Raw genomic sequence first — 71928 nt, 5'->3', positions numbered from 1 at the left:
TGTTCTTTTCATCTTTTTTTTTAAGTTTTTACTTCTTACTGTCTACTTATTTATTTTTCCATTTGTTCCATCTGCTTTCAATTTCCCACTACATGGATACTCTCCTCTTTATGACTGTTCTTTTCTTTCTCAAGTATGAGGTATTCTAGGGACAAAAAAAATGTGTTAAACACTCCCCAGATAATCTTGACAATTTCTCCAGAAATTGAATTAATCCTTCATTTTTGCAGCCTTGTTGAGATAAGCCTGTGTAGTAAAGTATGCATAGTACATATTTACACACCTTAACACAAATTGAAGTTGCCTATCAATGTACATTTTGGATATTGTTGTGTGTGTGATATATTAATGTCACCATCTCATGTCCTCTACCTGCTCAGCAATCACCAATATTTAGCAATTTTGTGGAAATTGGGGTTACCCAGCCCATTGTTGCATGAGCTGGGTCATAAGGAAGAAGCAAACGTAAAATGAGAAATCTTGATTTTCTCTTTCTTTTTAACCCATTAGCTCATGTTGCCTAATTACAGGTCAGACAGAAAACATAAAGGAAGTTTTCACAAGCAGATGAGTAGAACAGTGAGCGTTGATTTATTTAGCCCTGCTGTCATTCTACTGTTGTGAGAATACACACAGAAATCACCAAATATGTCCCTTCCAACCCAAACTATTCTATGATTCTAGAAGTATTTTACTAAATTAAGCAGCAGTTTACAGCTCTTTTCATATCCTCAAACTTCAATGAACTGAGGAGTGGGCTTATTTATTTGTTTGATTTTCATGGTCTGGATGCAGAAGATTTAACCTATCTTCCACAGACTAATATTTACACCTCCAAGTAATAGGTTTAATTTTTCAGCACATCTCTTTTATAATATACAGATACAATTCCTACAAAATCTGTGCCAATGATTAATCAAATTGCAGTCATCCATATGTACTCTTCATAATTACACATATAAGCAATGCCAATCATAATGATTGACCTGAGCCTTGTTTCTCAGGATGCCCAGGTTTTATCTAGGAGGATATTTTAAGTAGAGATGGCAGATAAATGAAATCAAACACATTGTCATCCACTGTCATTGAAGTGGTTCAAAACAGCACACAAGCAATTCAGAAAGCTTCTGAGTGGCGTTTGCTGAGGTAGAACCACTGATCATTACCTGTGTTTTGACAGCCAGCAAATGCTCAGAAAAGGATGGGAGCTGCCTACCAGCCTCTTGAACAAGTAAAATAAGTGTTATTCAGATACCAAGGACAGTATTAATGCAATCTATAATGGGTCCCTAATGCAGTTATCATAGCATTAAAATAGATTTTTCCCCCTTCTAGATAAAATTTCTATAGCAACCTCAGGGTTTGTCAAGTCAGAAAAAATAAAAGGTATAAGTTAATTTTTGAGGTTTCATTTTTGCTCTCTTTTTGTTTTCTCCCTTGTCATTAGAATTATTATAATGATATTATTATAACAATTTTTTAAAAAATTCAATTATTAAAATGTTCTTACCTCAACACACAGATTATACCTTTTTTCTCTTATTTCTCCTGGGAATGGGGTGAAACAATGAGTGGTGGCAACTTAATTGCTGACTGGGGTTAAACCACAACACAATGCCATGCAACTACATCCACATGGAACCAGGAGAGAAGGAGCATAAATACCCACACTTTCACAGGGTATCTGTATCTGATGTTTTTTTATGAAAGTTTCAGACATAACTTACTCTCTTGCCTCATAATATTACTACATAACGCAGTTTAAGAGCAATTATACCTGAATGTTTGAAACTGTAATTTCAAGGTGCAATACTCACCCTTAAAACTTCCCTGTCCACCTTTTCTCAGTAACTGGAACTCCAGTTTATCTTCTTGATGATCATCACCTACATGGTTTTTTCCAACTTTAATTTGATAAAGCAAGGACATATTGCCTTGTCTTGAAAGATGCTATTTTGTCCCATCTTCTTCCATATATAACAAAGGAAATAGTCTTTATTTATTGCTTTACCACAAGCCTGTTGGTTTGAGTCATCTCTCACTGTTCCTCCTCCATTATTGTGATTCAGTCCTGCCTTTGCCCATCCTTCTTGTCGAGAGTGAGGTTGTGTCCTACCTCATGAGCATGACCACTGCTACTGGTCATCAACACCCCTTTTTGCCATATTTCAACGTTTTTGGTGACAAGGGGCTGTCTAGACCTTGTTGTTCTCCTCCAGACCTTGCCCTGAAATTCTCACTGACTGTGAAGCTCAAAAGAAACTTCCCAACAGTAGGGCATCTGCTGTGATCACTGCCTGCCACACTGACCGGCTTCGCTGCTCATTATCTTCTTGTGCTCACCCATCTGTCAGTCTGTCTGCATTCATTGGGTGTGCCTCATCTCATTTTACAGTATAAATTCACTGCAACAGAGATCTTTAGAGGGATTCACAGCTAGGTTTCCTAAACACAAGAATAACAGCAATGGAGAGGAGGCCAGCCCAGCACGTGTCTGCTGAGAACAGAAGGGTCATTGTCTCTGTAGTCCAGTTTACCACTGAGACCCCACTCACTGCAACAGCTCATTGTCCCACAGCAGACCTGCATTTTTTGTATCACAGCATGAAACTTCACTGGAGATTTGTTTGATGAGTGGAATTCCTTCCCTCCAGCTCAAACACCTGCAGTAGTCATTTTAACACTGGTTTATCCAGAAGGATCCACTGAGTAATGAGCAGATGTGGAGTCTGTTCCCACTTTGTGTATGCAAGCCAATTCTCTCCTTTTGTCTCAGTTTTGTATTTATGAAGCACAGAAACAGTTCTTTTACCGATCTGAAACACAAGTATTGAGGATGATGAGAAGCATCAGCGCAACCTGTTTTATTTTCACATCCTCATCAACCTGTTCAACATTTCCTAAAATTTTTAATGATGAAGCTGATATATCCATACCTGTATTCACAGATGTAAGGCTGAAAGAGGGCAGGGTTAGATCAGAGATAAAGAAGGAATTCTTCCCTGTGAGGGTGGTGAGGCCCTGGCACAGGGTATCCAGAGGAGCTGTGGCTGCTCCATCCCTGGCAGTGCTCCGGGCCAGGCTGGATGATGCTTGGAGCAACCTGGCCTAGTGGAAGATGTCCCTGTCCTTGGCAGGGGGTGAAACAAGCTGATCTTTGAGGTCCCTTTTAACACAAACCATTCTTGGATTCCATGGTTCTATGGTAAGAAGCTCTACCAGCGTACACCTACAGCACAAGGATATTCAATTTCCAATTGTCTCCTTACATATTTTACTGCAAGGGTGCTGTCCCCATGCTCAACAACATCTAAACTGTTGCTGAGCTGCAAATGCTTCTTGATGCACTAAATCTCACTCCTTTGCTTCCCACATCTACATCTTCATTGTATAAATTTCCTTGCATAAATCCTTGTATAAATTTATATGAAATAATATATACGTAGTATATTTATACACAATATATAAAATAGATATTATATAATACATAATTAATACCTAATATATAATACCTAATATATAATACCTAATATATAATATCTAATATAATTATAATATATAATATATCGTATATCATCGTATATTATATATTATATATTATATATTATATATTATATATTATATATTATATATTATATATTATATATTATATATTATATATAATGTGTATGTATAATATATATACTATTATATGTAATATATATGTACAATGTATTATATATAATATATAATACATAATATATAAAATATAATACATAATATATAATATATAATACATAAGATATAATAATTTCCTTGTATAAACTTCTTGCCATAAATATTTTACTGTATAAATAAAACTCTTTAGCAGGATCTTACCTTCTAGGTCCTACCAGAACAAATGCTGTGATTTGACACTCTTTCACTGCTTTGCCAAACCTCAGTTTTCACATTGATAGCAGGTCACTGCTGAAACCAGGTGGCTTAAAATCCACGCGCACTCAGGCTCTGTCTCAGAACCTCATCTGTCAGAAATGTGTTAGCACAGATCTCTGTCTGCATCAATATCTCTGTTTGCAGACTCAGGGCCTTCAGGAGTTAGCAAACCACATTTTCCTACTTGAAGCCACAATGCTCATACACAGAGTTCAAAGCAATTTTGGATTGAGTCATTTCATGTGTAAATGTTCTATTTCAAAACTGACCCATGCTTTTATTCATTGGACATCACTTAAATAAAAACATGGCAGAATGAGTGAGTAAAGCAATAGAAGCATGTTCAGACTATATCTTCAGAGAAGTATCTGGTTTATATTCAGGTTCAGTGAAGATGTTATACCTCATTAGCTACAACAGAACTGAGCCATTTTCTCATTAGATCATCCAAGTGGAACAACACAAAAGATTTTTTGAGTTTGTCAGTTGCATTTTAGTTGTGCTTTTTAAAGTGCTTGCTCGAAAGAAAGAATTGAAACCTTATGGTGTTACTTAAGCTTAAAAAGTGCTTTTGATCTTAAGCTTCAAAAGAGATTTTCCCCAGCAGAGTAGGCTGGCACTTTATTTAGTACCAGGTTAGGTAGACATCAGAACACTCTGTACATAATAATATTTTCTTGTTTCATGCTATTGATTAAATCTCTTTTAATGCTGTCACTGCCAAATTTGAGATGATTTACAGTTCTTTACTCACAAGAAGTTGATCTTTACTGTTTATATTACTGCAAAACCAAAAAGACTTTTCTATCCTAAAGACTACGATACAGAATCTTTATTGTTTGGGGGGAGTTTTTTTCTTTTCTTATGAATCCTTTTCCAGTTGCAAACTCACCAGGGGACTCTGGATTTCTTGGAATGCCAGCAAATTTTACAAGACATAATCTTCTCAGAACAACAAATGGGAGCCTGAATGAAAACATTTACCATTTATTTGGCTCTGATCTCATACTTGGTCATGAACATCAAGACAGTCTCCTTAATAATTCAAATGAAAGCAAACATAAATAAATAGGATTACAGATTCCTGAATACTTAACACAGTTACACTCCATCAGGTTACACTTCTTCATTACACTTCCCATCCCTGGAAGTTTTCCAGGCCATGTTGGACAAGGCTTGGAGCAACCTGGGATAGTGGAAGGTGTCCCAACCACAGCAGAGGGTTGGAATGAGATAATCTTTAAGATAATTTCCAACCCAAACTATTCCGTGTTTCTGTGATATTCTGGATATTTAACACAGTTATATTCCTTCATGCTACACGTTACATGGCCATATAGAGCATTTTTAACAAGTACTATTTTATCTTTCCTGGGCATTTTGCAAAACTGTAACTTTTACACAACCTTCCCTGAGCTAGAAAACATGTTTTCTGGAAAACTATGTATTTTTCTCAGTTCTTCACCCTTGGATGGACATTCAGATAGAAGAATTAACCTTTCAATGCTTTCAAAATATTTTGTGTTTTTCTTGTTTTTTTTTTCCTTTTAATTTATTAACCAATTTCAGACTGTAAACTAAAGTTTTAACTATCCTAGGAACTGAAAAGAAATTAGGAAAGCATTGTTCTGGTGAGGAAAATTGAGAAGAAAAGAAGAATGAGTGCTGAACTTGGTGACTGGCAGCTGGGAGGCCATGCAGGGATAATATCCACGTGCATTTTGTGTTACAGATAAGCCTAAGAACCCAGGAATTACAACAAATAATCTTTGAAGCATCCATGTGGAAAGAGTTCTTGGGCAAGCCAAAGGAGCAGCACGTAATCTTCTAAACCATTTGGTGCATCACAGTGCTGCAGCTTGAACCAGCCAAGGCCACACAGAGAATTCAGGGCCACACAGACAATTCAGGCAGGTGAGGCTCTTGCCAGCCCAAATATTCTGCTTTCTTCCCATTTTGGGCTTTTTTGGGATGGGGGAGTGCAGACAAAGCACTTCTCTTCAAACATTACTTTCCTTCCTCTATTTTCTTTATCTCATTTTCCAGAGCACCAAAAACATGTTTACTCTCTTTCTCCTGATAAAACTTGCAATGCATCTAAGAAAGTATTTAGACAACAATTTTAAATTTTGCAGTTAGAACAATGACTGTACTATAAAATGGAGCCAGCTGTTTAACTGAAATAAGGCTGGTATCTCCCAAATCCATGCTTAATCCTTTTCTATCCCTAACTCAAGACTTTGTTTTTTTGTTTATTTGTTTTCTGTTGCATGAAATCTAGTTTTGCTTAGCAATTAAAAATATCAAGTATAGAAGCAGAAATGCATGGGTAGAGCTGTTACTGTGGTTAAATATTTATAGTTAAATATTTTATAGTTAAGATAGTTATAGTTAATATTGTAGATATTATGTTAAAGAATATTATGAACAATAATTATGATACAAACAGCAGTATTTTGCTATTACAGACTGCCAGAAGCTGGAACCAGCGCATGATTGAATTTTATACCAACATTTCTCATCATATCAAATGTTTCTCCACAACAGGGATGTGAACAAACCTCGAACTCCAACTTCTACATTTCCATCTTGTTTACTAATATTTATTACCTGGGCAGATTTCCTCAAAATCAGGTACGTAAGCCAGTGAGGTGATTCCTTCTGCAATCATTCTGCAAAGTTGCTTTTCATGTAAGATTAGTCTCAAACAAACATTATTCTTAAGTGTATTTCATGTATTATTATATTTATACGCCACATATAAGCTGTGATTTTTCTTTGCTCGAAATTTAAAATTGTATGTCATGTTTGCCAATGAAAAAGTGATAGTTAAGGTCTTCTCAAAGATGTTTCTCCACAACCAAATTCAGTTGCTGTTTACATAAGCTCAGAGGTGATGGTGTGGTATTTTCTGGGGTCCCCTGTGGCAGGAAGGAATGAATCTGACTCCATGTTCTTAGAAGGTTAATTTATTATTTTATGATAGTGTGTTATATTAAAGAATGCCATACCAAAACTATACTAAAGAATAGAGAATGGATATCTACAGAAGGCTAAGAGATAATAATTAAATACTCGTGACTCCTTCCAGAGTCCCAACACAGCCTGGTTGCGATTGGTCATGAAGTTAAAACAATTCACATGAAACCAATAAAACAACCACTTGTTGGTAAACAATCTCCAAACCACATTCCAAAGCAGCAAATCACAGGAGAAGCAAATGAGAAAATATTGTTTTCATTTTCTCTGAGGCTTCTCAGCTTCCCTGGAGAGGACATCCTGGCGAAGGGATTTTTCAGAAAACGTGACGGTGACAGTGATGGGAGTGGTTTCCACAGGAATATGACTGACACCACCAAACCTCTGGAGGGGAAACACTCTAAATAAACCTCATTTAAACAAAGGAGGGTTGTGCTGACTCAGATGTGGCAGATGAGAAGGCAGTGGCCAGAGGAAAGGACATTACTCAGCAGGACTGATTTATACAGAGCTCAATTGCCCCTGGCCCTGACCCCAGCTGGCCCCTCCACAGACAGGATCCTGTTACAGGTACTTCTCTCAGCTATTTAAAACATGGGCTTTTCTGGCCTAAAGCAGCATCTATGAATTTTTTCTATGTTTTAATTCATCCTCATACATTTAAAAAAAAAATCCAGCACATGGAGACCATGTATTTTGAAGTCATGCAGATGAGCTGCTGCATCAAGCATCCCCTGTCAGTAGTTTTGTTTGCATTTCCCCACATGCCACTTCTGCTCTTTGATCTTTTCCCATATCTCTTCTTTTCCCATATCTCTCAGCCTGTTGTAACTTTAGAACTTCATGCTTAATGTCTGGGGGTTTCCAATTTAACAGTGTTTTTATTAAATCCAACATGCTAAAATTAGAAGAACACCACAAAGGCACCTAGACAGTAAAAAAAAAACAAACAAAATGTTTGCCTTTGATTAAACAACACAGGTCACATCATCCCAGACCAGACAAAGTGATGGTTTAGGGCAATTGAGACCTTTTTTTAAATCTTAAAAAAAGATGGCATCTCTTTAGGCAAAAATAAAGCCATTCTGGTGTCTTGACAGCCAAAATCTTACTTACTGTGGTTAGATTGCTTGGAAGTATTATCTCCCCTAAATTTATTAAATGACATCATATTTGCAGCATTTTTTACAGTTATTACTGATATTTACTTATTAATTTCTATTTACAATTGACTTTATTTAAAGGGAGGAATCTTGCACACAACCCTTAAATAAAAATGAAACGAAAACGCTGTGAGTCATCACAGTTCATTGTTTCTGCTTACTGGATCTGTTTTTAATCAGCATTTATTTTTTAAACTTCAAGGAAGATTCACTGATGCATCAAAGCAGGAAGACTAAAGTAATCATTTGAGCTAAATTTTTTGTTTCATTCCAGCCCCAAAAACCATCTGAACCCATGCATTTCTCCCTTATTCTTTGGTGCAGTTAACTGAATTTTTGTCCTCAGCTTGTGTGTTGCCTAAATAATCATACCACTTGTGCATGATTTTTAATTACAAATTAAATTTACTGCAAGATAATTAATGCAAGCAAATTCTGTGTATAATACATATATAAAATTAATTTTATAATTATATCATTATTATATAATTATATATATATAATGCCTTATATACATAGAATATGCATATTCTATGTATATTCTATACACATAGAATATATTCTATGTATAATATATATATTTAAATATATATATTTAAAAATATATATAAACTTTCTCTTAAAAGTTTAAAGTGTTTTCCTTTGCTGTAATCAAAAGAAACAACCCACACAGGAAGGCAAAGCTTTAAAAAGACAGAATTTCACCTCACTGTTGTTCAAAAAGTAACAAATGCTTGAAATTTCCCATTAGAGGGATGGTAATGAGCTCTTGAATATACAAAGTATGCACTGTTTAATGTACAAAAGAAGGAGTCTGGATCCTTGCTTATTTAGTAAAACTTTCTTTTACAACTGGAGTCTCCACTACAGTCCCCAGCTTAAAAGGGAGCATCACATTTGTCTGCTTTTCTGAATATTAAGAATTTCCGGGCTTTGTTGTGTTCTGTTTTAAATATTTTAGTTGTAAATTCTATTTCAGTAGAGGGGAAATTCTAGCCAAAAAAAAAAAAAAAAAAAGTATTTTTAAAAGGATAATTTGGACTCAAATGGAAACACCTGTGTTTAAAGACTACTGGGATTTTATCCTTTGGTGGCATCAGGCAGGAGGTTTGGACTGAGTCACTCCATGCACCAGAGGCCTGCAGATGAGATGGATAATGAGATAATTTGTTATTATCTGTGGGGTTCCTTCAGGTCCCCTCCTGGGACATCTGTGCCCTAGTACAGTGCTGGTTTCATGTGTCACAACTGGAACAGGGCTGAAAACCTTCTGATTAACCACAGAAATCAACAAGCTGCAGCTAAAAGATGCAAGAGGATGCTCAGGAACCACTAATGGCACATTCCTCTGCTCTTTATTCCTGTTTTAGGGAAGCAAACTCAGTATTTCAACTTGTTTGCAAATAATCTTCCTAAAACAAATAAAGTTCTAAAGATGCTTTAGAGGGATGTACTGAGGTGGGTGGTGAAACCCTGACTTGTCTGTATTAGCAGGAGAACTCCAAGTAAATTAACAAATTCCTGCTTTCATCCATGAACAGAACATAATAAAGTTATTGTCATGGGGGTACATGATGGGACTGAATGTGATGTTATTAATATATTAAGTAAGTATTATTATAATTATTACGTCTCTAAATTAATAGATTTTTTAAAAACAAAGTCTCTGTGCTGTAATGTGGAGTTGTTTCTAAATCAAACCTAAGGGTCAAAAGAACTGCAAAAATGAGAGAAATTTGGGGGGGAAAAATTATTCTGAGCATTGCTCCACAGACTTAAAGTGATGTTACCAAAGGGAGAGTTTGGGCATTTGTACTTTCATTTTAATACAGTGATCGTGAATGCATAATGAAAATGAAATATCAATTATGTAAAGAAATTATTTAATTCAGTGGAGCAACCATTTACACATATGCAGAATACCTGTGGGACTCAGAGATGCCTTTGGCTTGTTCTCTTTTCAGTCACCCGGGTAGAAATCAGCAATAAAATCTCAGAATTTAGTTTACAGTAAGTCTGATTTAATATGATTTCTTCAGATTTGCACTGGGAAAAAAAATGGAGGGTAGAATCTAATCTCTCCCATTTTACTACATAGTGGATTGGCCTATTTTCCAAGAGCTTCATTATCTAACTTAATTACCCTTCTTTTTTACTGACCTGGTTATGATACAATGAATTTTCATGCAAAGGTGAGGAAGGAAATAAAACATCAGTCCACATCAGCTCGAGGTTTTATGCTGGTACATTCACTCTGCAACACTTTGTTTTGCTGTTCAGAAATAGCTTAATTTTTAAAAATTGCCACTTTGTTGAAATAAATGGGTTTATTGTATCTGCGAGCCTTTCTCACATATATATTTGTGTGAGGTGATGCCGAGGATAACAATGAAACTACATCTGAATGGAACTATGGACTTTATTATTCCATCTATTTTTAAAAGATACATTTCACTTTTCATATTATATTTTTTAAAATATAGCATTTGGGGTAGAGTGTGTAGTATTACATAGGGGTTTAAAATACTTACTGATATACAGAAATGTAAGCATCTACCTGCTGATTCTAATAAAATTGTAAGTAGTTTACAAGCAAATGTGGATAACTTAGCATGTTAGTATGAAATTAAAATTCTTAGAAGACTTTAGAGAACTATAAGACCTTACTTCTAGACTTGATAAATCTTTCTCAGCATTCACTTTGCATATCAGATCAAATTCAATTATTGAATTGAATTTTTAAGGGTTTTTAAAATCTAATAATTTGAGTTCCTAAGCTTAATTCAGAACTCAACATCACATTTCTAACGAGTGCATTATTTATTCTTCACAATTAACATCATGTACTCAATTCATTGGTGTAATTCCTTGTTTCTCCGAGGTGATTTGAAGGAGGGGTTGGTATTAATTACACTTTTCAGTAGCTGTCGGGGAGGAAGGGTGAGGATTGCCACCAGAGCAGCCACCCCCGAGTCCTTTGTCTGTGTGTGGTTTGCAGGGGCAGCCACGAGGTGTCTTTGTTGTTCCACTGAATTTCCACATCAGGGATCCCAGCACAGCCCGAGTGCGCTGGGGAACGAGGGCTGACCCGCTTCAGCCGGGATGTGGCAGATTTCTAACAGGATAAACCGGAGATTTAAATCCAATTCTTTAAATTTTGGGTTGGTTTGGGTGCAGAAAACTTGATTCACGGTGGTCACTGCCTGGCTGTCACCTGGCAGCAGCTTCCAGGTGTTCCTCTGAGCCAGAAGGATGGGAACACAGATTGTACCCCCAAAGGGAGCCTGAAGGAGTGAGGTACACAAATGTAGCTGAAGTAAGCAGAGGAACAGCACAAAACAACAGGAGACAGTCCCTTATGAGTGAACTGGTTGTGAAAGTACTGTGTGGAGGGAAAAGAGTAGAACTCCTCATTAATCATTAATTAATTAATCATTATGCATTCATGATCACTGTATTAAAATGAAAGTACAAATGCCCAAACTCTCCCTTTGGTAACACCACTTTAAGTCTGTGGAGCAATGCTCAGAATAAACTTTTTTTTTGCCAGAATTTGGTGCCTGTGGCTTTGTGTTACTGATCTGTGTACAAGGGCAGTTCCAGCCCCACAGGGGTAAAACTGGATTTTAAGGCAAGACTTAACAATTGGCTTTAAGTGGGGTAAGGAGAGAGGAAAGGGCTGAGTGAGCTCAGTTCTCTGAGCAGAGCTTTGCTCTTGTGCTCTCTGTGTAATTCTGAACTCTACAGAAAGATCCTTGTGTCATCCTGAGTAGAATTATCCTAAAGCAGCCAAAACTTCCCAAGGTCTTGGAGTTTCACTGGCCTGCTGCCTCCTCCTGAGAGGGAGAGCACTGCCTGGTGCAGGGGAAGAGCTTCCATCTCCTTGGGCTGCAAAAGCACAACGTGGTAAACACAAAATCAGAAATATTCCTGTTCCCCCTGCTTCTTTTTGATTCTCTGAATTTGTCTATGCTTTAATTCTCTTGGACTTATCTATTGTACATAACACTCTTTCAATTTCCTACCTCTGCCTATAGCCAGAGCTCCTCTAAGTGCAGAATTTTATAATGGAAGCCTATTTTGCTTTTGGAGGCTAACTGCACTCCATTAGAACACACTGTCTGTCTCTCTGGGTGTGGCAAAAAATTTCCTTTTTGAAAAACAGCGTCATTAAAGATAGTTAAATTCTGAAGCACCATAAATATACAGGGCACTTGCATTACAAAGCTTTTAAAAGAGATGTCTTTATGTCTAGAACACACAGTGTTCAACACTGGATCTTGTATGTGTGTTCCAGGAAATACAGAACATGTGAGAACTTTCTTAGCACTTGGCTGCTGTCTCCCAAATGAAGCTGAAAGATTGAAAGAAGGGACATGGTGGGCTTGACAGAGTTGGGTTAATGGCTGGACTCAATGGTCTTAAAGGTCTTTTCAGCCTAAATGTTTCTATGATTCAGTGTTGTAATAACTTGTGGTTGCTTTTGGTTCACACAAAGAAGAGCAGTGCAGTAAAAGGGACTGCAGCAGGACACAGACAGAAACCTCGAGGCTGTGGGGCTGTTTCTGTGTTTCTGCCTTATCAAACACTGGCTTGCTGATATAAAATCCAACATTTTTATAAGATTCTCTAATTGATGTTGGAGCACACAGATGATGGATGTGTTCTCACCACCACTGATCTGTTTGTGTCCAGCACAGGCAGCTCCACCACCACCTTTGCAGTGTGCAGACATCAGTGGGGTACCCCCACTTCCAAACCTGACTGTGCAGACCCAGACATAAGTGACCAAACAGCCCACAGACAGTTCAGCAGGAAAACCACCATGAGCTGACTGACAAGACAAAGGATAAACCTGCGAGTAAAATCCCAGACAAGGATTTAAAGGCTTGCAACAGAGGCACGATCAGTCCTTTGGCTGGATGCACCCAGGATTGTCTGCATTTACTCACCAATCTCTTCTGTGGGAAGAATCTCTGAAAGAAGCAGGACTGAGTTTGGCCCTGTGAAGTGTAACGGGGCTAACACAAAGTTTTGATCCAATATTTGCATTGAAACGAATGTTTTGCCTGATAAAAGAAGGCAGAAATGGCCCTGAGGTTTTTGTGACTCCTGACCTAAGGAGCAGTGAAGCCTCTCTTTAGTACAGACACATTGGCATCCAGGCTTTCTGCACAGATCTGTAAGACACAGAGAGCTCAGAGCCTGCAGAGCACAGGCAGATCTGCTACAGAGGCCTCACATCTCTGTCCCCTGGGCAGAATCAGGGAGGCTGCAGTCTGTGTCTATTCCCACTTTATTTAATTTTGTACAGAGCTGATTGTCAAAAAAAGCAAACAAAACTTTGCCTCTCCCTGTCTGTGCATGCATTTAAAGAGCCCTGCTACTGCACCATTTCAATAGCTTTTGCCCACAAAGTGTCAGCTTTTCAGCTACCATTTAATTCTCCTAAATGGATGTTACTCCTCTCCCCATTACGAATCTCTATCGCTTCCATGAAACATTATTTGCATAAAAGGAACTGAATAATTGATAGAGGATGTGAGCAAGAGGCAGCAGACAGCTTGGGAGGGGTTTGTGGTAATCCCAGTGAGTCCAACACATAGCTCCAGGCTCGTTTAATGGGATGGAAGCTGACAGGGTTTCCTTGTAGCTCTGCAGCAGAGCTCAGTGCTGCTGCATGACCTCCTTGTACTCAGCTACTTTGCTTGTTGATCTCACTGCTCTCTCCCTCCATTAAGGGGAGAAATCATAAAGCACAGGATACAGCCTGCAGTTTGTGCTCACATAGACCTTCAAACACAGCCAAGGCCTGGCAGGCTGATTCCATTGCCTTCAGAAAATAAAAAGGATCAAAAGTCTTAAATTCATCACATTATTAAAGGTAAAGTCTGGGAACAGCTGTCATTTACAATTTTGTTGATGAACTAAAGACTGAATTTGATTTTGAGGCTCAAAAGATGTGGGGTTTTTCCATATTAAGATTATTTTTTAAAGTCCATTAGAACTTTAAAACTCATTCTTTGCAGATTTCTTGCTCCTATTCTGCAATGTAAGTCTTATACTGGAAATCTTCTGCATTTTAGATGTCTCCACTTAGTGAGATGACTGTCAGAATGAATATCTACATTTCTGAAAAAGAGAAAAAGCCATAAAAGCCATACATCTTGTAAATAAAATATGTTTGGCAGCTGTCTGGGAAAAAAAAATCTAAAAATAACCCAAAATCTAATGATTTTTCTTCTAGAGCTTTGCACATTTCTATAAAGTACATATTTTTAATGATAAGCAGCAGTATTAGGAGAGCCTGGAAACAGCTGGAACGATTAGTATTTTGTTTGGTGAGGAGCTGCCTCAGCTGCTCTGACAAGCAAGCTGCCATTTTCAATGTAATCACTTCTGATTCTAAAGCACTTGCTTTGCTTTTAACTTTGTGCAAATCCCTCTTGATATTTCTCTTTTTAAAGCAGATGCATTTCCATATGTCCATAAAAGTTTCCTTGACAATTCAGCACGCTGCTCAGAATGACTTCCCTGATTCCTGGTGGGGGATTTGTGAAATGAGGCTGCTTTGTTCATTAAGGATATGTGTACATAATGTAAAACATACTTAATATCCCCAACTTCTGCACAGATGTTTTTGTTCTGAAAGGCACTCAAAGTTTCACTGCTCTAATTAAACTTTTTTCCTCATTTGTAAAGAAATTTATTAATAACTCTTCCAATTGCTGATAAATTTGCTATTTTGTGGTTCAAATGTTAAAGAGTTTTCAGCTCTCTGAAGAGAAATACTTGAGAGTAAAAACTATTTTTTATAAAGGAAAATCTGAAAATAACAGATCCAGATACTTCTGTTCATCCTGACATTTTCTGTTCTCAGAACTGTGCCTGATTTTTTGGGGGGGAAAAGGCTTTCTGCAACAACAAGCTACTGCCTGGCACATTTTTTTAAAGTCTTGGTATTTTATTCTGGAAAATGTTTTACACACACTTTTAAAATTCTTATAAAAATAACCAGCAACCAAATACATATCAGTAGCATTTTTAAATTTCATCTCTTATTCCTTCCCACCAATTTGGCTGAAAACAGGTATTTGCAAACATTGGTAGCCTAATTTCTTGTGGCCTTTCATTTTTTATGAAGTGTTTTCAAAAGACTTCAATCAACCTTAATGGTGCGTTTTTAGTTAAGGAAACAGAATGGAGAGAAGTCAATTTAAGCTCCCCAATGAACAAATGTGTACAGAAAAAAAAAGCCATAAATGGGTTTAGAAAACAGAGCCAGTACAAGCAAAATGCAGTGAGCAGAGCGCTCAGGGAAGCCAAGATATAATGGAAAGAGTAAAATACTGCAGAGCTTTTTAAACTATATACAATTGGAACAATGGGCTGGACCCAGACATCCATGTTAAACTGTTAGGAGATAGGTGAAAAGCGAGCAGCAATTCTGTAGCCAGGGCTAGAGAATATGAGAATGGAAGGGCTTAAAGCTGAAGCAAATGAATGTGTGGTAGTTTAGCAGCATAGAAATCGAGTCAAAATTGGCATATTTCACTGTTTAATGTACCATGTGAAGAATCATCTCCTGGCTTTCTTAATGAAATGACTATTAGTACCAAGCTCCTTAATGAAGCTGCTTTAATGCCACCTGTGAAATAATAATACCTTTATTTGCACACCTACTTTTTACCAAAATACTGTAAAAGCACAGGGTAATTAAGTAATGCAGCCTCTGTGAGAGTACAGTATAGACCTACAAAACATATAAAACAGGAATACACCTGGGAAACTATCACCCAGCGATCGTTTAATTGTCTCTCATTATTTAAACATGGCGTTAATAATGCATAGAACACATTTTTCCAAAGCATCACAACCTCCCTGGTAAAAGGGTAACTGCATCAATATTAACAACCCAAAGACTTAAAATAATTCAAAGCAGAGACAGGCACTCTCCTGGCTGCCCGGGCCCCGGCGCTGCTTTCAAACAAACTCTCGTCCAGGGTCGCGGCGATTATCACCGCTTGTATCAGTTTATACGTGGCTTTTATGCCTGCTCACAGCTGAGTGCAGTTGTTTTTTCAGTGTCTGCCTCACGGTATGATTCAATCCATTTGGGTGGCTTAATGCAAAGATTTCGTAATGTACACAGGGATGAGCAGCGCTAAGGCAACGAACATCGTGCTCATTATTCTTTTAACGGGAATGTCAACAAGAAGAGGAATTAGAGAGGAAATCGTTGTAACTCCAAAAGAACATCTGACTAACCACTACAGATGACATGTTTTTTCCCTTTTTATCCTCTTCATGATCCATAAAGCAGGATTTTTCCAAAACAATTAATTTGGTTGCCAAACCCTTCTTAATTCTAAGGAGATTTAAAACTCATCTACTTGGAGTCTGTCTCATGGAGTTAGACCCACAACCGGATTACAAGCTATTCCATCATATGGCTGGTGTTAGCCCAGTTGCTGCTACGTGGTACATAATTGGACTGCTGGACTGTTTAAAAAAAAAGGGAAAGAAATATAAACCTCCAAGTCTTCTTTACACTAAGCCCACTGGCACCTCTGTCTTTTATTATTTGTGTTACTTTCTCCTCAAAATAAAAGCTCAGCAGCCTGAGAGAAAGAGTTTCTAAAAACTTCTTCTAAGTAACCTTGATACCCTTGATATACAGACTCCACAAGAAATATTAATGCTCTTTAAACGAGCCAATCAACAGCACTGGCCATCCCTATTCTACAGCAAAACAGAGGTTTAAGTGGTAAAAGGTTCTTCTTTGTGTCTAGTGTTGGAGAGCATATGGCAAATTTCCACTTAACAACAGTCCCTTGGTTTGCAACACAAACTAATTCCCGTGTTAATTCTTTTAATTATTAAGTGTGTGTGTGTGTTTGTGTGCACACAAGTCTTCATGTTGTTTTGTTTCTCTAAAGAGAATCAGTGACCTTAAAAAAAATGAGGTGGACTTAAATCCTGATTTGCTCCTTTGTAACCTTATCTTAGAGCTGGGGTCATGGTGGCAGCTTTGTCCTCTCTGCTGGTGGTGCACAATGGTCTGTGCTTGCTCTTTGCAGCCAAGATAAGGCCAACAATTAGATAATGTCACTGCTGATAGCTGTGGTCTTGGGCCTCTGGTCATCCAAATGTCCTGAATACAACACAACCACCACCCAGCCTTTGTGCATGTTACCTCTATGGGGGAGCTGCAGTGGCCAGGGAATATCAGGGAATATGGAAGAATGAACTGAGATGGCACTAGAAGCGCTGTCCCAAAGAAAGGAACCCAGCAGTAATTTAGTGATCTTACTTCATAATAGGTTTCTAATTTATCAAACCTAAACCAATTCCAAAAAGCTTTTGCCTTTCATCAACCTCTTCACTCATTCTGTCCCCTTCTAACTCTATGACTGCACACGATATTGACTGCACTGCATACAACTTTTTCTTTTTTTTTTTTGGTTGGTCTTTTATGTCTGTTATTCTCAGGATTAAGCATAAACTGAGTTCACAAGAGTAACACAAACAAGAGCAACCTGGAATGACCTGATTGCCCAATATACATTATGCTAGCAAAGAGGCATGAGGCAACCCAGGAATTTGAAGTAAATAAGGACTCAATTACAGAAAATGGAGAACAGTTGTTCTGTTAGCAAACAGAAAAACTGCTTGACATACTGTTTGGATTGATTATTCAAAAACATATTATGGTGCAGTCCAGATAAAATATTTGCCTGGGAAAAACTATTCACCTTTTGCAAACAGAAGGGATGAAATATTCTAAGACAAAGAGATGATGATGCATGAAAGGACCATCCATTCACATTGCAACAGGGCAGCCTAATTTTTAGTTACACTTGAATTATTTAATTAGACTGTTTAAAGTTTGTTGTCCAAGGACATAAACTGCTTAAAACTAAATATACAGATGAACTCCTCTAAACTATTTTATTTTGAAAAAAGAAATGCACTGGTATCCAATGTTTACCTTTGGATTTCAGTTTGTAATAAAATTTCAAGGTATCTTTTGTCTACCCTTGTCCCAGGAAAGGAGTTGTCCCACTGGACTTCTACCCTAACTCTGGTCCTCTTGGGAGAGGAAGGCTGAAGTGTGAATTTATGATGAATTCCAGCCTCTGAATCCAGGGTGAGATTTCTCCTCCCCATTTCCAATGTGCAGCTTTGACACTCCCTCCGCTGCTCTGCCTGGAAGTGTGTGGGATCTGTTTTGCCCTCTCACAGAAAAACACAGGGAAATTCTATTCTCATTTCTCATCCTCACTCTCTCCAGGGCTCAGAGGGAATGCCCTTTTTCACTTCCTTCTCTTTGTGCAGCTCAGGCCATATTCACCAGCATTAAATAACAACACCCTCCCTATCTCCGGCTTGTTCAGCGTGTAACATCATCCAGAACCAAACAAACTGCAGCATTTCCTAAAACATGAATTGTTTTTAAAAAATTCAGGCTGGCCAGCTGTTTGGAGTCTCCCAGCTAGGAATGCTGCCTTCAGAACCCCCACTTGATGCTCCAGCACAGTCTCTGCTGCTCACCACTGTGTCCATCTGTCTGCATGGCGCGTCGCCAGCTCTTAAGTTGGCCCCATCCTTACCCAGGGTACCAAAGAAACACGGATTTGGACTGACAGCATCAGTAACTGCAAGTGTCACTTCTTCTGCTCCAAGTCCCTCTGCAGTGACAGCATTGCCTTCCTTGCTAGACTGCTATCTCAGGTTGGTATCTCGCTCCCGTTGGCCTTTCAGCTCTGTTTCAGAAAATGACAGAGGGATATTGATGCAGAGCCATAGGGATACTAGTGAACAGAAAACATTAAATACTCAATGTTTATTCACATCATTTTAAGGTACATAAATGTGTTTCTTCTACTTAGGAGTAACATATTTGAGGTACATGAATGTGTAACGAAAGGTAATTGTTGTACAGTTTGAAAACTCAATTACAAAAATCACTTTGGTCTTCTTGTGACAAGAACTCATCCTAAACGTAATTTTGCTAAAGCTAGTTTAAAACAAGCAGGTTAGGATCCAAGTTTGCAAATATCATTTGAAGAGTACTGTGCTCCAAGTCCCACCAAAATAAATTAATTTCCACATTATCCACGCAGTTCTGGGGACTGGGATAAAGTTCTGAGTGCAGAGAACGTGGGTTTGCAGTATTTTTCTTTCTTTTACATAGTTCCATATGTGAATGATCATGCTGGAGGTGCTTTCTGACCCCACCCTGTGAAAATCTTCCTCTCGGGGCCATCACAGTTAATAATTACTTCTAAAATCTGTGGTTTAAGAAGCAGGCTATTTCCTTCATAAATTCCTCTTAATTTCAGTGGGCATATTTGCTCTACAACCATCATTAAGCAACAAAGCATTGCTTTTTTCTTTTCTGAGATGTGAGTAGTTTATACTCTGGACTGAGGGCAGCAAGAGCCAGATTGTCACTGTAACCATAATGTATCTCTCAGACAATTTTTATAGAGTGAAACATAAAAGTTTGAATCTTTAATTTGGAAATAATTGATTTACATTCTTGTTTTCAATGATGGCATCATTTATGCAGAGTTGATTGTATCTGGGTGGAGGGATCTTAGGCTAACTTTCTATTAATTAGCATTATAAACGAACATTTCCATTTAAAGCTGTCCTAGTTTTTCTCACAGGTGATGAGAATGGGGCACAGCCTGGGGCTCCAGGTGAAACTGAATTGTTTCTGCAAGCAGCAAAAGCTAAAACTTCAGTCTGCTGGCTCAGCCCTGGGTGAAAGAGTGAAGAGTTCTGCTGAATACAACAATTAAGTCAAACCCTTCACTAACTTTGATGCAATGCTCGGTTTCATCTGGTTCACCCCATCACATGGGGCTGTATTTTCACACACAGATCTGATGGCTTTGACAGTTTAGCACCCCTGCAATAGGACTGATGGATTACTGTGATGTGTGTGATGCCATGTGTCTGCACCACACAGGGATGAATAAAGGTCCCTGTGTTGAAGGAACTCCCAGTCTGTGGAAATATCTGACATTTTGTCTTTGTCTCAGTGGCCACATGGAGTTGCATCGAGGTACTGGAGCACCCTCTGTGTGTAAATCATCCTTTTGTACACTGTTTTAAAAATATTGTTGCCATTACTGTTCATTTCTCATCCCACCGCTGTTTGCTGTCAGTAAATTATCTCAGCCCAGAGTCTCTGCCTTTGTCCCTTTGTCACCAGTGGGAAACAAGGGAAAGGGAGCAGCTTATTTGGAGCTTAAGTTAAAATCTTTGAAAGAAAAAAGTGCAAAGGAAACAGGAAGATGAGATTGACACAGATACCTCCATGAGAAAATTGCTCTAAGGCAAAGCTTGCATCACTTCTATGGATGCACCACAGCTCCTCCATTTCACAGCTTCCATGGCAGTGAGCAGAGGTGTCAGGGCTGGTTAAGGGAAGGTTTGTTGGGCACCACAAGGGCAGTCAGAGGGATGCAAGGTCCTCCTGCTTCCCTCTGCATTCCAATCTGTGCTGGAGCAGCAGCAGTGGCTGGCCAATCACTGAGGAGCCAGGGACAAGGGCAGGGCTCATTCCTGGGCACCATCACTTATTGTGGCAAACCCAAACAGCTGCAACAGCTCTGCAGGATCATTGTACTCCCATCTGTGGGGAGAAGGCTGCAAAAGTGGGACCACTTCAACACATGAGGAAATTTCTGAATCATGTACTGGAACACTTCCCATGCGTAACAGAAAGTTCTTTAAAAAGTACTCCTGGTGGGTTGTGCTTTATGTATAGGGACAGGATTATAATTAGACATGGATAACTATTTTCCAATTTCCCTATTTTAATCCATTCCATTTTTATGAGGGTTTTTTTGAGCTTGCTTGTATGTTCTGTTGTATTGTTAACACCGCATCTAACTGAGATTCTTCATCAGATTAAGCTTTAAGAGAAAACACATGCACAGCATAGAGCATTTTCTCTGCTCTTTCTGCAGAGAGCCAACACAAAATCTGCAGCAGCACAGAGCCATCCTCAGCTACCCTCATACTCACTCTGGCATTCAACCTCTGTCAGCCTTCTTCAGGGCAGTAATAACATTATAATGGGGCTGGGAGACAAAACTGTCAAATTCTTTCCAAGACAATCTTCCAGGCTCATCAGCATAGACAATCATTCCTTTTACTTCTGGAGTAATAGGAAGATTTTAAGCAATATCTTTTGATTTGAGTTGGACTTGAAAAATGACATAGCTGGGGGCCTTATTTGAAAATGCAATGAGACTGAAATGTAAAGTGCAATTTCCCATGCAGTCTGCAGGGAGAATGAGGCACTTGTCCCAGTTCTCTTAATTGTCTCTGATTGCTGTTTGTGTAGCACAGTCACTTCCTCGTCTTCAAAATCACCTTCAAGGGCTCCAACATTTTTCACTTCACTGTTTTAAATCAAGAAGGGCTAAACACCCACCCATTCAACCATTATGGCTGTTTTATGTTATTTATGTGGTTTATGCTATTAAGCTTTAAAATTTTGTTTATTTAATGGGCCTTAACAAGTACTTAAGTAACAGGTTTAAGGACACATCAGTGGGCCTTGGCACATGTTGATTAAGGTGTGCTTAACCTGACAGTTAATATTTTGTACCATTTTCCCAGCAGCCGTGACTGTTATGGAAGAAGTGCTAATTTTACAAAAATGGTTAGAGCTTGATTATTATGTTGGTTCTTTATTCACAAGGCTTCATTATTTTGTTGGCTCTGCTCTGTGAGAGATGAAGTAGTGCTATTATTTCTACTCCCAGCTCCTTTCAGTCTTTTGCAATCATTTAGGCACACGTGGGACATTACTCAGATAAGCAATTCTCTTTGCCTTCAGTGAGAGTGGGCAGCAAAAAAGCAGTCCATAAAATGAGCTGCTCAGCTTCAGGAGTGACCACAGGATTTTCTGGCATATACCTGGGGAGGCAAACAAGAAACTGTAAAAATCATGGTCACATATCCCACTAAATCTTTTTTTGTCTACATAAAGAGTATCCATTCACAAGGGATGCTCTGTCAGCTGGAAGCCTCCAAAGCCTCCCTCATTTTTTGGGAAGCCCAAAGAAGCCTGGTTATAGTTGGGAAGGAGGGAAAAGTTAGGTATTTGAACTAAGTGGAAACCAGAGAGGCCACTTTGTCCTCTAAAACTAGAAAATATGTTTCTGTCTGTGGCTAGAATATTAGAAGCTGGTACTCCCAACTTATCCAACACAGCAGAAGTCCAACTTAGCTTTTTACATCAAATTATTCATGAAAGTCAGCAGGAGGTGGAGATAAACTATTCATTCTGTGCATATCTATGTGAAAGGAGCTCTCAGGAGAGATCCTCAAGATCCTGCCAAGAAAACAAGTGAAAACATTTTAAGAATGGGAGGGAACATTCATAATTGAAATCACCAACAGCATAATTTGATTAGTTAATTCTACCAGAACAAAGATGCCACCTTTCCTTAGATGAGGGGGTGGCACAGAGCAGAGAGTATGAGGGCAGGAGGGAATGTGACTGCCACCCCAAAGTATCCTGCCAGCCTGATTTTAAACACCATGGGACCTGTGTGACCCTGATGCTCCAGACATCCTGTCCTGACCAGAGCACCCAGGCACACCTAACACCTCCCTCCTTCATTTCTTCCTTGTTCTCAAGTTAATTCAATAATGTCATGTGGAGATGCCCTTAAACCAACACCTCCCACAACCTCATGCTCACTCATAGGGTTTCCAAAACCATGGACTGAGTGGCCTCTGATTCCCTAAGAGCTGTGAAAGGCAGGACTGCAGACAGAAACCACCTCCCTTTGCCTTTCTTTGCTGAAGAAATAAAAAGTGGAAATAATTATTTAATGTTGTCTCACTTTTCCATGGCTTTTTGTTGTTGCTAGTCCAATTGCCAGAGCAATTTTGTCCAGTCCTGGGTCTGAATGTGCTGCTCATGGTCCCTGCTGACGACAACAGGGGGAGAAACCACAGATGGACAGAGCCCAACAGACCAAAGAAAAGGAAATAATAAAACAAACCAGGTTAGGATGTGTTTGGGGGGATTCAGAACACCTGAACTTTCACCTGAGAGAAAATAAAACTCCATTAATATTAAAGACAATGCCAGTTTTAGGCCACTTTTGGACCATTTAAGCTAAGGTTTTCTTTCACCACAAAAAGAAAGTAAATGCCACATAAAATGTGAATTTTCTTTAAAACCCTTAATCTACCAAAAGGGAAAGGAAATAAATGATGTTTTAAAAATGAAAGCTTTTGATTTAACTCCAGTATTTAAAATGAAGAGTATTAATTGTTTTTCATTCTTGATCTTTATTAAGATGTTAAGAGGTTTCTTAGTGGCATTTGTGGCAATGGGAATAAGTCAAATTGGCATAAACCCCAAACCACATTTAGCTGTTCCCTATTGTAACAGTGAACAAAGGTTTTATTAACATCTTACCCCTTGTTGGGCCCAAAAGTCCCTTTTCAACACAGCCACAGCCTTGAGCCTGCAATTTGCTGCTCTGTGGAGAGGATTTATGCCTTCAGATCCAGCATGTTGTTCAGCATCTGTTTACATTCATCCCCATCAAAAGTTACCTACGAGGAGCAGAGATGGTTAGAAAAAGAATATTTTTAATAAATCAGCACCAGAGTGTGCTCATCTCTCAAACTGCATGTCCTTGCCCCAAACCTTCAGCATCAACTCCATCCCAGTCCAAACCAAAACTGATTAATTCGCTGCCTTTTCAAGACCCAATGTACTGCCAGTCCTTGCTCCTTGATGAATTTAAGATGAAGCACCCTTGGAAGGACAATCTGCTGTCACCTGGAGAGAGATATTCCAGGACCATGCATCTAATAGTCACATATAAAGAGAAGCCAACAGCTTGCAGTCCTTCACAGTGAGGTGGTGATGGCATCCAAGGCATTTGGCTTCCTCCAGCCTGGAGAGACCAGCATCTCACTCACACACCTCCCTCACAAGCACAGCTCCCTCTCTTTGACTTGAGCCCTAAGGTCAGCCTTCCTCCTGTGTCGAATTTCCTAATCCACTTTAATATCCAAACACATCAGCATTTCCTGATGCATTTTGTGCTTTGCCTCAAGGGCACAAGAGCATGTTGTGGGAAATGCATTCCCTTCCTTCATGGAAACAGCCTTTAACCTTGTATCATCTGCTGGTTCATGCACCTTTGTGGCCTCAGGGCACTGCAAAGAAGAATCCCCCGTGCTCTTCGTGTCCTTTCACACGCTGGATCTCATGAAAAAGATGGAAACAAAGAGGTTAGTGTGCTTTTATAAATGGGAATAACAAACCCCACTGATTTTGTATGGATTTCTAGCACCTTTAATTTGTTTTCTCACAGCAAACATCAATTTCTCAGCTTCTTCGCCAGCATCTGTGTTTCCAGTTCCTGTTGCAGCTGCAGCTGTAGAAAAGGGAATAAAAGGGGCTGCTCTCCTACCTCGAGAGGGCACCACGAGACAGCTGAAAAAAGGCACGGAAGCAAACATGCTTTACCTCAGGCACCAAATATTCCTGTCATGAGGATGTTCAATTACAGTAATTAGCAATAATCACATAAGCAACAGGAGCTTCCTTTACCTCCCTTCACCCCTTGGAAGAATGGAGTCTGCTTCATTAAAGCCTCTGCTTCCTGCCTAATCCCAGGGACCCATTCAGGGGTGTTTCCTTCACAGACCGGGGGACCTGGATTCACCAGTGCTGCTGCCAAGATGCCAGGACAATGTGTGAACTGCAGAAAGGAAAAACCATATTGTAGTGACTCATCTGACTCTGAAATGGAAGTTTTAAAGGGGAGGAAAGTGTGAAACATTAACGGGGACTATTAAACACTGTGTGACTGTGGCCATGCTTTCTGAAATGACTCTGACCTACTTATAAGAGATGAGCTCTGTCCATGAAGCAGGATTTGGGGTTTTATTATTAATAATTATGTTTTCCCTCCTACTACCTGTCCAACTTAGTTGAACAGTACCTGATTTGCAAGGGAAAATCTGCAGTTAGCAGATCTAGAGGTAACAAGAAATCACATCTGTTTAAAGAAAACATTTTTTTTTTACTATTTTAGCCTGGACACATCTCAGTCCAGTATGTTAAACTCAAGGCCATTCTTCCACCCTTCAAATGAAGCATTCTGAAGGGAAGGCATGGAGAACTGCACTTGCAGGGAATGCAGACAGCAAGGCAGCCCCAGGCAAGGCACTGAGCTACATCCTGCCATGCAAGGAATGGAGCTGAGGGGTTAAAATGTGCTGCCTTGATTTTCAGGAACCCAAAGAGATTCATACAACCATGCCATGAAGACCCTCTGCCCTGACCTTCTCAAACAGTCAAGTTAGGAGTGAGCAGATTAATTGTAAATATCATAAATTAATTTTAGCAACATTTCTACTTCCTTTCTCTACTGTACCCCCTTTATAATGTTGTTGTTCTAGTCCCACTCCTTTTTGACAAATATAACTTTTGGAATTATTGATTAACTTGCAGTATAAAACCTGAAAGAAGACAAAGACATTTCAAACCAGAGAAGTAAAATAAAAAATCTAAACTATGTTAATGTTAAAAATTAGTCAGTAAGTTTGGGTAAAGAAAGGTAGGCAGAGGATTCTGAATGTGCTTAAATTTCTCAGCGTGGATGAAAGAACAGGCCTAGATTTTCCTGATCTCCAAATGCTTGGAAATACACAAAAAAAAGGCAGCACAAAAGCATCTTCCTTCTTGACTTTCCATAAACCAGAACTGTTCTCTCAATGTCTTGAGTGCATTGTCTGAGCCATCCAACAGAGTCAGGAAAGTCTGGATTCAAGGTAAAGCACAAAGTAACAGATTTCACAGATGGGTGTAAATCCATGTCATGAATCAATGACTGTCCCATGTGAATGGCAAAAGCAAAGCTAAAAACCAGGAATTCTCAGACAGTTCTATTAGGCTTTAGGTCCTTCTCCCCCAAAATAGCATGCAACATTAGAAAGGCAAAGAACAAATTGGACATATTCAGGACATTTGGCAATTCCAGTCAGTGACATTTCACAACCAGCATTTTGCTGTATCCTCTGTACCCAGGAAACCAGATGGACACTCTACATTCTCACCATTGGTAAACTGAGGGCAGAGACAGTGAGGTCTTGCTGTTGGAAAGACCAACCATGCAGAAAAAAAACAGCATACAAAGGAAACTATGAATTTCAGTCACATAAATATACAGAAAATAAGTGGTTCATTTGTAACTAAGAGGATTCCATTTACACATATTTATTTTGGGGCAGCATTGCCATAATTTAAGTATAAATGCTACAAATACAACATTGTAGGACTCAAATTACAACACAGAGAATTAAATAACTCCAGTTTCTTGTTTCAGTATAGATTTATACAGATAATCTTTGTATGGATTGGTTTTTTCCTCTTTTCAGAGCTCCTCCAGAGCTCAGGATGATGAGGTCTTACAAGTGTGAGGGTCATGAAGTAAAAGATGATGTGTGGGTTTGTGGGAACCTCAGATACTTCAATCTCCATCCCTCTATCCTAAGCATTTATTTATAAATACTTCCAAATGGCAAACAGCAATATCATCAAAGTCAACTCAAAAAATTGCAAAGTCACAGAACCACAGACTAGTTTTGGTTGGAAGGGGCCTCTGGAAATCATCAAGTCCAACTCCTCTGCTGAGGCAGAGCCACCTGGAGCAGGTGACACAGGAATGTGGGTTTGGAATGTCTCCGGAGAGGGAGAACCCATGATCCTCCTGGGCAGCTTGTTCCAGTGCTCTGCCACCCTCAGCGTAAAGAAGTTCTTCCTCACACTGAGATGAACCTTTTTGTGTTTTAGTTTATGGCCACTACTCCTCATCCTGTCACTGGGTAACACCAAAAAGAATCTGGTACCATCCTCTTGGCCTCCACCTGGGTGATATTTGTACACATTTATGAGATCCCCTCTCAGTCTTCTCCTCCCTGGACTAAGTAGGCTCAGCTCCCTCATCTCTCCCCATAAGAAGGATGCTCCAGACTCCTGATCATCCTTGTGGCCTCCACTGGACCCTCTCCAGTAGCTCTTTGTCCTGCACTCAGATATCAATACCCCCAGATACCAGCACAGGATGAGCCTGGAAAAGAGCTTTGGAGGAAAGGCTCTGGGGGTGCTGGTGGACAGCAAGCTGACCATGAGCCAGCAAGTGACCACTCAGCAGACAGCGCCAGCAGCCTCCAGGGCTGCATTTGGGAAAGTACCTCCAGCAGGTCAAGGGAAGTGATCCTTCTCTCTTCAGCACTAGGGGTCACATCTGCAGTGCTGGGTCCAGTCCTGGGCTTTCCAGCACAAAAGAGATGTGGACATAGTGGGAATAGTCCAGCAAAGGGCCAGGATGACGATGAAGGGACTGAGGAATCTGTTATATAAGGAGAAACTGAAGGAGCAATTCAGTCTGGAGAAGGTTAGAGAATTATATCAATGTACATGAATCCATGATGTGAAGGAATAAGAAGACGACTCTTCTCTGTGGTACCCAGTGAGCAGACAAGAGGCAATGCAATGGACATGCAGTGCAATAGAGGAAACTCCACTTAAATATGAGAAGTTTATACTGGGAAGGAAGTCAAACACTGGGAAAGGTTGCCCAAAGTAGTTTTGGAGTCTCCATTCTTGTAGATACTGAAAATCTGAGAGGACACAGCCCTGAAAAACCTGCTGGAAGTTGACTCTGCTCTGAGCAGGGCTTGACCAGACAACCTCCAAAGGTCCCTTCCACCCTCAACACTTCTGTGATTCTGTGACTGCCGAGCCAGTTTTTTTTCCAAGCTACTGATGTGTTTGGAAACAGGAAGAGCCACAAGCTGTATCAACAAACTTTTGTGACTGGAAAAGCTGAATTAATTGCTAGAATCACACCAGTCAGCTGGAGAGGACGCGAGTTTCTGTTCGATGGGCTGCCAATGTAAACATTATTGTTGCAGAATCTGAGCTCTAGCTGAGGGCTGGGTGCCAGATTTCTTGATGTGCCTTGAGAACATCAACTTTGTTAGCCACAGGAGCAGCAGCCTGATAAGAGCTGCATGTGATAGCAGTGAGAGGGGCTGGCTGAGATGGGGATTGAGCCCGTGTCACTGGATCTGCTGCAGCAAAAGGGGTATGGATGCCTTAGCCCAGCCAGAAAATCACCCTGCAGCAAATAAGTGCCAGATATAGGAAAGAACTATGGAGATGGCTCCAGAGCAGCCACCCTGGCCTTCTCATACTCTGGGGGAAGCTATCAGCAGCCCTCAGATCCCCCTGTTCATTTTTAGTCTGCCACCCAGCCCCTGGAAGAGAAGCATTTCAAGAACATTCATTTCAGCAGAAATGTTGTGCTATTCCATGGCTGCAGGTGGAGTGGGAGTAATGGGCAGGCACCAGAGCAGGAAAAGGTAAGGGATAAACAAGACTGAACACTGCTGAAGGGGTGGGCTGGCAGCTGAGCCTCTTGGTGGAACCATCCAAACCTCTTCATGGATGGAAAACAGGAATGGAAAAGAATGGTCCCTCCCTTCCAATTTCAGATTAAGTGATGAGCTGTTTGATTGCGATAAGGGAGATTTCATTTCCAGCTTTGCCTGTTTGGCAGAGGGCTCTTTTAAGCTCCAGCTCCTGGAATATATTTATGCTTTCATTTTTTATTTTTCTTTTTCAGGTCTCACAATTTCAGAAAAAGCAATGTAAACATAATTCCTAAAGACACAAACTAAGAAGCAACACTCCACACATCTCAAAATCCTTCAGCCTAGTTTTTAAGTCCATCACATAAGTTAGGGAAGAAGGTCTACCTAATTATTTCATCTGCAAAGACAGATGAAAATACTATTTTAAAATACATTAAGTGTATTCCACAGCCCATTTTTAGATCTAATAGTGTGGTCTGTTGCATCAATCATCATATGGTTGTAGGTTTCATAGATTCAATTGCAATGCTTGCCTGCCCCCTTCTACACAGATGACATGAAATGAAACAAATGGAGCTAGATGCTATGGAATTATTTATTTTGAAAAATGATTGTACATTTTTAATCATGTTTGGCATGGTTAATTGAGTAGACCTGCTCAGGAACAAAATTAATCTTTAGGCTGGCTTTATTTTCAATTTTGTAAAATACTATGTCTCTACATGTTGAACTATAATTTATTCCCAACAACACTGGTGTTTTTGTAGCACACTCAATAAACATCCAACAAAGGACATACTCTGCATTTTGTTACTGCTCAAGCAATTTTCACTTCAAACCATGTTATTCTTTACTCTTTGCTTTCTTGTCCAGTTCTGCACATCAGATGTATATAATTGCTATCCTCCAAATTGCATACACAGCCTGTTTATTTCTCACATCCAAAACAGAAGCACAAGAATAAAGGCTGACTAAGACAAGTTTAATTGTTGTTCATAGAACAATCCTCGGAGATCCAGAACTAGAAAAGTTTGTAAGCTTATATTTAATTTAAAACATGCTTGTATTTCCATTGCCTTTGAGAGAATCTGTTTTATGTTAAGGCTTCTACAGAAATACTCACACTTGAATTACACACAAGCTAAAGAACTTCACTGGACCAAATCTGAGCACCTCACAAACTGAGCAGACTTATTTCAGTAAATGCAACCTTCTTTGTCTTTCAGAAACTTAATTCCTTTATTGTCTTTGCACTGCAATAGATTCACACTTCAATGTAAGATCTAAAATGAAGAATAGAAATATGACATACATATTAAGTGAAATTTCAGATATGAGAGTTTCTAATCTGAAAAAAAGCTTCACTGGAAGTTGTTCGTTCTTAGCAAATTACCTGTGACAAGTCAGAATTTCCCTGATCAGCCTCTCAAATACTCAGTGTCTGTTCAGAGGAGTATCTAAAAACTCATCATGCCCAGTCCTTGACGAGGAACAAGAATTCAATTCAAACTGAAAAGAGGCAGTGCTGGGAGAGGCTCTGACATTCAGAAAGGGTAGCAGGATAAAAGAGAGAGAAAAATGACAGACTCAGTCTGCACCATTACTAAAATTAGATCACTTCTTTTGTTCTCCTGAACCTTCTGCTCTATTTGCCAGGAATCATATTAGCAACAGAAACTGTGAGAATCTGTCCAACCTTATTAGAGAAGCTGGACACAAAGAAATTATGAAAATCTCTCCTAAAGGTACTTGCACATAAAAAGGAAAAAAGGAGAGTTTCAGAATTCTTCACGATTAGATCAAAACCCATGTCAGAAAAGCTGGACATCAAAATAACAAAGATTAATTAACAGTATTGCAGTGAGCTGCACATCAGCACAGATCAGATCTTTACCATTTCTGTCTTTTTATATATTTTTTTATTTATATAGATTTTACTACTTGGGACAGACCTAGACAGGCTCTTCACAATAGCAACCAGTTTACCCAAAATTCTTCTCTACTGTCTAAGATACAGTTCAATATTGCCACCCAAAAGAGCTGTGAAGGTCCAGCTTTGCTCCTGGGGAGGATTTGGATGGTTTGGCTGGGAATCCTTCTCCATGTGGAACCTAATAGTCTATAATGCTGCAGGGGCAAGAGATAATTATTATGTATACCAAGGAATCATGGCTGAACTTCTCAATATTGTTGGAATTTCACAGGAGGATCTTCACACTGAGACATTCCCTGCCTGGGCTGTTGTTCTGAAGACACAATTGGAAACAACAGGTAAGGAGTAATTAATACTTTAAGTCAGGCACACAAGGGGAACATGATTGAGTGATGGGATCAGGCTCCTTCTCTAGTCTGATTTCACTAGAATAGCTGCCAGTGGCTCTTCCATAGCCCTCTCCACAGCTTCGTGGTTAGGACATATTTTAGGAGTGGCACAGTGAGCTAAGAAAGTTCTTGGCCTCCTTCCTCTTGGGGTGGGACATTTGCCCCCCTCAACAAGGCAGTTCCTGACACCAGACCACTGCTTTTTGTCCCTCCTTAAGAAGGTACCAGCCCCACCAGGGACATCCCAGTTCTGAGTGGATCAAAGTACTTTTTGCACCATCACAAACCAGCAGCTCAGACCTGCTTCTGGAGAGATGTTTCCTAATGACCAATGTGGCAGCCAACTCGTTATAGAGTTGGATGCTCTATAATGAGCATCCAACTCCCTCCAGAGACACCTCCTTCATTCCCAATATCCCACAAAGCCCAAATGTTGCACTGAGATCTCTGAATTTTCTTGGTCAAGGATATTTTTTTAAGTCTTTGAGAAGCTGAATGATGGACAGTGGTGACCTGAGCCAAGTTTAACAAGCAGCAAGTGTGTATATGACCATTTTTAATTGGGTGAAGTGGTCAAGGACACAAGACATGCTACCTTGTTGGTGATTCAAACATTCCTACTCCTCTGGAACCTACAGCGTCCCAGAGCTCCAGCTGTAAGAGCTTGTGTGTCGCTGGAGCAGAGAGTGTCCCACATGATTGTCACCATGATATTTTCTGAAAAATCTTCTTTGCCCAGGATTTTTCTCCTGAGAAGCTGAGAAGCCTCAGAAAAAGAAATGTAAACAATAATTATCTGATTGCTTTGGAATGTGGTCTGGAGGTTGCTTACCAACAGGTGCATCTTTGATTGGTTCCATGTGAATTGTGTTGACTTAACGACCAATCCCAGTCCAGCTGTGTCAGGACTCTGGTCAGTCACGGGTTTTTGTTATTTTTTCCTTTCTAGCCTTCTGATGCATCCTTCCTCTTTCTTTAGTATAGTGTTAGAATATAATTGATATGATATGATATGATATGATATGATATGATATGATATGATATGATATGATATGATATGATATGATAATAAATCAGCCTTCTAAGAACATGGAGTCAGATTCATCTCTTCTCTCGTCCTGGGACCCTCGCAACCACCACACATGATCTGTCTCTGTTTATATCCACACACTGGGGTATAAATGACAACTGTGAAAGCTTCATGGCCACAGGACTGTTGCACCCTGTCAAACTAAAGATGCAGAATATCCCATAGTCAATCCTGGGTTGTCACTTACGATTCCAGTAGTACAAAAATTTGCTATTTGTAATTCTCTCTCTGTCCCTTTCTCTTCGGATCAGTGACAGATTCTCAAAGTACAGCAATTGAAAGAGACTTCCAAGAGAAGTGAGTCTTTCCCAAAACATACAATATTTAACTAGATTGCTTTCATAATCAAGACGTTTTCAACATGAAATGCAAAGAGGAGGAAAAAAAAGGAAAACCCTACCGTGACAAACAACAAAAAGAATTCAGCTCAAAGCTCCTGATTTTAAGAATATCCTACACAAATTAAACAAAAATCTGCAAACTCAGTATTTTATCCTTCATCTGAAGAATACAGCTCTTATAAAATCCAAATCATTTTGTGTATAAAGTTAAATTTATGAGAAATACACTCATGTGTTAATATTGTAAAAACCAGCCAGGTAGGAATACTGAAATTACTTGAAGCATATGTTCAGCTGCCATGCAGGAAAGGCACCTGAAAAGGAGCTGACACTTCACTTACTAAAATTTATTACATGAATGTTACCCTGGAACCCTTAATGGTTGCTCAGAAATGTCAACAAAAGCCTTTCCCTTTGGGAAAACATGGGTATCTTCCACATGTAGGAATGGGGAACCTTTTCCTAAAGTTTATTTTAAAGGGATAAAGTCACCCAGAAAGGAGTGAGCTCCTCAGCCAGCCTACGGCCAGGTTGTCGAAAGGCACTACTGCCAAGGGAGCCACAGGAAAGAAGTCATGGGTAACACACATCCAGCACACACAGATCTCCAGAAACCTACACAGACACAGGATGGGTGCCCTGGAGGATGCAGGATAGATTGAGTAAAACAAGGAGTCAGATTTCACTCTGATCTCCTCCCTTTTGGGAATGCCAGCCTGCAGATTGCAATAAAACAATAATTAACTTTGGGCATCAGGAAAAAGTTCCATAATCTAATTTGATAGTAAACTTATTTTTCCTCTAGCAGTAAATGTCTTTAAAAAAAATCCTACAAGTTCTTTCTTTCTTAATAATCTATAACTGCAAGAAAGCATCTGTTTCCCCTACCCTTATAGCAGCACACAAAGATGCATTTCCAAACAGAAAACACTTTTTTGGTTTATCTCTGAAGGGAAGAAAGCTCAGTAAGAAAAATATTTGTACTTGTACTACTACAAACAAAGTCAACATTAAAAATATGGAAACGTTCATATTCAGGGAGTTAGGACTTTTCACAAACTGAACAGGCAAGCCAAAAACCAAGTTCAAAATCTGGAAATAGTTTATGTGTATCATAATTTTAAGAGGATCAGGAGTCCTGTTAAATTCATGAGATAGTTCATGTTTCCAGCTATATATTGTGTGATATCCAGAAAAAGACAGCTGGAGGTCAGCAGAATTTACCTTGGACAGTTTATTCTGTTAGCAGGTTTTATCTTATTTTATATGAACAAGAAAATTCTTAGAACTCTTAAGAGAAATAAATTACTATGCTCCCTTCACCAGTAGTCAGTTTGCACATACTGAAATTCTGATTTATTCTTTTCAGCAAGAGTGAAAATATAGGAAATGATTCCTAAGAGTTTTGAAGGAGCTTTATGTGAGTTTTGAAACACAAGCAGCAGAGCTTTCAAAGAAATAAATCCAGAGTCTGCTTCCCTCACTCCACTGTTGTTATTTAGGATTTAAACATTCCAGAAGAGAATTGTCATCTTTATAAAGCTGTAACTGAATTGGGGAACTGGGACAGGATGAAACTTGACAACCAAAAAGTAAATACCTGCTACCAACCTTTAGGGAATTGCAAAGAGATGTTATTTACCTTGGAATACCTATGAGACATAAATAATTTTAATAGGATTGCAACAGATGCATTTGAAAGAGAGGATGAAAAAATATTAGATCAAGGATAGTGAAAAAACCATATATTTTTTAATTTATTATGCAAGAGGATGGAATTATCTGTGCCACTGAATTCCATTTAAAAGAAATTCAATAAAGACAAATGGTCATTGTCCTCTGGTGGTGTTTCTAAGGTTTTACACTGGATTCCCCAATCCAACTGCCTTTTTATTATCTCTGAAGAATAAAGATTAACAGACCTATGAAAAGGTTATGATGCTTCTCATGAGAACTGCTTCCAGTCAATCCTTTGCCAAAAATCCCAAGCACATGCTTGCGTGTTAAATTACATATTTAGATTAAAATTAATATAACTGTTCCTAACTATGTACATGGTGATTGTTCTAACAGGGATTAAGGTAGACATGTGTGCCCTGGTGTTAATACACTGAATTATACATTTTAGTATTATTAGATATGAATTATATGTGCCGACTCTGTTAAATATGCTCAGTGTTTAATGGGTGCAATACGAAGTGGTACTGCAGTATTTGGATGTATATTTCAATTTGCCACTGAACGCTCAATTTGACTTAACCTAGAAGAAAACAGAATGAATTTGGTTCTGAGGCTAAAACCAGTGTTCATTTCTTGAATTAGTTAATATGTAAATGCCATTAATATTCAAGATTTAGGGAACTTTTGGGGGTATTCTGTTACGATGTCAGAATGCTGGGGACCTTCTCGCCTTTTTTAACTCCCTGACTGGAGGGTGAAGGCAGGCGGGGATCGGGATCTGCTTCCAAGGAACAAGGGACAGGATGAAAGGACACAGCCTGAAGATGTACCAGGGGAGGTAAACTGGACAGTGGAGGATTTTTTTCCAGGAAGGAAGATCAGACATTGCAATGGGCCGGCCAGGGAGGCGGCGGAGTCACGGTCCCGGAGGTGTTGAAGACCGGCGGGGCACACAGTGCCATGGGCTGGACTCGACGATGCCAGAGGTCTTTTCCACCCGGATCCATTCTGGGATGCTGCGGGGCCCTGCCCGCCGTGAGGGAGCGGGAGCACCGCGGCCCCTCAGCGCCCCGGTACCGACCCGGCCGAGGAGGCACCGGGAGCGGGGCCGGGGCTGGCCGGAGCCATTTCCCGCAGGCAGCGCGTCCCCACCGCCTCCCTCAGGCGGGCAAAATGGCGGCGGCCGCTGAGGGGGCGGGAAAGGGGGCGGGCAGAGAACGGGAGTGCCCCGCCATGCTTCTCCTCCTCCTTCTCCCAGCGCCGGCTCGGCCCCGTGCCCTGCCGCCCCCTGCCCGCTCCGAGCCCGGGCCACAGGTAGGTGCCATCCTTGCCGCGGGTTTGCCCCCCGGCCCTTCCCCTCCGCAGACCGCAGAGGTGTTTTTTGTACTCGCTGGGTGTTGGATGTTTTTATTCAGAGCCTGCAGGAGAGGTGAGGGGAGCTGGGTGGATGGGAAGCGTGGTGGCCCCGGTGGGAGCCCCTCTGGTCAGGGGCAGCGGTGCCTCGGGAGGAGGCGGCCAGCGACCCTTCCCAAAGGTGATCCCGGGATGCTCATCCCATAAGTGATGGGATGTGTTGTCCTAAATGCTGTGTCCCCTGGGGAATGGAGTCAGCCCTGCTGAGCAGGGGCTCGCAAGCTGTTTGTCTCCTGGCTGGAAGCTGGCCTGCAGCACAGTGGGGTCCTTAGCCATGGATGTTCCTCCAGGGAATCTTTGACCCGGTGTGTGGGAGCATCTGGATTTGGTGGGACAGGGGATTGCCACAGCCTCCCCTCCACCTCCCACCTCGCTTATCATCTCCAGCTTGGCTAGCAGGTGGTTTGTAACCCCTACCCTTAAACACCTGCAAGACCACCGAGGTAAGGATTTTTAAGCCCTATGTGTTTCAGCTGCTTAGGTGGCAGACAGCTGTACGCATACTCTGTAATCTGCTAAAAATAAAAGCAAACCAAACTCAGCTGATCCAACATCAGCCCACGTGAAGGATGGTGTTCATTTAGACAAAAATTTGTACCCTCCTGTGAATTCCTGCCTGAATTTGTGGCAAGGTTTGTTTATTTCCATTTGTAATAATGAGGTTATTGCAGGGAAAACTTGTGAAGTGGCTTTATGGTGTTAAAGCCCTTTTTTTCCATTCTTGCTGTGATAGTATCCAAGTGGCACAGGTCCCCCAGTGATGACAGACTGTTGTGTTAGGGGTTGTTTGGGTATCCAGGCAGGTTGTCAAAGTGGGGCCGGGCCTGTATGTCAGGAATGTGCATTGAAGCCAGGTCCTGTAAACACTCACAAATGTGTGCAGCCTTGTTGCTAGGGCTTTGCACAGGAATAAGACATGGATGAGTCCCTCTTTGAAGTCCTGATGTGCTACCTGAGCAGCTGGAAGCCAGGAGAACAGCAGAGGGAAGAGTTTCCATAGTTGGCGAGCTTCAGTAAATAAATTCACCTCTTTTTATGGCTCGTTTTGGAGCAGAGCCAAGTGGAACGATATTGTTTATGTGCGTAGATCCTTGTGTCTCACACAAAGATGCCTATTGTTTACACAGAAACTGTAAGGGGAATGTTTTGTTAACATTTGGTTAGCAATATAAACTGACAAACACAAATGCAGACTGGAACTTGAAACAAAAATAGCCCTTGTCAGAGCAGAAAAACACAGCTGCCCAAGAACTGTTTTTCAAGGAAAACTCTGCACCTATTGGTTCTATAATTTCTTTTTAAACTCAGCTTCTGTCATTTCCATGCCTGTAAATTTTATACTGCATGTAACTATCCCAGCAACTTAAGCTCCATGCCCATGCACCCTCTAAACAGTGCTTATTTTTCTAAAGAAGATTGATTCAATTGTGATATTTTATAATTACATTTAAAATTTTTTTTTAGTTGGGTGTGTCGCTGTTACGTTTTCAAATTCCTGAGCTGACTGGGTTGAATTCTCCTCTCCATTGTCAACATGTGTCTTTTCCATTAGTTCCAGTAGGACTGACTGCTGCTTTCTCCTTACATTTAAGAAACTTTCAGTGGCTTAAAATAGTAGGACCAAAAAACACCTGTTTTTTCAATATTTTATTTAAAAAAACCCAAAAAATTCACAGCCTACATAAAGAGTAATTACAGAGCCTGCAGAGTCCTGCTCTCTGTGGTGGTGTGTATTGATTTAGTGGATGTAGAATGTAAATTTTAAGTCATGATAATGCATAAAATCTCATTTGCACTGTTTCCAACTTCATTCCCCAATGATCAGCATCTACCAACATTCAAGTGAATGATACCTGTTTAAATAAATAAGGTGAATTGTTCTCAGAAGGACTCAGAAATGTTTGGCATTGTAGCAAAAAGGGATCACAGTAGTTTGAGGACTCTGTGGCAGCCAGATATTTAATTTTTAATGTCTCACCAGTGATGGCAATGGATATTCATCAGATTGTACAGCTCCAGTGGAAGAAAGTCAGTCAGAATTTCTGTCCTTGCACATCTCCTAATGCACACCATCTATTTTATAGAGTTATTATTAATGACATTGGCGCTCCTTTTTTTTGTGCTGTTTTTTTACCCTATTTCTTAGCTTGAGTATTTCTGCCTGTCACTCCTAGATTCTTGCTTTCATGATTAGTAGCACAGAGTTATATTTGAATATGATAGTTATCACCTTACATTCATTGTTTCTACATTGCCTGATCCTCTCTGAATGAGCATTCAAACCTATTTCTGTTTGATGGGTTGTTGTAAATGTCTACAGGTATCCTTTTTTCCTTTCTTTCAGCTTTTTCCCTTGGAACCAAGAAGAATATATGCTAATTCTGCTACAACTCACAAGTATTGTGTTTGGGTTTTTTTTAATTTATAAGTTTTAGGAAACAGAAAGTGAACTGTTTATTTTACTTTACAGTGGGATCCTGTCCTACAGCTGAGCTGTGTAGGGAGGACAATAACAATGCTACTGTGGAAAACAATTTGTAATACTTTCACATATTTATGTAGAAAAAGCTTTATTGCATAAAGTTTTAATTTTCTTTTTTTACAGGGACCTCTGTGTGCCTGAGTCCCTGCATTGTGTGACTGTTCACTGAAAACACAGACTCAGTATACAGAGATCCTTAACAGGATTTGGAATTGGAGGTCTGTGGCAAGGTGTGATTGCCATCAGATTGAGTGGGAAGAATGTCAGTTTTAGGAAGGTATTCTGATGGGGAGATGGGTTGGTTTTGTCATCTCCCAAGAACAGGTTATATATTTTTATTTGCAACCTTCAGATGAAAGAATGTGCTCGCATTTTAAAATAGATGTTTGCTTAGTAGTTGAATTCTGAGAAATTCTAACAGCAGCGTGTCAGAATTCCACTGTAGCTTGGCAAATAAAAAGAAGACACAAGAATTCCCTGGGCTCTGAGTTGCAGAATCAGTAATGTGTCCATGTTTTCCCTCCTGTTCTCCTACAGGAAAGATGATCCCCAGCCAGCACTGCTGAGCCACGAGGATGGGGCCAGATGTACCCCTGCTCAATGACTACAAGCAGGAGTTCTTCTTGAAGCGCTTCCCTCAGACTCTGCTGGGAGGTCCCAGGTTCAAATTAGGCTACTGTGCCCCTCCCTACATCTATGTGAACCAGATCATCCTTTTCCTGACACCATGGCTTTGGGGAGGAGTGGGAACACTCCTGTACCAGCTGGGGGTGATGAAGGACTTCTGCACAGCAGCGCTGGCGGGAGGACTCATGTTTGTTACTGCACTTGCTCTTCAGATGACAAACCTCTATGCAAAGCAGAAAACAGTGACAGTAGAAAGAATGCAAATTCAGAATACCCTGACAGATGAAGATGAGTTTGAATTTTCCAGCTGTGTAGGTTCAGAGACAGTAAAATTTATTATTCCTGGCAAGAAGTACATAATCAACACTGTATTCCATTCCCTTCTGGCAGGGGTATTGTGTGGGCTGGGGACTTGGTATTTGCTGCCAAACAGAATAACCTTGTTATATAGCAACATTGGAGGAACTGTTGTGATCTTTGTGTTTGGATGGGTGACCATATGTATAGGAGAGTATTCGTTAATCATAAACACAGCTGCTGAAACAGCCACTTTCCAAGCACTGGATACTTATGAAATCACTGCTCTGATGAGACCTTTCTATATTTTTGTCTTTATTGCAGTGGATCTTGCACACAGGTAAACGTAATAATGCATTTAGCCACTTAAAAGTGATGGTTATTCTGTGTATTTTTGATGGGAAAGGTTAAATTATTCTTCTGAGGAAAATTTATTTTGAGATTTTAATCAACTGTAGTAACTTCAAAGGAAGAAGATTGATGCATATATAATAAAAATTGAGGTCCTATGCTGTGTATAAAAGGCTCTTAAATTTTTATAGCATCCCATGTAAACTAGGAAGAGCAGTTAGTAAAAGATAGGTAAAACTATCTTCTACCATGTCATTTTTTATATTTTTGTATTGGAGCATTTGCAAATACATCCTTTTAAAGGATGTGTTTTGAAAACACGTGTTCCTGACCTGGAATTATAAATCTAAACGCTGCAAGCTTCAGGATTACTGGATTTATGTCCAGATTTGATCCTGGAATACTTTCTAATTTAAGCTCTGTAAGTGATAGCAGAGGCTTTTATACAACAGGCAAAAAAAAAAAAAAAAACAAAAACAAAAACCTCTGAATTTGGTTTTAATGAATGGATAAGCAAATGGGAATATTGCTGTGGCTTTGTGATACAGATTTGGAACTTGGATTTTTAAATGCTTTTCCAATACAAAAGAGCTGTGTCAGTCTACAAATTAGGAGAGTCACATTTCTGTTTTTCAGATGAGTGTCTTAGCTGAAGTATTTGTAGTTTCAGGCTCCTAAAACAAGATGCTTTTAGATTTACCCTCTGTATTCTTTCTCCCTGTCAGGTGATATTTATAGCACTTTGTCACATGTACATATTTTATGGGTGAGTTACTTCAGATACATTAAAAAAAAGCATGTTTGAATTTGCTAGTTTTGCACTGGGAGATGTCCTTGTTAATGATTTACCCTAATTGCCACTTCAGGTGAGGTATGAGAATTATACATGTGGCCTTGGACTCCAAATTCTTCTATTCAATTTCCTGAGGAGAAGATTAGGACATTGTCAAAATTCCTGATAAAATTCCTCTGAAGCCTGCTTACTTACTAAAAAGGAGAGAGAAACCAAATATCTTGGCAGTCTGCCACCTTTAACTGGTGAACTACACATAGGTTAGAATTTATGCAAATTTCTAATACTGATGTTTGTGGTTTTGCGGGAAGATTTTGACATTTTTATGTAGAAATTAACCCTCTTTAGGAATATACAGGCAACATGCCAGTTCTTCTAGAGTTAAAGCTTAGATCTTGGGCCTTGAAATTGCATAACATTTTGCTTTTGAATTTCCAAAAACAATAATTTACAATTTTTTGTTGAACAGTTGAGGCCTCGGAGCCTGTGGACCTTTCCTTTTTGCACAAGTATTTTTTCAGTGTATTATCACAGCAGTAACAAAAATAATTATGATAATTGCATCACTGTATTCATCTGAAGGCTTCAAATCTTTTAAATGACAATTTAGTCTGTGTTCTGGTGTTCTAATTAATGTGTTACTGTCCCAAGCATAAATAAATGTCCTTATTTTTCCTTTTAAAAGACACTTATTAGGTTTTATAAGTTGAATGTGTAAGGTTTTTACTTTGGGATTTGCTGTAGTAATTAAACAGGAAGTCTTCCCACACAGAAGTTATTTTTCCTTTCACAGAATTCAAATCCATTTCTTCTTTTATCCAGGTTTGCTGTCAACACACCCATTCTAGAGCAGACAAACCAGATTTTGCACGTCCTGTTTCTTTTTCTGCCATTCTTGTGGGCAATGGGAATTCTGCCCCCACTTGATGCACTTTTTCTCTGGGGAATGGAACAACTGTTGGAGTTTGGACTAGGAGGTTCACCTATGTCAAGTAACGCCAAGTAAATGTTTATGCAATTGTAAAATATATCAGTATTGTTTATAACCTTTTTCTTTTCAAGCAAATCTTCTTTATTTTCTCCTTCACAGGTTGTTAGTAATGTTTCTCATTTCTGCTGGAACAGCAATAGCATCGTATTTCATTCCCAGCCCCCTCGGTGTGATCCTCTTCATGACTGGATTTGGGTTCATACTGAGTCTTAACCTAAGTGAGATTGGGTTTGCCTTCAAACACACCATGATCAGCCATTTAGCCTCCAGCAAAGCTGAAAATGCTCACAGGGGTCTTAGAATACCATTTGGGTGGAGGGAATTAATTTTCTATGTGGCTGTGTTGGCATTTGCTCTCACAGAAGCGAGCCTGCTGCATCAATTTGCAGGCTCCTCATCGTTTTCCCCAGCCAGACCCCAGGCCATAGCAAGTTACATTCTGATCCTATTACTTGTAATTATGTGGATTCTTAGAGAGGTTCAGAGAGTGTACTTGTTTGGAGTCTTCAGAAACCCCTTTTACCCAAAGGATGTCAGGACTGTGGCTGTGTTCATGGAGAAGCAAAGAAGGCTAATGAAAGTTGGTGTTGTCAGGAGGATTTTACTAACACTAGGTAGGAATACACCACTGTCTGTTGTTTGTTAGATGATGCTTGTAGGGAGATTGAAACTCTAGAATTGCTCTATGTGCCAGATTCTGTGAATGAACCAAGGGAAACCAAGTGGCTGGAAATACTTTTTGATTTCTTGTTAAATTGTACATTGATGTCAAAGTTACTTGTCCAGAATATTTGAAAGTAATTAAATTTGGAAGTGATTTTATTTATTTCTTTTATAGGGGTGAACCTAAAAAATTGAGCCTTTTAAAAGCCCAGCTGAAAAAGCAGGGCCTTTTAAAGGATTTTAGTTACAACTGCAGTACCCACTTTTGAAAAGATGTACTTGGAAACAAAATGAGTTGAGAGTCCTCGAGCTGACCAAATATTTGGTTCTTAGAGCTTGCTAGTAAAGGGAAGAGCCTCTTTTCTGGTAGGTTAGAAACAAATGCACTACTTTGAGGGAATAAAAAATTGATTTAAATTATTTCATTTCATAAAGAAGCATTAGTTTGGGGAAATACATTGATGACTGCTATTCCATGTTTATTTTTACTTATTTGACTCTTCTCTTGGAGAAACAAATAAAGGTTAAAGGAACTAATAGCAAGTAAGAGCTAAGCATCGATGTAAATGTTTGTTGTCTTGGGCCATTAGTGCAAATAAATTGTTCAATATTGTGGGAGTGTAATACAAAGAGGAGTTTGTGATGATGAAGGGAAGGTTTCTCTTTTTGTGCTGGGATTTCCATCCTACAGGAAGACTGTTTACCTGCTGACTGCTGTTGACTTTTGTTATGTTTTTGGAAGGAGGTCAGTGATTCTTTTGTTTCAATTGCAGTGTCTCCATTTGCTATGATAGCATTCCTGTCACTTGACCATTCCCTACAAAACCTGCATTCCGTGTCTGTTTCCATTGGATTCACAAGGATGTTTAGGATGGTAATTTGAATTTTAAATATGTTAGCCTTAGAAATGCTCTTCTACATGACTTGAGAACCAAGGTGACCCGGAAAAAATATTCCAGGTCATGAAAGCAGAGATAAATAGATACGTTTTTTAATGTATTTCTAACATATCTCTATTTTAGGTCTGGCAAAATACAGAAAATGCCTTACTAGACATGGTGGTTGTGTCAGCAGCACAAATGTTGGTGTTTAATCCAGACCTCTGGTGGAACAAGAGCCTTGATACAGGAATCAAACTCTTACTGGTAATGGTCATATTGTAAAATTAAGCAGATAATTGTTTTCTGAAGTCTCGTTTCTGTTGGAGAATTACAACAGGGGCCAGGACCCAGCAGATAGAAGCTAAATTCTGTACTAAGATATATTCTCACACCAAGCAATGATAGCCATGCTTCATTTTCTTAAAATTACTGTAGCTGTGCTGAGTATGCTATTGGCAACAAACCCTGTGCTTCCTGCCTGTGTGCCGCAGGTCGGTCTCCTGCGGGATCGGCTGTTCCAGTTCCTGTCCAAGCTGCACTTTGCCATCGCCATCCTCCTGACCTCGTGGACGGAGAAGAAGCAGCGCCGCAGATCCAGCGCCGCCCTGATCGCGCTCAACGTCGCTTTCTTCCCCGTCCTGCTGGCCCTGGTGGCCGTCTCAGCGCTGCTTTCCTCGCCCCTGCTGCCCCTCTTCACCCTGCCCGTGTTCCTGGTGGGCTTCCCCCGGCCCCTGCGGAGCTGGCCGGGCCCCGCGGGCGGCACCGCCTGCGTCTGCTCCGACACCGTCTACTACCGGCAGCTGGTGCCCGGCCTGGCTGCGGCGCTGCAGTCTGCGCTGGCGGCCGGCGGCCTGGGTACGTACAGGGAACACTCTGGAATAATGCAGCTAAATATTGCAGGAAATGTGGTTTTCCAGCCAAACCCCTTGGGATCAGATCCGTCCCAATGCCCTAAAACCCCTTGGGATCAGATTCCTCCCAATGCCCTAAAACCCCTTGGGATCAGATTCCTCCCAGCACCCCAAACCCTTGGGATCAGATCCCTCCCAATGCCTTAAACCCCTTGGGATCAGATCCCTCTCAAGACCCCAAAACCGTTTGGATCGGATCCCTCCCAAGGCCCCAGAAACCTTGGGATCAGGTCCCTCCCAATGCCCTGAACCCCTTGGGACTGGATCCCTCCCAATGCCCTGAACCCCTTGGGATCAGATCCCTCCAAACACCCTAAAACCTTTGGTATCAGATCTGTCCTAATGCCCTCAAACCCTTGGGATTGGATCCCTCCCAAGGCCCCAAAACCATTTGAATCAGGTCCCTCCCAACGCCCCAAACCCCTTGGGATCAGGTTCCTCCCAACGCCCCAAAACCCTTGGGATCAGGTTCCTCCCAGTGCCCCAAACCTCTTGGGCTTGGATCCCTTCTAAGGGAGGAGAATCAGTGGTTGAAAACCAAGTTTCACAGCTGGGTTAAATCTGTTATTCAGAGATTGTACTATTGTTGGTTGTACAAGAAGGATAAAAGTAACCACTTTATCCTGAGCAAAGGGGAAGAATAGAAAAGAATTGAAGAGCTACAAGTTGCAGCAGGGGAGGTTCAGGTTGGATATTGGGGGAAATTTCTGCACTGGTCAAATGGATAAGCATTGGAACAGGCTCCCCAGGGAGGTGGTGGAGTCACCATCCCTGGGAGCATTCACGAAACAAGGAGATGTAGCAGTTTGTGAAATGGTTTCATGGACATGGTGGTATTCAGTCAAAGGCTGGGCTTCATGATTTGGGAGATCTTTTCAAGATAATGAGTCTACAATGTCTACTTGTTACAATTCTATTAAAAAATAACTCTTTTGTTATCTTTAAGGAGAGACTAAATGGTGGTGAAACAGTATCAATGCTAATCTTTCTATACTGAATAAAAAGGATGGAATGCATTGATCCCACCTAACTGGAGGCAGTAAATTGGGTTCTTTAGCCAGACAGCAAAGAGAAGGATGTGTGTCAGACTGCTCTCTGTAGGTCTGTCTGTCTCTGCATCAATCCCATTACTCAGCATCCAGAAGGTGACTTTGCTAATTTGGCTGTGGTAATTGGTTATGGTGAATATTGACTGGATGTTTGTGAAATACCTGATGTAGCCTAAGTAGCAGTAAACAGCTGAGAACAAACCCATTGATAAGATTTAATATCTTATCTTGTGCAGGCAGTTGGGGTGGGATTGTAGCAGCATTTGTGGGTTTACAGCCTGGTTAAGGCATTGTGATGGGGTTTTCACAGAATTACAGAGACAGAGGTGAAGAAATGCCCAGTCTTTTTCCCAGCTGGAGACAGAGTAACTGTTTTAAAATTGCAAGGTCATTTTCTTGAGAAACAGCTTTTGTGTAACCTAAATAATCAAAAGATTGTAGCCCTTAGACAAGAGGCAAATATTTACATAAGCCTCTTAGAAAATGGCTTATGGCTGGAAAAAGTGGTCTAATGTTTGAAGGCAGTGGAAGTTAACCTTAATCATGCTTTTGTGAAGAAAATATCCAGGTGCTTTACTAGGAAATATGTGCTGCACCTGCATCACTGGTTAGAGACAGGTACTCAATACAACTAAGAAGTCTTCTTTTCTCTAAAGAAGAATGCTTCAGTTTGTCTACTGCATTAGTCCATTATGTTTTCTATTTACAATAGATATATTTGTTATAATAATATATAGCTATCTGTCATATATATATATATGTTATCTATCTTTTATATTTATCTATATTTTACATATACACATATTTTAATAGGGATTTTTCCCCCATTGCCATCATGACTGTGGTGGCATGTATGCCTTAGAATAAATAATTTAAAACACTAATCTTGAGGGGTAAAAAGTCTCTTCTTTAATGGGAAAATCTGTGAATGAATGTCTTGAAGCAAGAAAAACTGTGGTGTTCTCAGATGAGTTCAAAAGGAAGCGATACCACTTTGTGTGCCACTAATTTAAACCCAGAGTTTTTTCTGTGTAAAGGAGTTTTCATAGTTTTAACTGCTAGCAAGAAAGGAATTAAAGTCTTTGCAAAATGTTAGCAAGAAAATGCACTTCATTAGCTCAGTGGGATAGAAAAGGTTACTTAAATTTTAACTAGAGCTTAATGGTTGATTTCACTGATTTTACCTTACAACATTTTAAAACTAAAATGTTCTGCAAGCGAGTGGTCACCAGACATGAGTGACAGCAGAAGCAGGTCATAAACTGACAGCAAATGTCATGCTTAAGAATAGAACCATTGTGTTATGAGGATTGACATTCAGCTGTAGTTCAAATACAGTGTAACCATCAGTTCTTAGGAAATTTGGCATTGCTCTTTCTGTGACATAGGTAAAAAAAGGAAAAAGTTTGGATTGGTTTTTTGGGTTTTTTTTGAGTACTAATTTGCTGTTGTTCAGGACCTGATTTTCAAATTCCAGTTCAGTTATATTTTTATTTCTCTGATAACAAATAAACTTCCTACTCCACAGCAAATTGGGCCATTAGGAAACTCCTGTGGTATATAATGATTCTTTAATGTATTCTTAGTAAGGAGGACTTTAGGTCTCCAGAGAACACTCCAGTGGGGGAACTATGTGGATGGAAATGCAGCCAAAAAATGATCTTTAATCATGGAAGTCATCTGTGCAAAGGCAATTGAGGGTGGAGTTGTTTAACCCTGGTCTGATGTGAATAATGTAGTCCTGCAGTTGTGTGAGGTTTTCCAACTTTCCACAGCTTTTTCAAAGCTGCAATTTCAGCCAGTTTTTTCAATATTCTAAGGTGCTAGTTATTCCTGCTGATGCAGAAATATTTTGTGTTTGCTGTTGAATCCTTTCCTTGGCATGTAGAAAAGGTACTATGTAGTTTTTGTTTGGTTTCTTTTCTTGCCCAGGTCTCCCTCTGCCTGGGTCTCATTACTTGTGCCGCTTTCAGGACAGGCTGATGTGGATATTGGTGCTGGAAAAAGGCTTCACATACTGTGGTGTTAACATTAAGGTAATTGCATGCTGAACACTGAGATGTTGATGTTTGGAAATCGTGCAACCATTTTGCTGTGTAACATTTCAGCAGTGTAACTGATTTACATTTAATTTTCTAAGATGAATGTTGTACTAATTAGCTTTGCAATTTACATGAGTAGCAGATGTGAAATTTTTTTATCATTTAGCTTGTGACAGAATATCTTTAATAAGGTGGCTAATAAGATTTGCATCAGGCAAAGATTTATTTAAGACACTGATCTGTGCCTAATATTGCAGTGAGTGCTTTGTTATTGCTGCTATCTCTGGATAGATTTGTAGATTCAGTTGTGGAGATACTGACAATCATCTTGTTCAGAATAATTCTGTTGCAGACAAACAGCTTGCTAGCATTTAACATTATGTCCTGATGAAGACTAACAGGAGGCTGTTTTCCTGTGTGCTTTAGGGGCTAGAACTGCAGGAAACATCCTGCCATGCTGCTGAAGCTCACAGAGTGGATGAAATTTTTGAAATGGCCTTTGAACATCAGGAGCACACAAGGATTCTGTCTCCCAATCCCCATTTTGGACACATCCTGACTCCCTGTACTGTGGTTCCTGTGCGGCTCTATTCTGATGCCAGGAATGTGTTATCTGGAATAATTGATTCCCACGAGAATTTAAAGCACCTGAAAGATGATTTTGTTAAAGTGCTTGTATGGATGCTTGTCCAGTATTGTTATAAAAAATCGAAGACATGGGAAAGCCCAGGCAGTGCCAACAAGAACAAGCAAGGATCATTTCCAGAAGAGCAGCATAGTGGTGCAATGAAAGGATCCAGAGCTCTGAGGGAAGAAGACAGCTTTAGTGTTGATACAGTGGAGGACTGGACTGATGATAGTGACATTTTTGATTTTGAACCCAGTAGCAGAACAAGAGACAGAAAAGATCCTGGGCAGTTGGGACTGACACCCAAAGTGCACCTGTCTATTCCAGGCTCCATAGAAACACAGAGCCAAGATCTCCTACAAGAAATGTCTCCAGAAGATAAATTAAACAGGACTGTGGTGCTTGGGCTGCCTGCTGTGGACCAAGGGAAACAGCCAGAAGTTTTACCTCGTGTAGAATTCAGTTGCTCTTACTCAGAACTGCTGAGCATCCCTGAAGAATGGAGAACAGCACCAGTACCTTCTTCCAAAGTCAGTGAAATGAGGCAGAGGTTTCCTGAGGAATGGTACCACTTTGTTCTGAGCCAGCTGGACTTTTTTCATCTGAAAGAGAAGCCTTCCAGTTTACTCACAGACCTCATGAAAGATAAAGCTCTGAAAGAGCTGTACATCCACGGGGTGCTGTCGTGCTGCTTTGGTCTGTTTGGGCTGGATAACGCCGTGCCTGCCCCTCGCCACGTCTTCAGGGCCTACACGGGTGGCATTCCCTGGTCTGCTGGCTTGGACTGGCTCACAGGCAAACCAGAGCTCTTCCAGCTGGCATTAAAAGCATTCAGGTAAAAGAAAACCATCTCCTGAGATTAGAAATTTATATAGAGAAGTGTCATTTCGTTAATGTTTTGTTAAACCCATATAGTTTAAATTTATCTGTAGGTTTTTCCTATATAAATACTGCCTGGCATGTGGTATGGAGGTTCTTCTTTCTTCACAGCAGCTGCCTCCAATCTGCTGTGTTAACTGGGGAAAAACAACCTGTTTTGACTGACCCCAGGTCTCAACAGTGGATTTAGATATTTGGCACTAACCATTATCAGGCACTGGGGAAGTGTTGGAGGTGAATGAGAGGTGTTTAGGCTGATGTGTTTTACATGTGGGTGAGCTAAAAGCACAGCCAGACTGACTGGCAGTGACTCAGCTGGCAAGCAGTGACTGACAGAGTTGGTGAAGCCTCTCCACCCTCTGTGGCCTGAAGAGTTTTCTCCTTCCTGTCTTTGCCACACAACTGACTGTGTGACATTCTGCACCTTTCAGATACACCTTTAAACTTATGCTGGACAAAGCCAGCCTGGGCCCAGTGGAGAACTTCAGAGAGCTGGTGAATTACCTGGAGGGATACGAAAGCGATTGGTACATTGGGCTGGTGTCAGACCTGGAGTGGCAGCAAGCAGTTCTGCAGGAAAAGCCATACCTGTTCTCACTGGGGCATGACCCGAGCATGGTAAGGAGAAAAACTACTAGGTCAAAATTTGGGTTTTGTTTTCACTGTTCTTTTTTTCCCCCCTTGTAATTGTGTTCTAAAACATGAAGGCTCTGCAAGGTTGGTTTGTACTAAAGAGGAACTGGCACCACTGTTGTTGAAAACGCCACAGCACTGTTCTTCAGATGCAGCAATATTTCCTGATTATATTCCAGTGGAGGCATTGAACTGAAGAGACTGGTTTATACTTTGCTGTGTTTAAAGTCTTCATAGAGTGCAGCCCTGTTACTGTCATATTTTTTGAAAAATCCTTTTGCCCAGGATTTTCTCCTGGGAAGCTGAGAAGCCTCAGAGAACAATGAAAACAATAATTATCTCATTTTGCTTTTCCTGTGTTTTGCTGCTTTAGAATGTGGTTTAGAAGCTGTTTATCTAACAGGTGAATGTTTGATTGGTTTCATGTGAATTGTTTTTACTTAATGACCAATCAGTGTCAGGCTGTGTTGGACTCTGAGGAGCCAGTCATGAGTTTGTAGTTAGGATACTTACCGAGGGCTTAACAAGATACTTTCTCTATTCTTTAGTATAGTTTTAGTATAACATTCTTTTATATAATATAATATCATAAAATAATAAATAACCTTCTAAAAACAGAGTCAAATTCAATTCCTCCTTCATCCTGAAAACCCCAAAAATACCACACAGCCCCAAAGCTTCACTCAGTGCTTTGTAACCAAAACGCTCTTCTCTTCTCAGACAATGTCCTGGACATCCTGATCTGTTTGTTCTTGCAGGGAATTTACACAGGGCGAGTGCTCACTCTGCAGGAGCTGTTAGTCCAGGTGGGAAAGCTCAATGCTGAAGCTGTGAGGGGCCAGTGGGCCAACCTGTCTTGGGAGCTGCTCTACGCCACCAACGACGACGAGGAGCGCTACAGCATCCAGGCACACCCGGCCCTGCTGCGCAACCTGACCGTGCAGGCGGCCGACCCTCCCCTGGGCTACCCCGTCTACTCCTCACAGCTCCTGCAGCTGCCCCTCTTCTAGGCTGTCCTCTCCTCACCTATGGCTGTTACTGGTTTGTCTTTTTCCTCTGTGTGTGGCAATCAAGTGTCCATGCTCGCCTGTGTGCTACAGATCAGGTGTTGCTCTCAGGGTGGCAGTGCCAGGGCAGCGCATGTCCTTGGTACAGAGGTGGTGCTGGCCAGAGCCTGCAGCTGCCAGGAAGGTGGGGGCTGGTTTCTTGCTGCTGGAACATGAGACACCATTGCCCTTGTGGCTGGTGAAATTCTCTTCTCCAGCTTAAAGAAAAGCAACATAATTCTTATCATTACCATAATTCTGATCATTGACTATTTTTGGTGCATTCTGATTTACTTTTACTTTTTTTTTTTTTCCATGGACAGGTGACCTGCACTGCCAGTCAGGTTATGGCCTCTTGTAGTGTTGTCAACCCCAGAGTTGGCAACCAAAGTGTACATAGGACTATTTATATGAATTTTTTTATTCTGGCCATTTTATATTGAACTGAGTTCGATTCTAGCATTTGTTTTATGACTTTCACTGATCTTCCTTATGTGTAGTAAGTTATCAGCCATGATTTAACTAAATTCTAAGGGACAATTTTTACCAAACTACTTGTTTTGGTAAAAAGAATTTTATATAAACCAGTGTGTGCTCTGACACATTGATAGCCTGGGTGACTTTATTGATGAAAGAAGTAAATGTGTATAATTAGGAGACAGAGGGAATTTTAAGAACAAATGCTATGATTTCATCTGCTTCTTCCAGTATCCATATATATATTTTATAAATATATATCTATATATATATATCTAGATATATATATGTTGTTACTTTCATCTTCTCTCCACCTCCCTAACCAGTCTTCCACAAATGCAGTGAGAGCTTCATGATGGGGGGTGGGTGGAAATCCAGCTAGAAGTATTTATTTTTTTTAACCTCACTACAGGCTGGAACAGACCTGGACAGCTGGTTTGTAACATTACAGGTCACCTTGAAAACAGGTCCAGGTCCAGTTTCCAGTGGCTCATTTATCCTGTTCACTACTGCCAGTCTTAGCACATAACTGTGTTTTCTCAGCAAGACCATGGTTACACTGTAGGCAAATGCTGAGCAGGGAGCAGGTAATTGTATTTCGTACTCCTATAGAATCAATTTAAGGTAACTGTATTTCCTACTCCTATAGAATCAATTTAAATCAGACCTGCTCTGTAACTGAAGCAGTACTGGTTTGGAACACCCAGCCTTGTCTGGGTCTGAGCACATTTATTACTTTTACTTCTCACCTTTAAGACCTTTGTCTCATATGAAATTTGCCACAGAACCTTGTCCTGGGCTGCTGGCTGTTCCTTTAGATAGATAGTGGCCAGAAATGGTTTTTAAAAACTATGCAAGTGGTGTGGTGGGTTTCTAAAGCAGGTTGGTGCTATGCTGGGCCCTGAGCTGTATCTGGAAATACAGAGCCATGGATGTGATGTGGAAGGGGCTTATAAAGAGCACCTATTTCAGCTCCCTCTCACAAGGAGGCAAATGTTTACTCTGATTTAAAACTTCCAAGGCGAGGAGTGTCATGAACTCCTCAAGCAGTTCCAGTTCTTGGCTGCTCTTGCAGCAGCTGGAAAGTTGGAGCTATTTCCTAAATCTAATTAACCTTCCTTGCCACATTGTAAATTTGTTTCTACTTGTCTTCCATATGGTCAAAGAAAATTTAATTATCTTTTTTTTGCAGCAGTCCTTACTCAAAGATGGCTGTAATTTCTGCCCTCATCCTTTGTCTTTTGTAAACTGAATAAACCAGTTGAGAAAGAGCTGAAGAGAGCTGTGATCCTTTTCCCTTCCTTTCTCTGGGTTCTGTCCATCTGGTCCCCAGCCTTGAGGAGAGCTGCTGATAACTGGGCCCAGTGTTCCAGCAGAGATCCTGATTGGCACCAGATGGAGCAGCACAATTAGCAATGGGCAGAGTTCCTGCTGGAGCACAGGAATGTGGAGCTGGGCTGTGCTGCCCTGCCACATCCTGTCCCCTGCTGTCACTGCTCACAGAGCCCCTTGGCACAGCCCTGAGGCACGGTACCCTCACCTTAAACCTGTCTGCATCCTGCTTTTGGCAGAAACAGGAGATAAAGCTTCTTGTTCTCTCTCAGATCTGTGCAGCTGCGTGCCCCTGTTAGCTGGTTTGTTTGTTTGGAGCATTTCTTTAATTTATCTGGAATTCAGGAACTGGAGCACCTTCAGCTCTGGCCTTGTCTGTGTTCACAGGCTGCAGTTGGGATTACTGATGGCACCCTGCTCCCAGCAATGGGACTGAGTTTGGGACCCATTGTTATCCCGTGTGGCCCCTGTTTCCTAACCAGGTGTGTGCAGAGCTTTATTTAGTTCTTCCCAACACCTCCTTGCTTTTGTGATGTTGATCACACACAGGGCACTGTAAGGGCAGCAGAGCTGAGAAAGGGGCCAGAGGGTAAGTCCTGATGTTGTGTCAGAAATGAAAGATGCATTTTGCTCAAGGAACACATCCCAAGCACAGACCAGACACCCTTACCCTCTGTACCACATCCTTCTTCTTGTGGGGTTTTGTTAATCAACATGAATTAAGAATGAAAGTGAGGGAAACAGGATCCTGGGGTCTGTCATTTTTGGCTGCTCACCAGGTATTTGCCCATGTCAGAGCAGGAGCTCAGCCTCTCATGTGTTTCATTCCCTGTAAGCTTAAAAATTCAGCCTGTGGGAATTTGACATGAAACAGGTGTGTTTAGAAAGAGATTTTTATTTAGTCAAGTATGTCATCAGCTCGGTAGATCTGTCGAGTTACAGGATGACAGAGACATAACAAAACCAAAAAAAAAAGCTGTTTTTTGCACTCATGCAATATGAAAAGTTTCTCAGCCTTAGCCCAAGTACAGCAGGATTTCTTACGTGCTCGTCCTTACTTCCTCTTCCTTGAATAAGAAGCATCAGCATCCTGGGGGGAGAGGACATGAAATCAGTATTTCCCCACCCTGTGTTAAAAACAACACTGTGAGTGAAAGACTTCCTTTGAAACAGTTTGTGACCATGAGCAGTTAGAGTGTGAAAGCACAAAGTTTTAAGCTGCATGTGCCACCCTTACTTTTGCATTTCCTGTACTTGATTATTTACTTGAGGTGCTTTTGTGGAGCTGTACTCAGCTCTCCATGTGTCCCTAAGCTCCTTGGGTGAGACACAGGCTCAGTCACACTTTCCCTGCTCTCAGAAGAGCTCCTCCAGTGGGTCTACAGCCTAATATATGCATTTAATTTATGTCATATGGGATCAATAAATGTACATACTATGGATAATTGCAACAATTTCCATCCCAAAAGTCTTAAGCAATGATCCTGCCCTGTGCATCAGGCCTCCAAGTGTGACTGAGGAGCAGCGCAATCCCAACAAACATTCCCACAGCAGCAGAGTGCAACAAGCAAGCAGGGGGAGAGGGGCACTCTGCACACTCACAATTCCACTCTTGAAGTTCTGAATCCTCTTCTTGCCCATCTTGTTCATGAGCCACCATGCCCAGGTGGGCGCGTACTGCCACAGGTAGCACACAGCCAGGTAGGGGTGGTCGCTGATCCAGGCCTCCTTCACGTCGTTGGCCACGCTCACCAGGGTGAGCCGGGCACAGCGATCCGTGGGCATCTTGTGGGACTGGTCCCCGCTGTTCTCCAGGGACTGGAGGGGGAGCAGAGCAGGGAGGGGTTAGAACTGCAGCCCTGGGGGTGACTGAGGGAGGAGAAGGGACACACGCTCGGTGCCACAGGCATATTCCTCCTAGTTTCCCCATAAGAACTCACCCAGAAACTGGGGCAGGGGAACATATCCCTCACCATCCTCTGGTTTTCAGTGTGGGAACACTTTCCACCTTTCTTCGGCTCAAATTTTTACCTTTTTAATTAATGCCTCTATTGATGGGTCAATTTTTAAAAAAATGGATCTCCAAGCTCTGTCCTGCTTCAGCAGGGCTTCCACTTGATGGGGATTGTTGAAAAAATCCCCCCATCTGCAGCTCTGAGGAATGGGAACTCCCCAGTTCCCAGCTGTGCCTGCCCCATTCTACACTACAAGTTACTCAAGTACCCAAGTGAGTAGGTGAGGTCACATTCCCCATAAACTTAAATATTCCTGCCAGTTCTCTCCATCTCAATCAAGAGAGAAGCAGCCAGCTGCTTTGGAGCAGGGACATCAGCCTGTCTTGTCACTGTATTATTTAGTGAACACAAACCCCAGCCCTGTGAACTTGTGCACATTTCACTCCAGCAATAACAGGCCACTCTAGCAATCTGTCCTTCTGTTTCACAGGGCAGAAGCAGTTCTGCTCTAGATTTGCTCCTCCTCCCTGGTCTTCTGCCACACCGAAATCTGAGGAATGTGTTTTGCAGCTTTCACCATTGTTCAAAAAGTACATTTTTTCTTCCACACAAGTCAGATGTTTTGCAACACAAAAATCATTCCAGAACTCAATTCAACAATGGGAGATCCCCTCCCCCTCACTGGTGGGTCATCCTGAGCTTCAAATCGATTGAATTTAGGGCAGATTACAGTTTGATGTATCACAGCAGCAATTTTTGCCAGCTGCTTTGTCAAGACAGCCTTTACTAAAAGCCATTGTGCAGTTGGAAGGTTTTGCTTTTCCTCCTGGAACAATCCCTAACAGGAAAGGAATGCACAGCTCGTGTCAGCTGAGCCAGGGCTGTGCCAGCAGCAGCGTCACCCAGCAGGGCACAGCGTGACCAGGGCAAACAAAACCCTACCTGTGCAGCAAGGACAGCACTCCCCAGCAGAGCTGTGTTCAGAAAATCCTGGCTTTCACCCCCAAAACTGCAGCACAGGGGCTGTACAGCACATTTTACTAGACTTGGGTTGTTTGTGTGGGAAGAGAGAAGGAAGAGCAATTATCAAACTCAATTTTCAGTTGATACCACCAAGAATTACAAAAGTATACACAGTTCTGCACCACTCAGAGCATTTCTTGGTAAGAAGACGAGGTTAGTGTTTGCAGGGAGGACAAAGCCAGATAAAATACCCCACAAAAGGATCACTGGCCCCACAGCAGGAGTTGGGTTTGTCACAGCAGAACTGAGTCCTTACCTTTGCAAGATTCTCAGTAAAGACATTTTGGATGATCTGGGACTGCACAGGCCCTGGGCAGATTTGGATAATGCTTATCTCAGGGTAGTCAGTCAGCTCAGTCCTCAGAGAATTAAAGAATCCCTAGAAGACAAAAATACAGTGAGATCTTCCTTTCCCATGTTTTATGCAAGGTTTAGCTGATGACACCTTTTCATACAAATTTATACTGTAAAGATAACAAGATTCCACTACAAGCAATTCCTTCTATTTTCTTTGACTTTTCACACTCAATGGCTAATTTAGCATTTTACCAGCAGTTACAGACATTGATCTATAAACCAGTGAGGAACTCATCCTCATCTGACCAAATACCCAGTAATTTCTCTAAACTACAGCCAGATTCTGCTGTCCCTGTACTCAGGACAAGCCTTACTGTTTGGCAGTGGAAATGCCACCAATCCTAAGTATTGCAAAATCATGGAAATTACCTTTTGCAGGTCAGTTGCTGTTTGGGGTGACAGTAAAGAGTTTACACAGTTTCTATGAAGTAAGTGGCACTGGCTTATGTAAGAAAAGGATGAAAATTTTCACACAGCAAAGTCAAAAATGCACCCTGACACTTCAGGGGGTTAATTTGCAGCACTGAATTTGCTACAGAGTTTGAAATTGGAAGCCACATAGATACAAATCTTATTTCAGCTCAGGAATATGCTACCAGTGTATGCAAGTTAAACCAAAATTACAAAAATTGCGAGTACTTCTTTTCTTTAAGGTAAGAGAATACAAGGTTTTCTGTAGCAATTCACATTTAGACAGCAATTACTATGGGAAACATGGCCAGTTCAGAAGGGTGCATTGCACCAAAGCTGCTGGTCAAGCACTCTTGGAGGAGGATTTAGCCAACACCCCATCATGCCTTATCTTTGGCCTGGCTACCAGCAGCCCCCTGTATCTACTCCAACACATAATTTTGTGTCACAGCAGAGACACAGAGTGAGCACAGGCTGATAAACTTCTCCCACTGTAGTAAAATTTTATCACTTTACTCCTATCCAGCTTGGGAGGAGGGCTGGCTGGCCCAGAGCTCTTCCCTGAGCTGCAACAAAGGCTAAAACCAGTCAGATTTTGGCCTGTGGTGACACAGAACCAGCAGCTGGCACAAGCCACCAAAGCTCAGCAAGGAGCAGCACACTCTGACCAACAACAGGAGCTCCAGTTTCCCAGTGGCTGGTGGCTAACTCCAATTTATGGATTCCACACAGGCTTTGCAGTTCAGTTCCCTAAAAACACTGAGCAGGAATTTAAAGGTGTGAGTACCCACAGGCCCCAGATCTGGGGCTGGATCTTCACAGCATGGCAGCAAAGCCTGGAGAGGATTAAATCCTAATACTGGAAACTGATGTGCCCAGAAATCTGCCCCTGGACAGATGGGGATCTGCTCCTGGACACCCAGCAGCTTTGGTTTAAAAATCCAGGCCCTCCCCTGGCTCCCCCACCCTCGTGTGCAGAAGCAGGGCAGTGTTCCATCCAGCACTCCAGGCTAATCCTACATCCCAACCTGCACTTTCCCCACCCCTTCCTTCCCTGAGGGATCCTGAGCCCAGTTCTTCCAGAAAAGCCCCAAACCCCCAGGTGGTGCAGTGCTGTCACAAAGGTGGGGACTGAGTCCAGCTGAGGATAAAATCACACCTAAAAAGGCACACAAAATCACACCTAAAAAGGCACACAGACCCCCACTTGCCCACAACTCCCTGCCCATTGGAGCTGAGGAACAGAACTGGCTCCCATTTTGCCTGAAGGGAACACACTCAAGATGCACTTCCAGGAGTCAGGGAGGTGGAAGAGCATTTGTCTGGGAATGCTGTGATGGAAGGGAAGCCAGAGCACGGCTCAGTCACTTTTGACAAAGCTCCTCCACCTGCTCAGATGCTGGGAGGCTCCTGGGACCCAAGCCGTACCTAAAACTGGGCACCTGAGCAGCCACACAGAGGCACACAGCAGCAGCAGCAAGCAGCTCCAGGGCACTGACAAAGCCAGGGTGATTCCATTGAACACAAAAAAAAAAGTAGCCAACAACTAGTAAACATGAAATGCAAGCAGCCAGAGATGCCAGCAAGCTCCTGGTCCTGCTCTGCACTGTCCCACATCCTTCCCTCATGCTGCAGCTCCAAGGTTTTACACCAGACAAGTGGCACAGCCTTCAGCAGCAGCACAGGAGGGCCAGGACACTCACCCACCCTAAATCCTGGCTGAGGCACACTGCCAAGGGCCTCTTGAAAACCAGAATCTCACATAGACTCAGTCCCCTCTGGGGACATGTTTTCTAATTCCAGCACTTCTCCTTGATATTCAAAGATAGCTGGTATGAAATTCCTCTGCTTCCTCCCAGAAGAGAAGCTTTCAATTCCTCAGCATGAAAAAATAAGGGCTTCCTCTTATTGAAATTCAGGCAGACCCAGATTTGGGAGCAGCAAAGGAACTCCAGTGCAAGAGGAAGAACCTGAGTGTTTCCACCAAGCCCAGACTGAAGGAATTCCACTAAAAACCAGACAATGAACAGAGAGAGGAGCTGCTGCTGCTCAGTCCATGTGCTTCTTAGACAAGTTCCTGATGAAGGAACATTTTGAAGGCCTCCATTCCTGGTCCATGCCACCAAGTAGACGAATTACAGCTGGGTGAGTGGCACATGAGCTCCACGAGCATCATCCCTCCAGGAGGGAAACTGCACCAGGCAGATGCAGACTCCCCTGGGCTTGAGTCATGCTCTTACAGCACCCCCAGCACTGGAATAAAGGGTAATTTCATCAGTAGAACATTGTTATGAAGAATTCCAGTTGGCATGAATCAAAGCATGATTGTTTCAAGGGCAGATTCTAATTCCAGGCAGAATTCCTTCCTTCCTCCTACAACTGCCATTTAAAGGAATTTTTTAAACCCCAAAAAACACTCAAAAAAAAAACCAAAAAAACAAACAAAAAAAAAACCCAAAAAAAAAAAAAAAAAAAAAACAAGAAAAAATAAACCAACAAGAAAAAAAAAACCCAAAACCAAACAAAGCCAAGTAAAAGGAAGGACTTTTCCAAAAAAGGTGTAATTAACTTTGCAGCATTAAGTGTGTCAGTTGTGATAGACTTCAAGGCATGAATTAAAAAAAAAATACCAAAACAAGCCAAAAACCACAACAGACAAATCCATGTCAGATGGGCTCACATATTTAATAACTGGTGGCCAAAACACAACCTTCAAGAAGATCTTGGAATACAGGACAGGTGGAATCATGCTGGGAAACCTGAACAGGAAAAGCATCACTTTTTGCTTTGGCTTATTTTTCCCCTCCCTTCTCCCAGTCTCTATTTCTTTTTGGTCACCATCAGAAGTGGGTTACAGGGCTAAGGAGGGCTGCCATTCCTACAGAATTCCTTTAGCTGAACTGCCCTAGTGAAGTTTGTTCTTTCAGAAAAGTTTTTTCTTGTTTTTGGGGGCTGCATGCTGTCATCTAGCTGTAACTCCAGACCGATCAAAGACTCTCAGGCAGAGTATTTCTATTTCCAAAACCAATACTGCAAGTCCTGTTTCAACACCTGCAATTACTCTTTCTAGACTTACTGGGAAAGAAATAAGGAAGGAGGTTTGGAGTCTGGCCTAGTTATTGAGCAGAGGTAGAAGCTAATAAAGATGGAAGCCGTTCAGCCAGCTTATTTTAATTAATTTTAGTAAACTATCTCTTTAAAGCTTTGTCTGTGCTCTCAATCTTAACATGAGATTGAGAATTCTGAGTATTTTTAAAGCAACATGTGAATTCCTTGTGCTCTGTAATTAATTAGCCATGCTTAGCCCAGCTGCACCACACCCAAAGATAATTCAACTGAAAGAACATTTAATAAATAAAGGAGCATGAAGGGAAGTCAGGCTTCTGCTCATTGCATTCTTCTAATTTTAATCTACCAGGTTTAACCCAAAAGCTGGCCTGTAATGGGCAATTCCAGCATTGCCACTCTGATGAAAAGCAACAGATCTCTCCCCATCACTAACTGAAATTTTTTTTTTAGCAGAGATCTGTCACCATATTCTACATCTTATATTTTCAAGAGGCTTTGTAGTGTCAGCTACTTGTTAACATTTTTGTTGTTGCTGGTCAAATTGTCAAAAAGATGTTGATCCCTTGGCTTAAGCAGTTGTTTGTTCTGTTCACATGCTGAAATCCAGCAGGGTGTAAGAAAATGCCAGTTTTTAAACCACCACTGAGCACAGCTGAAGTTTGTTTTGCTGAGATCAAAATGTACATTAGCAGGAGGCCAAACAGTGGTGAAAGACAAATATGCCCAAACAAATTTACTAGTTTAACAAGAGATTCCTAAATGATACAGGCTGAAACTTTTCTGAACTCCTCTTTTAAGTTTTTCTACTCCAGTGACACTGCTTTCAAAAACTTTTTCCAGGCAGTGTTGAGCGCTAAGTGTTAGGCAGAAGGTAACTTCCTATGGCACTGTGAGCTGTCAGTTCTTCACACCACAGAAAGACACAACTCTTGGGAAGAGTCATTCAGCTGTTCCCAGATGGATCAGGAGGTCTCATTTCTCTGAGCAGTCTGCCTTACCACTCACTGTTCTCATTTCACTGTCCTAAAAATCTCCTCAAGTTGTAAAACTCTCACCAGTGACTCTTTCTCCCTAAAAGAATTGAGAACTTTAGGGCTCTATATGGAACAGAATAATACTCTCAGAGAGGTATTCCCTCATCTGAAGGCCAGAGGCTGAGGTTTTGTGTTTCACACAGTAATTTAACCATGTAATAGTTAGAACCAACTAAGCTGGAAATTGCATTCCGGTCAGGGGGAAAAAAAAAAATCTACAGTGGGAGCTATTTCACATTTCAGAGCAAATTAATTCTAAAGGAACTTCCAATACCTGAGCATGTCGCATATGCTGTGTGAAATTTCAGGTGAGACTTGTGTTTTCTGCACAGAACAAAGCCCTGTGCTGCAGCAGTGGCACTGATCCTCTTAATTAACTTAATTAACTTCCAGCCTGTAACTCACCTGCAGAGCGTGCTTGCTGGCACAGTAGCCGGTGGCAAGAGGAGCTCCCATGATGCCCATCACACTGCTGACAGTGACAATCTTCCCTTTCTTCCTCTGGATCATGTGGTTCAGGACATACTTTGTCAGGGAGATGGTGCCCAGGTAGTTGAGCTCAATGATGGCACTGTAGACATCCAGGTTGGTGTCCACGAACAAGGAGCGCTGTGAGCGCCCACCATTGTTGACCAGAACATCAATCTCCAGAAAGATAAGAAGATAAATTAATATAAACACAATTTCCTTTAATATTTGTGCTTCCTCAGGCAATTCAGTTCAGTTTAGTCCTTGGGAAGGACCAGTGATTATCTGTTTGTTGAAAACCAGAAGCAAGCCACAGAAGGGATAAAAATGCAGGTACGTTTTGGCAAGTTGAATACTGAAGCTGAAGGAAGGTGTAGACACTCCTGAATTTGTCATACAGTGAAGTATGAGCATAAATGCAGGTCTAGGAGACAAAGAAATAAAAGTTTAACCCCAGAAGCACATCTTACCTTGCCAAAGTGCTTGAGCACACTGTTGGTTGCAGCTTCATGAGAGGATCTGTCAGTCAGGTCGAGACGCAGAACGAGGATATCATTTTCACTCAGGCTGCTAATCTCTAAAAAACAACCATAAGGGAAAGGGAGCTGATAAGATTCCCAAAGTCAGAACTGTGGGAAACATAACATACTTTTAAACAGCACATTTTCACAAAGACAACATCAAGAAACCATAACATCAAGTTAGAAATAAAATGCTTGCTTTGTTTTCATTTTGACCCCCACACAGAATTTATTTTTAATCTGTTCCTACCAAGTGGTTTTTTTCACTATGTTTTTGTATGTGAAAAGCCTGAGTTTGTTAAACAGGCTTTGTGGCACAATACAGAAGTTTCACTTCTCCAAATAAATTGCAGTAGTTAGGAGTAAAACCCAGCTGAAACTTTTCACTGAGGGATTCAGAAGCACATTGGGAGTTGGATGTCAACAGGTCAAGCATGTTTATTCCTGACAACAGGACTTGTACAATTCACACCCAAAACACAACATACATACCTGAGCAGCTATGAGGCAAAGTCTACAGAAGCTGAATTATTGGCTTTTTTTGGGAGGAGATAAAAGACTTTTGTTTAACTGACAGCTTTTAACATATCCATGCCCTGAAATAAAAGTCAGCTGCCATCAAGTTCCAGCCTTTTTGTCACGTTTTCCCCCACTGTCCCTTCAGAACAACTGACCTTTTCCATAGAAGGCATTTCTTGAGCAGTGATTTGTTACCCTGGGGTTTTGGGGCAGATGACTCACAAAAACAAAATCTTCATCATTTCAAGCTTTTTTTAAACTACATTTAACAAGAATTTTTACATAATTTCTATTAGTTTGTTAGTGCTATTTTTTCCCCTGAATCAAATCCTAACCACATCTAGGTGTGGTTGCTTCCCTTCAAGCAGCTGCCCTCTTCAGAGCCCCAGGCTTTGACTTTTTAATTACTACTTCTTGCAAATATAGAGCAAGTTGAACTTTGTCTTAACAGTGATATAAAGAGGTTACTTAAACCCACAAGTTGCCTCTGTCCAAAGGTCATTAGTATTTAAGCCACTGGTTAAATAAATAAATAACAAACCCAACTGTCTGGTTTAATGTTAGTAGTATTTCCATTTATTGCTCCCTCCAGCTGCTCCACGTGCATTTTCTCCTCCATTTCTTCCAGAAATACAGCAGTAAAACACAGTTTAAGCTGCCCTCTCAGGGGCACACCTCTGCCTGTGCTGCCTGAAGCAGATTTGCACAGCTGGTACCTGTTGGGGTGCTGATACCTGCCGGGGCGTGGATATTTCTGCCATGATTTAATCAGACCACAGGGCCAGCCCAGCCATGAAATCTAGACAGGGGAGAAAGGAAAGAGCAGAGCAAGGGACACAGGCTGCTGGTAAGGAAGGAAGTGCTCTTTTATAAGATGTTAGAAACATCCGGCATCAGGAAACTTTAAACCAGAAACCTTGTACAGGATTTCCACATTCAAACTCTGCATCTCCAGCAGCTTCCTTAGTTCTTCTCTAGGGTGAGGGGTCCTTACTTCAGGCACTCCTCAGACAGCTTTTACAAAAACCAAACATTCCTGTTACCCTTTTCTGAACCCCTTCTCCCATTCACTACCCCATTATTTTTTGGTTGATAACCAGCACTGTGCCTGGTGCAGAAAGCACATATGGGTCCCAATTTCTGCACTGCCAGAATGGTGATCCTCATTGCTTTTACCTACAAACCCTAATATTCCACTGCTCCCCTTGCCTGCTACCAAAGTGAGATTTTTAAGGGAACAATTATGAAATCCAGAAAAAAACACTTGGTCCCAAGTGGGAGACCTTAGTTTAAAGCTCATTGCCTGGATTTCAGATCAACAACTCTTTTCAATACATGTTAATCCCAGGTAGCAGTTTCTCATAATATGATAAACACCATAGCTCAGAGTAGTATTTTCCAGCTCTTCTGCATTTCCTCTTCTTTCTTTTCTTTCTCCCTTGTATAAATACCCTTCAACAGAGGCTGATCAACACGACCTCCTGGGGTCCATTTCAACCTCAATTACTGTATAATTCTTGAACTTATAGGTTGTCTGTCACTCAACTGGCCTATCCATAATTAAATCATATTTGACCTTTGCCAAACAGAGAAACATACCCTCCTACTTTTTTTTTTCTTTGTAGGGTTTTTGAGAGAAAACAGCCTACAACATTTCCAAGAAAAGAAAGAGAAAGAGTGGTCGGGGGAAATAGAGAAGCCTCTTGCAGGAGCTGAGTGAGTTATACAAGTTGTTTTGTCTCCCTCCTGCCCAAGTGCAGTGAAGTGTTGAACTGGCATATGCATGACTCAACAGGGATTACCTCTCCCTCACTCCCCCTCAGCTTTTAAGCAGTGTAGAATGCACAAACCTGTACCACAGGGTGGTGTCACTAAACTTTGAACAAGATATATGTGTACAGCAGGCATGTTGCAGCACATGAGCTCCAGTTATGCCCCATAAATCAGCCAAATTCACACTCATGTTGCACATTGCTGCTCAGGCTTCATCCACCCCACTCAAACCTTACAGGACAGTCCTGAACTCAGCTGCCAAGGGAAAACATGCAGGTGGAAGCAGGCACAGGCCACCCAGGAAGCACATGGACAAGCATGCAGAGATGGAATCGGGGAGATCAATGCTCAGGTGGAGGTGAAACTGAAATTTCCACTGGAGCTGAGGAATGTGAAAGGCAGCAAAGGCTTCTCAGGTGCAGCAGCAACAAAAGGGAGGCCAAAGACAGGGTGAGCTCACTGCTGGGCAGGGATGGTGAGGAAGAAATGATGAAATGCACAGAAAAACCTGAGGTACTCAATGCCTTCTTTGCCCCAGTCTTCTCTGGCAAGATCTCCTCTCAGGTCTCCCACACTCCTGAGGCTACACTCTGGGGAAAGAAACACTACCAGAGTCAGACAAATTAGGGACAAAATGCACCTACAAGCAGGGCAAAATATGCATCTGTGATTTACACGAGCTGACCAATTTCACTCCTTTTTGGAATTCTCTTCTCCCCAGGGACAGCAAGAAAACAAATGTCACAAAGCCTAACCCCAGTCCTTGGGAAAATGACGTGGCAATTCCTCCTGAAAGCAATTTCCAAGGAAGTGGAGGATAAGAACGTGGGTGGGAAAAGCCACCATGGATTTAGCATGGCCTGACAAACTGCCTGAGCAACTCAATTGCTTTTTGTGATCAGCTGTGGCATCCCTCCATGATCAATATGTTTGAATATCTTTGTTAATGACCCAAATGATGGGGAAAAAACACAGATTTTCATAAAATTTTGATTTAACGCCAAGTTCAGAGGAGCAGTCCTGATGCAGGGCTGGACTGCTATGCAGAGGCACCTTAACAAGTTCAAAGAATAGTCTGACAAACCTCATTAAGCTCAATAAATTAAAATGCAGATTTTCACACCTAGGACAGGAAATAGAAGCTGGCTGTAGAAAACAAACTATCGTAGAAAAGTTTAGGTTGGAAGGGACCTTAAATGTCACCTCATTCTAAACCCCTGCCATGGAGAGGGACACCTTCCACCAGACCAGGTTGCTCAAAGACTCATCCATCCTGGCCTTGGATGCTTCCAGGGATGGGACAGCCACAGCCACTCTGGGTAACCTGTCCCAGGGCCTCACCAGCCTCAAAAGCAAGAATTTCTTCCAAATATCTAATCCAAACCTGGTTTCTGTCAGCTTAAAGCCACTCCCCCTTGTCCTGTCACTTCCTGCCCTAGTTATGTTTCTGTGTTACTGAAGAGTTTCCAGTATTCCTACTAATCAGACCTTCAGTTAAAGCAAAGCTCATGAGCAAACATTTGCAAAGCACAGGGCTACATAAGACTTCCAAGGATGTGTGTGGCACAGCTCAGATATTCACAGGGACAGTGGAAGATGGCAGAGGCAGAAATCTGTCACTATAGGACATAAAATAACACGATGCACACACAGCTCTCCCAAGGTAAAAAGAGCACTTTTAATTTCTGACTCCAACATTTATAGATTTCCAAAAGTGACAGTGCATTGGAGGGTGACAGTGCCACCTCTCCAATGACACTGGACAAACCAACAGTCCATCAAATTTCTCCTCCTCCATAAAAGAATGCAAAACATTAAGTTATTTAACAAAAAAATAAGTTATTTAACAAAACAATAAGTTATTTACATAAAGTGTGTGAGAAATTTCATTACAAGAATGTAAACATCAAAAGGCTTATAAAAACTTAAAAAATCAAGAAGACAGAAATCATCTCAGATAAATCAATGCTCTTAGTCCACATTACTCGAAATAGTATTTCTGAATATTCTTTAGCACATCCCACAGGTATTTCCTGAAAGTGCCCATCCAGGATTCCAGCTGCTGCCAGCCTGTCTCATGTCATCAATTTTGCAATCACAACAAACAGCCACGGACGCAAACGGTGTTGCAGACTTCTGCTGACCATTGCATCACACAGCACTGGGATTTTGTCACAATTGTCACTTTACCACACTGTCATCACATGTCCCCTGCCTCTTTTTAAATGTCAGACTCTTTAGGTGACTGCTTTTTGGAGCCCTCAGAAAATAAAACCAGGCTAAAAGGAGTTGTGCATTTTTGAAAGTTCCTTGAAAGCTTTTCTGAGTAGGCTGCTGCAACTTTCAGCTTTCTAGACATGTCTAGGTGCTAATCCAAGAAAAACATCTGATTATTCTCTAGCACACATTCCAAGTAGAATGTGGACATTCTGTCAACATTGCTAAGACTGAACTCTTGGTGTGATAACACATTCCACATAAAATACTCCATCCTGAGCTATAGAGGATAAATAGTCTGAAAAATGCATAATGTTAATCATGTTCAAACCCTCTATCTATCAGTGTGAATTAACTGCCTATTCCTCTTGCTGCCAAGCCAGAAAACAGGAGGGAAAAAGAGAAACAGGAGGAGTGAAGCCAGACCACTGAGTCATCAGGCATATGAAAGCTAACTAGAAGATATCTGGAATAGTTAAAAATTTTGCTCCACAATTTTTCCTCTTGATTACAGGAGATCTTCCTTCTTCCACATTTTTAGAACAATGTTTCCTGAACATTTTTATTAGTCTTTTCCAAAGAGCAAAGTCAGTTTTCTCTCTACCTGTAACATGCACAAACCTGAAGAAAGAATACTTCTTAGCTGCAAGCAGCTAGGTGGTTTGGTTCTTCACAGGATGATACCCCTGGGATTGTTTCCTCTATTCCCCACAGTATTTATTCCATTTCTTAATCTAGTATCTTACAGGAGCACTTGCAACTGAGAATGAGATTTTTAAGTAACAGTGGTTTATGTAGGAAGTTGAAATGTGTGTCCATACAAAGGCTTCTCACTCACAAAAAGAAGATACCAGCTCTGTATAAAGTTGACTTTCATCATTAAATTTATTCTGGTGATATGTGGGTTAGCGTTCCTGCGGCAATCCCAGCCCAGGCAGGCTGGAACTGCTGGCACGGAGTGCTAAGTTGTACTTACGAAGGCATTTCTTTTTCACTCTCTGCAGCTCATCCTCCCTCCTGGCAGAGATGGCAAGCAAGGCTCCCAGCTTTGCCAGCTGGTAAGACAGTTCTTCTCCGATGCCACTCGAGGCTCCTGTCACCCAGACAACCTTGCCACGCAGTTCATGTTCTAGCAAAAGAATCAAGACAGCAGTTCACACATTGCCAATGCTAGGATAAGCATCTCACTCACTGCAGGGGTGGAATCTGGTGCTGTTTTTAAGAAATATGCTCATTTTGGGGGGGTATTACAAAATGCTGACTTTTTTATGTTTTAGTCACATGCAGTTGTGAAATTGTTCATACTTGTTCTGTTGCCATTTGAACTTTGTTCCAAGGCTGACCTGAATAAACATGGGTTATTTACCTGAGGCAAGGAATCTGATTGCATTTTTGCAGGCCATCCACGCATAAAAAATCCACTAACCTCATCAAAAACAGTTTCAAAGGAAAAGGGGAAAGAAAATTCTTGGAATTGACAGGAAACAGTTACTGTACTGCAAATACAAACAAAAGCCTAAGCAAGTCCTTCCAAATAATGTTTCATCCCAAAAAATGTTCCAGGGTAATTGCTGACTGAGTAAAATTCTCTGAACAGAAAGACAGCTAATCACAAAAAAATGGGTTTCCATCCACTTTGTTTAGCATCTGATGCAGGTTAGCTCCTGCACTGGCCAGGGCACAGTACACAGAGTTCCCAAGGTGTAAATTCACATGTGGATTCCCCAGCTCCTGCCCTGACATGCTTCTTTAACCTGCAGTAAAATTAAGAGCATCTTGCTCTGTTTACAGCTCGGCTGATAATGCCTGTTCCCACTTGTCTACAACCATCCCCACTCCATGGTACACCTGGGCACTGGGGAAAGCCTTTGCTTTCCAGACCTACATCCAAAATCATCCAATACCACAGATGGCTGAAAAACCACTCAGTTAATTCCAGAACATGATTTAGGGATGAAAGATCACAAATATCAGACCACTTTCCAGAAGGAATCATTGCCTGGCACGTGTCTGTGTTCCTCAAGATCAGCCACAGTGAATATCAGTCTTGGGGGAAATCTGACTCACTCAGAGCCTGCTGACAGGAGCTCTTCCCTCTGTTTCTCAAGTTTGTGCATTCCAACATCTAGCCAACCAAGAAAGATTTCAAGGCATAATTCAAATATCAGAGCCAAATGCAGTTCCTGAGACTTAAAGAAAGTTCAATTCTGAAAAGTCAGAGTAGTATTTTTCAGCTCACTGAAATTTAACCACTAATTTAATTTAGAAAAAAAATACTCTTTTTCCACTGTGGCTGAGACTGCTTTTACTTCCTGCTCTCTCTAGTAATCAGTTCCTGTTTCTCTCTACACCACACTGTGTTTCAAATTTCTACTTTTGGAGTCCTAATGACACAAATCCCACAAAGAGACCAGCACCAAAACCCTTCACCCTTCAGACAAAAGCAGTGAGCACTCAAGACTGACTGTCAGAGCTCAGCTTGACTTTGTGGGGCTGGCAGTAAGTATTATTTGTCTTTTCTTAAGCTGACTGCATTTCAGCCAAAAAAAATCCCTCCTAAACTCAGGCTTTTGTGGCTTGAGGTTGTTTGGAGTTTCTTGTTTCTAAAAACACTAACAACAGCAACAGGAGTCACTTCCCAAGGGAGAGATGTATTCTAAGGTTATGAACTAGGGATGGGGAAAGAGATTCTGTTGAAGTTGCAGAAATATCCACTGTGTTCATCATTAGAACAAATGGCTGCTGTCTGTAAAGCTTATTCACACCCCTTCCCTACAGTTTTATTCCAACATATTCCCAATTTATTGAATTAAACACAATAAACTTGGGAGTTTGCCTCTCCTATAACATTTTTTTCCTGAAAACCCAGGCAGACAAACACTACACAAACAGAACACAAATGTAATTTCAAAACAACACATGAATGTAATTTCAGCCCTGCTTACCACACTCATTCCTCTTGCTACTGAAAACAAATCCACTTCCTCCTCCTACCACTTAGTTTCCCTGTTCCCAACCTGTCTTGGGCAGCTTCTCAGCAGTTATTCAGGATCTTGTTCTGTGAACAGAATAATTAACTGAGATAAGGAGAGTTTTCCCACCAATTCCCCAGAGCTGATCGTTTCCAAGCACTGAGCTGCTGAGAGTTAACACAGAGGGAAATCTCAAATGCTGGTGGTGCAGAACAAGTGCCAAACCATCAACTTTGCTCCAGAATAAATGTCCTGTTGTTGCTGGAAATAAGTTTAAAAATTAACCATGACAAATTAAAAAATAAAAGTAGGTTATGCCATTACTAACTATTAACTACTGTGCTACAAGGCATAACAAATGAGAGCCTGAACTGACTAGCACTGCAAGTAACCCAAAAAGTTGGTTTGTAGTTCTGCTTAGAGTTTTTTCCAACATTTTATAGCTCTTATAGCACAAGGTTGCCATGTCATTTCTTTCAGGAAAATGATTAGAAGTGGGGAAGTTTAAAACAGAACATCTACTCCAGAGCCCTAAAGAATCATACCATTATTCCTAAATTTAAGAGCAGGGCTGTCATACATGGAAGGTTCCCCTTTAGCTTCATAATATTAAGCTGCCTGTGAAAAGCACAGGGTTTAGGGTGATTCTATGCGCTCAGAAAAACACAACACAGAAGGAAAGGCATCCAGCACCCAAAAATCCTTCTCTCCTGACCACACACATATTCAGAGGATGGGAAGCAATCCAGCAGCTGCCAATGAATAAATTCAAAAGTCAAATTTCCCTATAGAATTGAATCACTGAATTGGAACAAGTCTTACCTATATTAAGGCCTTTTGTTGCAATTATCATTTATAGCACAAGAAACACAGGAGATCAGTCCACTTTCTGCTAAATATCTTCATCTCCAAGAACTTCAACATCCATAATAATGTTGTAGAAGCAATAACACAAAATAATGACTGCAAGAGTGATAGCTCTAACAACACCTTTAATTAAAAATTAAGGGATCCACTCATTATTTACCTATGCACCCTCCATTACACGCACAATATGGGGAGAAGGAAAAGGGAGAAGTTATTTAATGAAAAAACTTTCCTATGTTTGTCTCTTCTGTTTTCCTACCTGGTTTGTTAAATGGTACCATTTCAGTTAAATATTTTACTTAATAACAAGCACAGAGGCTGGGGGAAAGGGAAGGTGCCCAAAACATAGCTGACCTCTTATGTTGATGAATTTTTGCCTGATTCTTTTTGTATTACATGTTAAAACAACCCCATCATAAAATTACACTACACTGGTCTTAGCATGTGAATTTTTAGACTTCTTAAAGGGTTTCCAGGCCTTCCATAATTCTGAAGGCTACATTCAAATAACACTTTGTCTATCCAAGAGAGCTCCTACATCTTGATGTATATTGCACATAGATCCTTCAGGACAAAACTTCAATTCTGTTTGTATTAGTCAAGATTTATCTCACTTCTCTGCCCTGATTCTTTCCATGCTCTTTACAAAGCCCACACACTAAGATTTTTTGCAGTTTTCTTACAGCAAGGGAATGTTCTGATGGAGTTCATACAAAACTTTGGGCTGAGTACCTGAACAGCCATGAGAGATTGTTCATACTGATTTAAATGCAGTATTTTTTAGAGCTTTATCACTTGTGCTAATCCATCCAATGGAGAGCAGAAAAGGACGCACATTTTCAGGAAGCTTTTACTGAGTGCAGGTGACAAGGATGTCTCAAGTTTGTCCTACTCTTCTCTCCAGCTGTTCCTCACACCAAACTTCACCTGTACCACCATCCCGTAGGGAATCACGGTCCCAAGCTCAAACCTTCACTCCACCACTCCTGGTCCACCTTCCTTCCATGCAGTCCCCTCTCCCTATCTCAACCCTACAGCCTGTTTCAATTCCCACATGGGATACTCAATTTCAATTCCCACATGGGATATTCAATTTCAATTCCCACATGGGATATCTTGTAGCGCCTCTCATCCCACCTTCTGTCCCCAGTTTCCACTTCCACCTAAAGCACCCACAGCCAGCAGTTCACAGCAACTACAAATCACCCCAGCAGGCTAAACTAAGGGGGGGATATTCATAAATCTGTGCCTTTTCTGACCAAAAGCCTCTATTAAGCAAACAAAACCTATGATTTCTAGGTTTCTAGGTCCAGAAATAGGGAGAATTGCAGTCAGAATAGAAAGTTCAAGGGGAGCAAGAACTGAAAGCGCCTGTCTGACAGTGTTTCATTGAACTTTTGTCCTGCAGGTGACCATGGCAGCACCTTTCAGAGATGCAGGGACAATCCCCATCAGCATCACCTGCCGGAGCTGCTCCCTGGAGCCGTTCAGAGCACAATCCACGGAACAGGAAACCCTGTCAGCCCCAGCATTAACAATACTCATGTTTACTTCACTGCCGACAGCCCTGTGAACGCAATATCAGCTTGGAGATCGCAGATCAGGCTGAAGCAGCAGCTGAACAGGCTCCAAAGCCACTCATCCCTTCCCGAGCCTTCCTCCCACCCTGTCCCTGTGCTCAGCTGCCCCGTGGGGCCCTGCCAGGACCGGGAACGTGCCCAGAAACTGCGCAAAACAAACAGTTCTGGCCCACAGGAACCAGCCCTGGGCCCAGACCTGCAGGAGCTCCCGAAGTGACTTTTTGGGAGCCGCTTTGCCGGCACGAGGGGCACCACACACCTTTGTTTAGCGGAGATAAACAAAACTCTACAACTTTTGTGAAAGTTGCAAAGCTAGTATGTTTATTACAGAGCTGGACGCAAGTTCCTTTAAAATGACATGCGTACTTCTGGGAACTTCAGGTCTTTTTTTTTTATCTTCTTCTCAAATACATATGCATACAATTTCACAATAGGTTCATACATATTTATTTTTACGAATTTTGCGTGACATTTGTCGCTAGATTTTTCTTTAGCAGAAAGAATTCTTAGGTCAGGTTGACTAGCTTTAACAGCAGCTTCTCTGTCTATCACTCTCTTGTCTCCCCCTTCTTTATCTCAGTCTTTCACTGAAGCAGCTCCTCTGAGCTCAAGCTTTTTGCAGTCAGACCATACAGCAAGCTACATGCTTAACTCAAAGATGTACATTCTATCTAAACTAAAATGGATTTCTGCCTTAGAAAATTTCTACTCTGCCTCGTTTTATCCAGGTAAAGAGCAGGTAAAGTACACTTTTGTGGTATGTTTATGTTTATGGACACCCCACGGGACAGCCGATGCCACCAGCACCGCTGTCTCCCCCGCCACCCCCTTTACCGAGCGCGCCCCCGCTCCCCTCACGGTCCCCAGGCGGGGCTGCTGGCATTACCTGGCTTCTTCCCCCACCTCTCGGCCCAGAGCAGCGTGAGGTCCCCGTCGGCCCTCAGCCATCGCAGCAGCTGCACCAGCAGCGCCAGGAGGGCCCCTCCGGCCAGCGCCAGGCACAGCGCGCACCCCCAGGCCATGGCCAGGGCACCGCGGCCCACCCGCACGGCGCCCCTTTATCGGGAGCCGCCCTCGCCGCCCGCAGCCAGCGCCGGCCTCCTCCCCTCCTCCCCGCCTCCCTCCCTTCCCCGTCCCACCCCCGTCTTCCCCGGCCGCTCCCCGCCGGTCCCCGCGGCCGCCGTGGGGCACAGGCCGAGCGAGCCGCCGGGGGTGAAGGTCGGGTTCTGGAGCGGAGCGCTTTGTTTCCCCTCCTGGCCGTGCCCCCACGGCTGCCCGACCTTTCCCCGCTGCCCACCGCACGTCCCGGGCAGCGGGATCGCATCCAGGGCTTGGCTTCGGTGTGCAGAGAGCAAACGCTGCTCCGAGAACAAAAAGCAGTGTCCCGTTTTCTTCCTGGCTGTGCCTATGAGACACCGGCGATTCCTTTTCCCTCTGGAGCTCTCCGAGGGCTTGCAGTCCAGCTGCAGTCACCCCCAGCCCCTGTGACACGTGTATTTGTTTTGGTTTAGGGTAGACTTTGGAGAGAACTTTTTAAAGGGGTTTTTTTAGGAAATGTGAAAATGCATGTGTTTTATGATAGGCTTTTCGCAAATATTAAAATGAATATTATATGTGCTGTGTTAGAAAGTAATGCTGTACTAATTCTCTTAAGTAGTGTGTTAAATATAGCTTTAGGTTATTAAAAAATGTTAAAATAGAAACGATGCTATGTAGGATACTTTTTTCTAAA

General features: G+C 41.4%; 2 protein-coding genes across 8 annotated transcripts; one reads left to right on the top strand and one right to left on the bottom strand.

The window, feature by feature from the left end:
- Positions 1–35163: 35163 nt before the first annotated feature.
- PCNX4 (pecanex 4) lies at positions 35164–51367 on the top strand. 7 transcript variants are annotated; one of them, XM_030949884.1, is made up of 11 exons: positions 35164–35230; positions 38365–39094; positions 40721–40900; positions 40989–41503; positions 42326–42426; positions 42575–42697; positions 42925–43288; positions 46326–46429; positions 46862–47898; positions 48374–48560; positions 49334–51367. In XM_030949884.1, exons 2-11 carry the CDS (start codon positions 38406–38408, stop codon positions 49583–49585), a joined length of 3552 nt encoding a protein of 1183 aa, XP_030805744.1. In that variant the 5' UTR covers positions 35164–35230; positions 38365–38405; the 3' UTR covers positions 49586–51367. The 7 variants fall into 7 exon arrangements, with proteins under 7 accessions (XP_030805744.1, XP_030805743.1, XP_030805746.1 ...); XM_030949883.1 differs by having other exon boundaries at positions 35170–35249; positions 38368–39094; XM_030949888.1 differs by having other exon boundaries at positions 35179–35249; positions 38368–39871.
- A 940-nt stretch (positions 51368–52307) lies between these two features.
- DHRS7 (dehydrogenase/reductase 7) lies at positions 52308–71297 on the bottom strand. Its single transcript, XM_030950355.1, has 7 exons — positions 71083–71297; positions 65754–65906; positions 60218–60324; positions 59685–59924; positions 54665–54787; positions 53033–53248; positions 52308–52520 (listed from the first exon to the last, which is right to left on the bottom strand). Exons 1-7 carry the CDS (start codon positions 71216–71218, stop codon positions 52485–52487), a joined length of 1011 nt encoding a protein of 336 aa, XP_030806215.1. The 5' UTR covers positions 71219–71297; the 3' UTR covers positions 52308–52484.
- Between the last annotated feature and the right edge of the window lie 631 nt (positions 71298–71928).

The sequence above is a fragment of the Camarhynchus parvulus genome, chromosome 5 (genome assembly GCF_901933205.1).
Source record: "Camarhynchus parvulus chromosome 5, STF_HiC, whole genome shotgun sequence".
NCBI classification, from domain to species: domain Eukaryota; kingdom Metazoa; phylum Chordata; class Aves; order Passeriformes; family Thraupidae; genus Camarhynchus; species Camarhynchus parvulus.
The sequence above is the reverse complement of the archived record's forward strand: the minus strand, read 5'-3'. Positions and strand labels throughout refer to the sequence as shown.

Bases quoted from the DNA above. Each gene is read 5' to 3' on its own strand.
- PCNX4 (XM_030949884.1), top strand. From the start codon at position 38,406: ATGGGGCCAGATGTACCCCTGCTCAATGACTACAAGCAGGAGTTCTTC. The intron at 39,095-40,720 runs GTAAACGTAATA...TCTTTTATCCAG, and splicing joins GCAGTGGATCTTGCACACAG to GTTTGCTGTCAACACACCCA. The intron at 41,504-42,325 runs GTAGGAATACAC...TTTCAATTGCAG, and splicing joins GAGGATTTTACTAACACTAG to TGTCTCCATTTGCTATGATA.
- DHRS7 (XM_030950355.1), bottom strand. From the start codon at position 71,218: ATGGCCTGGGGGTGCGCGCTGTGCCTGGCGCTGGCCGGAGGGGCCCTC. The intron at 65,907-71,082 runs GTAATGCCAGCA...TTCTTTTGCTAG, and splicing joins GAGGTGGGGGAAGAAGCCAG to AACATGAACTGCGTGGCAAG. The intron at 54,788-59,684 runs GTGAGTTACAGG...TTTGTCTTCTAG, and splicing joins CCAGCAAGCACGCTCTGCAG to GGATTCTTTAATTCTCTGAG.